The sequence below is a fragment of the Haemorhous mexicanus genome, chromosome 1 (genome assembly GCF_027477595.1).
Source record: "Haemorhous mexicanus isolate bHaeMex1 chromosome 1, bHaeMex1.pri, whole genome shotgun sequence".
Classification (NCBI taxonomy): domain Eukaryota; kingdom Metazoa; phylum Chordata; class Aves; order Passeriformes; family Fringillidae; genus Haemorhous; species Haemorhous mexicanus.
This window is the reverse complement of record NC_082341.1, coordinates 91,267,212-91,339,300: the sequence shown is the minus strand read 5'-3', so window position 1 is coordinate 91,339,300 and position 72,089 is coordinate 91,267,212. Positions and strand designations below refer to the sequence as shown.

General features: G+C 40.5%; 1 protein-coding gene across 2 annotated transcripts; it reads right to left on the bottom strand.

Moving 5' to 3' along the window:
* Positions 1-32,003: 32,003 nt before the first annotated feature.
* ELP2 (elongator acetyltransferase complex subunit 2) lies at positions 32,004-70,257 on the bottom strand. Of its 2 annotated transcripts, none has more exons than XM_059856091.1 (22): positions 70,101-70,257; positions 69,913-69,991; positions 68,143-68,228; positions 66,284-66,434; positions 65,010-65,087; positions 60,969-61,033; positions 54,943-55,009; positions 53,950-54,084; positions 52,943-53,038; positions 51,374-51,474; positions 49,251-49,382; positions 48,622-48,771; positions 45,701-45,889; positions 43,549-43,618; positions 41,877-41,972; positions 41,699-41,756; positions 37,991-38,063; positions 37,406-37,592; positions 35,699-35,820; positions 35,060-35,202; positions 34,411-34,524; positions 32,004-33,453 (listed from the first exon to the last, which is right to left on the bottom strand). In XM_059856091.1, exons 1-22 carry the CDS (start codon positions 70,230-70,232, stop codon positions 33,297-33,299), a joined length of 2,481 nt encoding a protein of 826 aa, XP_059712074.1. In that variant the 5' UTR covers positions 70,233-70,257; the 3' UTR covers positions 32,004-33,296. The 2 variants fall into 2 exon arrangements, with proteins under 2 accessions (XP_059712074.1, XP_059712082.1); XM_059856099.1 differs by having other exon boundaries at positions 43,549-43,615.
* Positions 70,258-72,089: the final 1,832 nt, after the last annotated feature.

Sequence of the window (72,089 nt, the reverse complement as noted above, 5' to 3'; positions counted from 1 at the left end):
ACATCTGTTGTACTGCTGGGTGATAAAAAATATTTCTCTAATAAGTGTCCCCATTCTTTGAGAACCTTTTATTCTTTCCTCTCCCAAAAGATTCTGTATTTTCTGCCTTGTTTTAATTTTAAAATCCAAGTATCTATTTACCTAGGAATTAACTGACATTTGAACTTAAATAAGCAATTTATGATGAGAGTGAAGCTCAGCAAAGTGGAATAAACGCATGAGTTGCTCCAGCATAATCCGTGCAAACAAATAAGAGAAGTACTTGCTACAGCTCAAAACTTTCAGACATATCTCACTGAAACAAATGAAAATAATTTGGAAACAAAGTCAAATAAACACATCCCAGATTTAATGGCCCTTTGAATTAGAGGACAGCTTTCAGTTATCGTGGAGCAACCAATTCGGGCTGCCACAACCTGGGATCCAACCTGCCTGCTCCACCCACTGGGGCCCGTTTGCTTACTGCTAATTAAAGCCGCCTTCATCCCTGCAAAAGCTGGCATGTAACTTTTTGAGAGTGAAAGAATTAACTTTGAAATTCAGCCTTGCACGTCAGAATTCTTCACAGACCTTTCAATGCCTTCTGTTAACCTGCCCTTCCTTCCATCTCATTTTGCTCTATATGATGCTGTCATTTTGTATAAAACTGCTCTTATTAGGGACAAGAAAAAATTTAATGAGGACAGAAAGACATGTGAAGACATTCTTCTAATTGGTCTGTAGCAGAGCATTTCTGTAGTAGGAGTGACAAACTGATGAAACCAAAGGCAGCTGAAACTACCTGAAAGGAGTTTGTAGCAAGTAGAGGCTCAGCCTCATTTCCCAAGCCAGAGCCTCAAGCTGTGCCACGGAATGTTCAGGTTGGACATCAGGAGGAATTTCTTCATGGAAAAGGTTATTAAGCATTGGAACAGATTGCCCAGGGAGGTGTTCCAGGTGAAACTGGACGTGGCACTTACTGCTGTGGTCTAGCTGACATGGTGGTGTTCAGTCAAAGGCTGGACTCAATAATCTCAGAGATCTTTTCCAACCTAAATGTTTCTGTGATTCTGTGATCTCCCCCCCAGCAGCAAGGTTCCTGTTTTGCCATGGGACAGAAACAGTTTTGTCAGATGCCCATCCATTCCTCTCAAAAGAAGTTTGCTTTGAATTTTTATGCTAACCTGATCCTATAGCTACTACTAGTCTCTTCTTCCAGACTTTAATAATGTCTCCTGACTGATTCTTTAAAAACTACTAAGAAGGTGAAAATTCTCCTTCATCCTCCTGGACCTGATCAACTCTGCTCCAGCACCCTGTGCTCCCACAGGCAGGCAGAGTGGCTGGGCCATTCAGCAGGCAGACAGACCCACTCCAAACCATATTTCTCCACAGCGCAACATCCAAAAGGCTGCACAGCTTCACACTCCATTTTTTTTTTTTTTCCTTTTCATCTACTTTACCAGATTTACTCTACTTGCCATCTCCATTGTTCTTTGTGCAGTTGTTACTGATGCTGGAACATCTGAAATCTTCAAATTTTTCTGAAAAGGCTGTCAGTCCTTACTTAAATATCATGACAAGCAAATGCTTCAGGAGACCCAAATGCGATAAAAATAATTTCAGGAATCAAAAAGTGACTATTTTAGTACAGTCTCATTTCAAATAAGCTCTATTTTTTCCCAGTGTACGTCAGCAATCATCAACCATCATTGTCTTCTACAATGAAAAACGTGCATACCCAGCTCACAGGCATGCTTGCACTTCTTTTCATATCCCTTGTTTTTGCCTTTTTATTTTTTTCATGTTGCTGATTTATTGTTTGTTTGTTTTCAAGCAAGACAGAAATAAAATTAACTTTTCCATATGGAGAACACCAGCCACAGAGCACTTGTGTCTGTGCAGTACAAATGCTCAAGAATAAACTGCTTCTCCTCATCCAGCATGCAGAGTGCATATCCCAGGCTGTGCGGGTAGGAGCGTAGAGCTTCAGTCAGATGAAAGATAATAAAATGAGCTTGGGCCTCATTAACTTACCCTGTTGATGTGAATATTAACATAAATTAAAATCCAAGCTCCAAAAAGAAAACGCAGTCCCAGCTCTCATCACAGGCAAACTGCAAGCAGTAATAACTTCCTTGAATTAATTTACTTCATCATACTCTAAAGCTACAGTAAGGCACTCAACATAAAGGCCTTCTTCACATGGTTTTGGAAGTTTTGTAGCCAAGTGCAATTTCAAGAATTAAATCTCTGGTTATGCACTTTGTTTATGGCTTTGATTAATACCCTGCTGCTTTGGCTTCATATAGAGAAAGAGTCTAGGAAGGCATTTTTCTTTCTTTCAGGACCTAGTGCAGCTTGACATGCACAAAAACATTTACGAACATATCAGAATCTAGACAACCTTGCTCAAATTAATTTAATGAGGTGTATTGAAAATGATGAAAAGATGTTTCTCATTAATTTCTCTCTCTTCTGGAATAATGCTTTCCTTTTACTGATGTTCAGTTCTTTTACTCTGTTCTAAATAGATGTTATATTACCTTCATTATGGTTACATTATTAGTACTACACTAGTTATGCAAATAAGGACTCTTCATATTATTTCTTCCTTCTGCTATTCCTACAGGGGATCTGTGTTTACAGTGTAGTCTTTGCACTTACAAAAGAAAAACTAAGGTGGAGGGAAGAAAGGAACTGCTGGATTTTTTACTTCTACTATGAACTTCATGTTTGTCATGTAAGTTAAAAAATGTCTTGAACAACTCAACAAAGGGAAAAACATTGATGGAGATCATTCATTCCTCCTGAAGTTCAGTCCAGTCTTGAACTGTCCTTTAGGAAAGCATCACCCTCTCTCTGGTGTAAGAAGTTCAATGCATTAAGTGGTCATCAGTAATCTTCATCCAAAATCTTTGGGCCATTTTTTAGCTTTGCAAATTCTAGTCACCAGCTGAATATTTAAAAAGTGCTTTCCCCAGAATCCACTGCCTCATTTGACTCCCATCATGAGATTCATCTGCCACACCACAGGACACTGCTCTGTTCTTTCCTGACATAGCTGACACGGAAGGACACTGAAGTTGAGTTTACCCTCCGATTCCCCATGCTGAATGGCCAAGGGGATTTTATTCATCATGGAACTTACCTCACTCTTTAGGATACAATTGCCTATTTCTCCATCTACATTCAGAGCTGTAAGCTGTGCCTTGTGAACTGTGGTGGTCCTAAGATAGACACCTGTTCCTGCCTTTGTGGCAGAGACGTTTCCTACCAGTAGCTTGTAAGATACATCCTTACATCCCTGTAAGATAACATTAACCCTGCAGAAGGGTAGAGCAGCAGATCACATGATTTTTCAGCATGTGTGGATTTAATTGGCAAAGATTGGTTTGGATTTTTTTGGTACATCAAGCTGCACACTGCTTCATGTGCTGTAGTTTTCTTTATATTTAATCCCCAGATCACTGGCTTAGCATACAATGGATGCCTCTGCTGATGACAGTCTCTGTCATGCCTTCTTTCTGACACTGTTCCCCATGCAGTTGCTGTGGGCAGAGCTGCATCTCCCCAAAGACAAGCTTTCTGCATAAAAAGCATCCCACAGTCTGCTAAACTGCTTTTGCACCTGTCAGGCAGGCATTTGGCTACCCATAAATTACATTCTTCCTTCTTGCTCTACGTAGCATCCTCCTCATGTTTTTTCAGTGCTCCTGATGAGGGCTTCTGCCTTCAAATGCTAAAAAAGTCTCTTCTACTTTTTTCTAACTACCCAATTTCATGTTTTTGTTTTCTTTGGTGGTCAAACATGCCACTCACAACTGCCAAGTGCATCAGGCCACCTAATAGTTCTCTAGAGTGCTGACTGAGCCCTTCTTTTGCAGGTGAAGTGTCAAGAACAAAACCATGAACAAAACTTCTCCAAAGAAGATGTAAGCCAGTATTGCCATACAGGCCATGTTATCTGCATTTTCTGAGTGATGACTGCTAGCAGGACTTACTGGGTTGTATTTTGGCACCTCTGATCTTGGTTTAGCTATGGCTGCAGAATCACAAAACACTTGGTATCATCTGCTTAACTTGTTCTTCAGCCTGAAGCTGGCAGTTTTCAGTGTACATGGTAAAGGACTAAGAAAACACAGTGATTGCAAGTGTAACTAATTCTGTTGGCTTGCCAACAAGAAAGACTGGCTAAGCACACTAGCAGGGTACAAAAATAACCTCTCCAAGCTGAGGCAGGGCTGGAGGAAGGGAGTCCACTCCCACTTCTGAACTCTTCCTGGTGAAGAATTTCAGTGACCAACAGCTCACCCCAAACACTTTCTTCTAAAGGAAATGTGGTGCTCTTGACCTTCAGGGCTCAGAAGGGCACAAGAAAAGTGTGTACAAAAGCCCACAAAAGTTTCATAATACAAAAAAAGGAAAAGTACAATTTTTTCATCTGAAGTCATTCAATCATTTGGAATACCATGTGTCTGATGGTTTTCTCCCATCTCCCAGAATTAGCACAAGAGAAAGACAGAGCACAGAATTCGCCAGCTCATGTGAGATGCAAGGTATTTTCTGTGTAAAGTCTTTATCCTGAGAGTTAAATAAACTAAATGATTCAATGCTCCCTGAAATTGCCAGAGAAAAGGCTGACAGTGAGAAGTGCTTTCCCATTCCTGCCTCAGCACTCACCATTATTTTCCACCATTATATTTATGCCACTTCCCCGTATGTTTACTGTAGTGAAACAAGTTCATCTTGTCTACAAGGGAGAACAGGCTGTTCCCATACTCTGATCATTTTTAATCATTTTTAATTCTAGACATGAGCAAGAGTCTGGAAATCAAATGTATTTAAAAAAAATTAAAAAGAGAACTAGGAATACCTGAAGAAGGAAGAAGAATGGTTTTCCCACTCTTCCTCCTTGAGAGAAAATACTTTTACAGATGGTTTTTAGATCAACATGAGCAATGTCTCAAATAAAGTAGAAACAAGCAAACAAAAAAAAGAAAACAAACCAAAACCAAATTCAAACAAAAAACCACACACACACACATGCATTACAAAAAAAAAAAAAAAAAAAAAAAATAGTGACAGAAGTTTTCCACCACTTGCCTACTCCTCCTCCCCCAGTGGTTATGCTGGTCAAACCTGTCACTGGGCAAAACACATTACTAGCAGAGGGAGAAGACAATTCAATATTGAATCATGGTTATTTCATATGGTTTCCCAGATGGAAAACCATAAATCAGGGTGAGGGTTTACTGCAAAACAAAACAGTCTGGAGAAGGGAGAAAACATATGCATGGATGCATATATTAAAAGCAATTTGAGAAAACCAATTAGACATTTAGAAAATGACAGGCAATGAAAATTAAGTTTCCACATTTTTCCCAATCAAAATTTTGCATTTGAAACCGTTCTCTGGATGTACTGACAATTTGAGTAGATGTAAGTACAATGATTTTACAGTGCAGAATCAAACCTCCCTGCTGCCGAATTTGGAACATTGAAGTCCTATGTGCAAAGCTAATATGGGATTATAGGCTCACTAAGGTTGAAAAGACCTCCAAGATCACTGAGTCCAATCTTTGAGTGACCACCACCATTTCAATTAAACCATGTCACTAAGTGTCACGTCCAGGTGTTTCTTGAACATCTCCAGGGATGATGACTCCACCACCTCCCTGGGGCCGTTTCTCCAATGCTAAACAACTCTATCTGTGAAGAAATTCTTCCTGATGTCCACCCTGAATCTCCCCTGGCACAAGCTGAGGCCATTTCGCCTTGTCCTGTCACTAGTCCCTTGGGAGAAGAGATCAACCCCCACCTTGCTACAACTTCTTTCCAGGGAGTTGGAGAGAGTGATAAGGTCTCCCCTGAGCCTCTCTATCTCCATATACATACATAACCCCAGCTCCCTCAGCCACTCCACATAGGACTTTACTCTCCAGACCCCTCACTCTGTTACCCTCCTCTGGACCCACTCCAGCACCTAATTTGTCCCTTCTTGTAGTGAAGGCCCCAGAACTGGACCTGGGATTTGAGGTGTGGCCTCACAACTGTTGAGTACAGGGGGACAGTCACTGCCCTGCTCCTGCTGGCCTCATATTCCTGACACAGGCCAGGAAGCCATTGGCCTCCTTGGCCACCTGGGCACACACTGGCTCTTGTTCAGCCACTGTCAATCAGCACTCCCAGGTCCTTTCCCACCAGCAGCTTTCCAGACACTCTCCCCCAGCCTGTAGTGCTGCCTGGGGTTGTTGTGACTCAAGGGCAGGACCTGGCATTTCACCTTGCTGAACCTCATATTGTTGTCCTTGGCGTTGATCAAGCCTGCCCAGATCCCTCTGCAGATCCTTCCTGCCCTCCAGCAGATCAACACTGGGTGTTATCTACACTCACTGACTTGATCTCCTCATCCATATGAGGAGATCAGAGAGGATATGAGGATATTAGACAGGATTGGCCCAAATACTGAGTTCTGAGTTTTGGCGAACCCCACTGTGTAGCCTGCTCTGCGGCCACGGGAGCTGGACAAATGCCAGCTAGCCGCTCCCAGAATACGGCCGGAGGTGGCCACACGATGTGCCACTCCCGGGTTCTCTCCGGAACCCCTGGGCAGCGGTGCCTCTGCGGCGGGGGTGGCACAGGAGAGAATGTGGCTACCAAGTCCCGAGGTGAAGGAAGGAGAGAGAGGACACTCGTGTAGATGCCAAGGAGCTTTATTTCCCAGGTGGGACCAGGGATGGGTCAAAGGAGGAGGGCTTGGGGAGGCATTGGTAAAGGGAGTGGGCCTGATAGGAGGAGACACGAGGCAAGCAGTAAACGAGGATCAAGGGAGGAGCGCGGGACACAGCTGAGCCACTGAGGATCACATAGGGGAGGGAAAAGGCCCTGGAGGCGAATCATACATCAAATAAGGGATGATTGACACAGAAAATTCTTGAAATAAAGGGGGGTGGTTACAATGACAGACAGGAGAGGTAGGCAGCACCAAGAGGGAGGAAATAAACTTAAAAAGGCATAAAGGGAGGGATCAAGGGATCAGTCTTCCTGAGGGACAAGCCATTGGTGGGAAAATAAGGGATAAACAACTTAGGGAGAAACCATTGTGAGGGGAAAATGGGGGGAGCCGAGGGTCAAACCATATATTTAACTTACAAAAGGAATAACCAACTCATAGAAACATTTCTAAAAACACACGACTCCGCACCATTGGTGATCAACTTCCAACTGGTTGTGGCAACATCCACCATGACTCCCTGGCCTGGCCATCCAGGCAGTTTTTCACCCAACAAAGAGTGAACTAATTCCAGCCATGGATTTCCAGCTTTCATAGAAAAATTCTGTGGGAAACAGCAGCCAAGGCTTTACTGAATTCTAGGTACACACATCCACAGCCTTTCCCTCAGGTCACGGTCTCAGGTAAGCAGATCAGGTTGGTCAAGCAGGAGCCGCCTTTCCTAAACCTGCGCTGGCCGCACCTGATCCCCTGCTTGTCTTGTCGGTGTGATTGCACTCAGAATGGTCTTCTCCACAACCTTCCCCAGGCCTGTACTTCTCTGGATCCTGCTTCTGACACTTGCTGCAGATGGGTGTCACTTTTGCTAATCTCCAGTTGTCTGGGATCTCCCTGGTTGACCAGGACCCATGATTGATGCAGTGTGGGGATTCTGCCGGCTCCCTCGGACACTCCGATGCATGTCACCTGGGCCCATTGACTTATCAGTGTCAAAGTGGCCCTGCAGGTCACCAACTACTTCCCCATGAATTGCAGGTCATCTGTTTTGCTCCCATCTCTGTGTAGAAGCTCAGGAGGCTGGCTGCCCTGAGGATAACCAGTCTTTCTGTTAAAGACTGAGACAAAGAAGGCACCTCAGCCTTTTCCTCATCCTTAGTGACAATGTTCCTCCCTGCATCCAATAAATGGTGATTTTCCTTGGCTCTTTATTTATTGTTAATGTATTTATTTAAAAAAAAAATTATCTTCCATAGAATTCCAGATTGAGTTCTTGCTAAGCTTTCACCTGGTTTTCTCTGTACATATTCTAACGACATCCTTGTACTCTTCCTGAGTTGCTTGCCCTTTCTCCCAAATGTCATAAATTCTGGTTTTTCCCTGAGATGCAGCAAAAGCTCCCTGTTCAATCAGGCTGATCTTCTTCCTCACTGGCTCATCTTTCAGCACAAAGGGACAGCCTGCTCCTGCACCTTTAAGATTTCCTTCCAAAAGTAACTCCAGCCTTCATGGATCCCTTTGTTATTAAGGACTGTTTCCCAAGGGAACCAGTGCCCTGAACAGTCTAAAATGCGCTCTCGAAAAGTTCAGGGTAGAGGTTTTGTTGATGCCCCCTCCTTATTTACCCTAGGATCGAAAACTCTCTCATTTCATGGTTGTTGTGCCCAAAACAGCCTCTGACCGCCACATCTCTCACCATCCCTTCTCTGTTTGTAAGCAGCAGGTGTAGCAGGACCTCAGCCCTGTAGGTTCACTTACCAGCTGCAACAGGAATTTGTCTTCCACACGCTCCAGGAACCTCCTAGACTGCCTGCTCTTCCCTGTGCTCAGTTTCCATCAGAAGATCAGCAAGTTAAAATCTCCCATCACCCATATTCTTGAGCTGATAAGACATTTTGCATAAATATTGTTTTGGTTTATCATGTAAGAATATTTTGACAGGATGTTCTGGGCTCATGTATTTTTTTATAAATTGCTGCTCTTTTGGTAAAGCAGAAATGTGGGGTGAACAGCAGCAGCAAGTAGCTACAATTTCCCATCTTGCTACTACAGAGCATACCAGGATTTATATCTAACTTCACCAATAGCTTTCATTGTCCTGCCTTTTTACATTTTCCTTACTATGTTATTGTTGGGGGGTTTTTAATCATTAACTACAAATTGACATCCTTGGGCCAACTCAGTTTTAATTTAGGAGTATGAAACAAAAATAGCTTTATGAGACAAGAATTAAACAAATGAGAAATGAGCATATGGCAAAACCCAAGCCCTTTTAGCTGCTCTTTGAATGTAATATGATTTATAACAGTGAGGTTATGTGGTAGGGTTTAGAGTGCAAAGCTTACTAAATAATGAATACAGTGCTTCCGTGTGATTTTGTTGGCAATGGCCCTGAGCAATTTTAATTAGCTTCACCTCCCATTAACAGCAAGGACAGCTGGGGATGTGCAGCCTTCCTACAAGAGTTCTGCAAGTTGACTTATCTAGATTTAATTTTTTTGCTATCAAAACACGTCTCCACCAGCACAAAAAAGCATGAGTGATGACAAGCAGCCAAACCCCAATATCCTAATCAGAGCACAGCACCCCAACCTGGCTATTCCCAGACTCAGTCCACTGTCCTGGCACAAAACCCATCATCAAGATGAGTTTTGGTGGGAGAGCCCTTCTGGATAGCCTTACAGACTGAGGTGGTGCTACTGCCTTAAGGGATGTGGAATTTATTGAGGCATACCAGGGAAGAGCATGTGGGGATTTTGCAAGACTAACTACACTTTTTTAGGGAGGAACAGTGAGGGATAAAGGAGGTTTCAGGGAAACAAGCAGAGAAAACCCCCCAAGAAACAGGATAAAAGAAGTTGATTGTGTTTGAACAGGTAATTTTTCAGCACACTCATCTGGCCGTGCCCTGTGCCTGACTGCAATAGCCTGTCCTGTCTTCTCATTAAACTCCATTTCTATTTTCCTGAGTGAGGACCTCTCTGCATTGTGTCCATGGAGGACCAACTACCACTGATCAGGGTAAGAGACCATGAAGAATAGAACCCCTTTGTCTGGGATGCCAGCAACTGGAGAAAACAGCACACCTGCAGACATGCATGGGTGCATAGAGTGCTGTGTAATCACTGGCAAACAGAGAGTGAGACTGGCCAGTGAGCAGAGTGAGAGTTCTGGCAGCCAGGTCTTGCAGCAGCCAGAAGAGCTGTCCAGATGGGCTGGACCGTGGAGAGACCAGAAAGTCTGGGAGCTGGCTGCTGGAGGAATCAGGAACCCAAAACCAGCTCTTGGAGAGCTTGTGGCCAATGGAGGTCGGCTCAGACACCTTTGCATGTTGTGTTCCAAGGGCACTGGAGAGCAGAGGATCCAAGGACAATTTGCTGGGTAATCTGTGGGTCTAAGGTCAGTGGCTGGAGAGATCCCTAGCATGCCTCTGTGTGTCTGAGCACCAGCACTGGATAGTCACAGATGCCATCTGTCCCAAAATTTGGGGTGATCTTGGCTTGTCTGGTGATATGTGTACAAACAGTTACTTCTTTACACACTTTGCCAACAGTGGGAATTTTTGTCTGGATGCATTACCCAGGATGTTTAGCCAGACAAACCAGACCTCATCTTTGCCAGGCCTGGAGTTAGTGCCATCCTGTTGTTCCCTTCTGTGCTTATGTCATGGCAAAGTCCTTCTGTGGCCTTAAAAGTGCTTGAGACAGGGAACTGTGCTCTCTAAGTCCTTACAATTCCCTGTGTGCCCGCAGGACATACCTGCCCAGCCTGGCTGCTGGGGACATGGGACTGCAAAAGCAGTCTCACCTCCATCTGGCTACCAGATTTGGCAGCTCCTGACAATTTCTTCCTGAGATGGTAGCTGAAGGGTGCAAACAGCTCCCCACATCATTTCCTCGAGGAAAGGTTAACAGGACATCTTGCTACCAACTCAAGGTCAGACAGCAGCTGTCCTCTGACACTGACACTTACCTGTGCTGGTGGGATCAGTGATATTTATGCCTCTTGCTGTTATCTGAAGCCTGGTGTTCACCTACAACATTAGCCTCAGCTGCAGTTCCAAAAAGGCATGGCTTAAGGAATGAGTTTGGAACTCTTTGTCCTTAACCACTTAGCTGCTGCCGCACGAAGAAATGGCATCATTTCTGTTCTTCTGCCCATTTACCTCCTCTGTCCCACTAGCCAGCTTCCAGCCTGATATCTGTTTCCTTCAGCACAGAAGCCTTCTGGCAATCACTACAATGAGCTCAAGAAGTGGCTGTAACACCCAGAGAACAGCGTGCCCCAGGAGCCCCTCTCCCCTTTGCTGCCTCTGCCTGCCACCCTGGTGGCTGGAGAGCAGACCTCTGCTCACTTGTGAGACACATCCCTGTCTAATTCCTATCATCAGGGAAATTTGGAGAGACAGCTGTAAGCAGAAGAAAGTCACCTCAGGACGAGAGATCAGCTGATTAGATGATGACTATGGCTAGGTGTGCCCAAAGAGTTTTAACCCTGCCCTTCCTCGAAGCTCAAGCCCTTTCCAGCCTTGACACAAGATACAAAGAATTTCTCTAGTGAGTGTGGATAACCCAGCAAACAAACACAGCCCAAAATGCAAGACTGACAATCTGTTCCTTGCCTGGCCCAATTTTCACTTATTTTAAAGGAGGAAAAAATGAATAGGGGTGTTTTTGTTATTTTTTAAAGGAAATCTATGAGGATATCTGTATTATTACCAGAGGTATGTTACAAGGACCATAAATCTGGCCTCACAGTTCTCATCACCTTCTGTTATCTGGTAGCAATTATAGGGGGGGAAGGAGTGGGGGGGTACTTTATCACTAAGGGAATACAAAAATTTGACCTATTCTGTTTCAATATACCAATTTGCTACAAAATGTTGATATTCTTGGGCAGCAGATGCTTGGAGTCCTGCCAAATGGGAGAAGAAAATCAAAATAGTTTTTTTGTTGTTACTGCAAAGAGTACTGTATATTTATAGGTCTTTAACATATCCTCACCTCTTTAACAGTCTGTCAGACAGCTGGAAGTTTTCTAAATTACACAAAAATACCAGTTTTAGGTTCTGTCACTACAGAAACTTAGAGCGGCCAAATCCAGAGAACAGAGCAGAAGTCTACACCAAAAGGATAAGCCAGATGGGAGGGCTCTACATGATGGCAGACTCCACAAAACAGTCTGACTGCTCAGAGAAAGCTGAATGAATTACTTAAGGTTTTTCCTTAGACATGCATTCATGTTTGATGTGGAATATGTGAGCCCAGATGTTTTCTCGTGTTGTATTTTAAAAGAACTCTAGCCACAAGGGACAAAGCAGTAGCTGGTGAAGGGTGCAAGGGCTCTAGCTACTTTGTTGAGGAGGAGAAACAGCAAGTGAAACTATTCAAGGAGAAAGAGCAAGTGGGAAAGGGACTTAGAGATCAATTAGTGTCTTGTACACCTTGTTTTCCAAAACACTTTCCCCCCAGCCTGACCCACCACCAAACCAAGAAGTGTTGGCTCGTGGGAGATGCTCGGGTGGTGTCGGTACAGCCAACACTTCCTTCCCATAATTACAACGCTGATAGAGCTCCATGCACAAGCCTGCTTTGGCAGCAGTGGAGATCCTCAGAGCAAGGGGCAGCTTTAGAGGACAGGTAGCCAGGCCTTACAGCTATTAATTTATTTGATTGTGTCTCCACTGTTATTTCACTGCTGACTGTAAAGCAGGTTGCTTGAGCCTTCAGGGACGTCACTTTCTGGAGGGAGCAGGCTAGCTTTTGCAATATCACAGGGGTTGTTATAATTGTGGTACTTTTCATACCTGAGGTAATAAGTAGACTATTCCCCAGAAGACAGAATTAGCAACAAGGACAGAGCACACACCTGGAGCAAGTTAATTACTCAGTACAGGACAAAAACTAATAGCTGTGAAAAAAGCAGTTGGGGGCCTGACCAAAGTGTATTTAAGGGACTTCACTTTTAAAAACCACTTGGTCCTGAAAGTAGTCTGTAATCAGATATTCAAAACAGAGCTAACAAAAAAAAAAATAAATCACTGAGTTTCTGAAATCTTAAGGCAGGAGGTCTTCCTCTCAAGAAAGGGAGGATGTGTTGTCTCTAGAGAGATTTCTAATTTAGGAAAATAAGTTCTCTCTATACAAAGATTTTGGCAGGCCTACCTAGCTCTTATCAACTTTGTTTAGCTTCCTAGCACGTCACCACATGATGTCTTTAACTACAGAATTAAAGAAAGTTTCTAGCTAAATGGCTTACTGACAAAGATGTCTGCTTTTAGACTACATAGGTGTGGTCTATAAAATTGGTATTCAAAAATTCATCCAAGCATCTGGGCTCTGAGGTAAAATATCTAAGAAGAAGAAAACAACCACACATATCCTAATGTCAGCCATTATCAACCATTCATGAACCCTGTAAATCTCACCCATCAGCCTCTCCTGATCCACTCCACTCTTTTCACCCAGGAAATTTTGCACCAAAACCTTCAGGTGCACAAGTACAGTTCCTGGAGGACAAGAACAAAATTTCCAAGGTCAAGGTCTCTTCTGTTGAAAATACCATGTGTCTAAGCTTTCTTCAGCTAAGCTGTGAGATGTCAGCTTTAATGCTTCAGGCAATTGTAGCTGTCATCAAATAACTCAAAAGAAAGTCGGCCTTTAAGATATTTGAGCACTTCAACCATTTTCTGGGGTATTCAATTTGTAATAACAGGAAGCAAACTCAAGATCAATACGTACCATAGAACGTGAGTTAATCATAATTTTACTGACAGGCTCATTCACACAAGAAAAACCCGTGCATTTGGAGAAACAAGGTAAGCAGTGGCTTTTAGAAAGACTAAAGCTCTTCTGTTGGGTATTTATTAGCAGAAACAGGGCTGGTCCTATTCCAAGAGGTTCTCACAAAAATCTTACACTTCGAAATTTAGAGGTTTAAATGTACTTTCTGGGGGCTGAAGAAAAAGCTGGCAGCAAAAAGTGGCATTATATGAATGAGTTTTAACCTATCAGAAAGATAGAAGAGGGTAGACAGCACATTGGTACGGAAAGCCTGAATCAATCCCAAAACCCAGAGCCATTGTTATCCTCTTCCCATTGCTTCTTCACAAGCAAACAGTAGCTCCACTGTCCTTCTCACAAAACAGCCCAAGGGAAAGTGATCTCTGGAGGTCATTTACTGCAACCTGCCTGCTCAGGCAGGGCCATCTAGAGCCATTCACACAGGACTGTGTCCAGATGGCTTCTGAATACCTCTAAGAAGAGAGATTTCACAACCTCCCTGGCTCCTTCTGTGCCTGTGCTTGATCACCCTTGACCATAAAGAAGATCCTTTCAACGTATAAATGGCATTTTCCCTATTTCAGTTCATACCTACTGCCTCTCATCCTTCCTCTGGAAAGCAGCATCCTACCTCCAGGCCCCTGATGTGCCAAGAGTATTTGTTTGAGTCACTGCAAGGGACTATGTCTCAAGTGACACCTGTCCATGGACCCCAGGCAGCCTCTCTTGGCTGCCTCCACCAGTGCCTCTCCTTTCACACCCTGCATTTTTACCTTCTTCTAATCAGAAAGGAAAAAGCCAATATAGAGCTGCCTCCCCACATCTATTTTCCTTTCCCTGGTCTCCTTCCCTGTCCTGTTGCCTGGATTATTCCTACTCAGTGCCTCTTTCCTCTCACACCCACCACTTGCACCTCTGCACCATCTCTTCTCCTTTACTAGCAGCACCCTCACATCTGCCCCACAATCTCTTACAAACTGTTCCAGGCAACCAGAGGTGGAGGTGTTCATGGCAACCTCACCCTCCGGAAACCCAAGTCTTTAAGAAATGCAAGAGGATTGTACCAAGCAGTCCAGCCTAACCCATCACTCTGATACATTTATGAGATAGGATCAGGCACTAAATCACACCAATACTTCTGTTTGTCATTTTTACTCCCTGTCACTTATTATCTTACTTTTATATTTCCTATTAGGTTTCCCAGCACAAGTGTCAAATTTAGCAGCCTACATTTTCCACTGGTTTCTCCACTGGAAACCTTTCTAAAAACTGGTGTTGTGGTTTTAGCAACCTTATAACATCAAACTGGTCTTAGACAAGAGTTTGCAAGCTACTGTAGGCAGATCAGCTCTTGCATCCTTCCATTCTCCTTTGGAAGACTTGGGTGAATGTCTCCCGGTCTTGGTGATATGGTAATATTCATTTTGTCTATTCCTTCCATAATCTTTTCTGCAGTCACTTAGGAGTGGGCAATTCAATGTGTGACTTCTTTATGATGTGCTAATCAAAGATGAGCACTGCAGTCGGGATCCTTTCCCCTGAAACATCCACCCTTTTTGAGAGAGTGGGACAGGAGTGCAAACACTTTGCTCTCTCACACACCCACCCTCTGCCTACTGAAAATGTATTTTTTAATGCCCACACTCAGAAGAAAGAAGTAGGAGTGCTGCAATTTTAGTATACTCATTTGGTTAAGAATTTATACAACCTGCTTGCTTTCTGCTTCCCCACCCCAAAGGCTCAGAGAGCCAAGCAAGATGCTTTCAGCTGCTCCTGGCAGATGCCTCCAGTGGCCAAGGCGTGCAGGCATCCCTCCTGCATTCCCCTGGCACTGCAGAGCCTGGACCAGCCCTGACGTGGGCTGGTGGTCCAGTGCAACCAAGTCCCCTCGTACCAAAGAGTAAACCTCAGCTGTTACATAAAACACACGGATTCCCTCTCCTCTGCTGTAGAGGTTTTTGTTTAGCTCCGATCCCTGCCCTGGAGGATGGCACAGATGAGATGTAAATCCATTCTTGTTCCACCAGCAGAAGAGGTGGATCCTGCCAGCTCCCTGTTTCCCAGGCCCAGCTCTCGCATCCATTTACACACTTGCACTCGGGGCTGGGCGGGGGCGGTGTCTGCCTCCCGCACGTCGCTGTCGTTTGCATCTCTCTCCTTCCTCAGAGGGCTCTTACACATCTGAAAAGACCTAACTCCACTCCACTGGCTTTGACAGGAGAAAAAGCCTCCCTTTCTAAGCCTCATCTTATAGGAATGTCCATGCAGAATTTTAAAACATATATATATAATGTTTATAATATGCTACAGTATAATCCCACTGTCTTCTATTGAGAAGGACTGATGTGGATTTCAGTTGTTTCATTATGCAAAAAAATAGATAATAAAATATTCTGCCAACCACACTGGCTGTGAAAATTAAATGTTACAAGTGACCCAAATAAAATTTAACCACTGTGTTCCTCATTCTCTCCCAGTGAAGCCGTCACCAGCTCTGATCCCTGACTACAGATTATGGAAGGAAAATTTCCCATGTACTTCAGTTCTTTCTATATTTTTAAATAAAAACCAAAGCAATTAATTCGATATAGAGTGATTCAGATACAGGATTCTAATCTGCATTTCTATAATCTTTGAGGAAAATGCTTGTTACTGCCTAAATGGTCAAAGGTTTGCCACCTGGATGATAATCCTGATGCAATTTCACACTGATTACCAAGGACTTTTACTGTGGCATAGCAGATCAGAGAAGCCTCACAGGAGATTCTATAGCAGTATGGGTGATCTGTAAAACCATCTTACTTCCTTATTTCTTCATGTTTCTAAAATTGTTACATATAACACAGCAAAATAGAATAAAAAAGTAAGAATATTAAAAATTGTTTTAAGCAGTGTAAGCAGAAAGGTAGTGAGGGTGGTGATGAGACCTGAGAGGAGCCTGCTGATGGATTTTGTTGTCAGAGACCAAGACAATTTCATTGCCAGGAAGCACTTAGGAGGAGGGGGGAATTGCAAACAGCAGACAGCTCCACATGGCATCCACACTTCTTCTTAACTGTGTGCTTGGGCAGCAGTACAGAGACATTACCTAAAAGCAGCTGATGGTTAAATTCAGTACATCCACAAAAACCACGAATGCAATTTAAATCCTTTACCACTCTCAGGTAAAGGATTTAAATTACATAGAACAAAACCTCAACAGAAATCCCTTACTTTGAAAAGTAAGGGCTATGGTTTCCGTTCCTAGACCTGATTCCTCAGCACTCTGCTTCTGCTATTGGCAGGGACTCTGTGCTTGGCTTGGTGCCAGCCTGCTGTGGTCCAATTTGAGTGTTGTAAACCCTCACTTTGAGCTGATTTCTGTCAGCTCTGAGCCCACCACAAGTGGAGAGTTCAAGAGAAGATCACAGCCAGTTCCCCACCAGCCATTAACCTCTGCCTCCCCCAGACCTTCCCCCTTGCTGAGAGCATCAGTGCACAGATACTCCTGGTACTCCTCTCTCTTGTCCGCAGCTGTCCCAGCTAGAGGCAGGTTTCTTTTGCTTTCCTCATCTTTCCCTCACAGGTGGGAACCAGGACAGCTTCTCCTCCTTCTAAACAGAAGGGAAGAAGCAAAGATCTCTCCTAAGCACCCTGGAAATGCAGCTGATAATTTTCACCCTGCATGCGCAGGACTTCAGCTGCACATCTAACATTGTCTACTTGGCCTTGAAAGTGCACGCCCAGTGGATCTCTTTAAATCAAATAAAATATAAGTACTTGTTCCATCCTTCAAATGGAAACAACTTTATACTTTCCTAGAAATTATCAGCTGTTTCATAACCTCAATAGTTAGTTCCTTTCCTCAACTAGTTAACAGTGTTTCCAGAAATGTTCACTCCTAGAATCATGAAATTATTAAATTGGAAATAACCTCTAGGATCATGGAGTCCAACCACTAACCCAGCACTGACAATTCCTTCACTCAGCCATGTCCCTAACTGCTGCATCTACATGTCTTTTAAATACCTCCAGAGATGGTGACTCCACCACTTCCCTGGACAGCCTGTGCCAACACTTGACAATACCTTCAGCGAAGAAATTCTTACTAATATCCACTCTAAACTCCCTCCAGTGCTATTTACATTTGTCCTGTTGCATTTTACTTGGGAGAAGAGACTGACACCCACCTTGCTTCATCCTCCATCTCCTGGTTTTGAAGGGCAGCTAGAACACACAGCAGCAGCAGCAGCAGCAGTCAGGGTGCATCAATATTTAAGCCAAAAATAGGATAATCTCCTAGCAGGAAATTTTATTTGACACTTAATTTTTAAGTTATATTGATTAAAAAAGAAAAAACAAAAAATTTTGGCCATTGTTTGCATGTTCTAGAAGATGTTTTAGAAAAGTACACTGTATTGTGTTTAAAATAATTTTTAAATTATTTGCCAATGTGTGTCCTGCAAATTTCTGTTCTCTTGGCTGTATGTCTCCCTATGTTTGGAAGGGACTTTTAAACAACTATCCTAATTCCAGAAAAAATAAGATAACAGTACCAAGATGTATCCTTCTGTCCGCTCTTGCCATGCTCAAAATCACTGAATTGCCTTAGTGCATTGCTGCAATTTTTTTTCAAAATCCCATTTCACAGATTGCATTGGATTTCTTAGATGCACAAGTGACTTTCCAGCCAATGCTTGGGCACAGAAAACCATTCAGCAAGAACACCCTACCAATCCTGTACTCCTAATGAACACACGGATTTTACCTGCCCTCTGGAAGTTTTACCCTGTGGATAAACAAAATTTCTCCTCTTTCAAAGCCTGCTGCAGCCCCATGAGTCTCCTCAGAAAAGCAACAGCTCCACAGCCATCCTGCAGCCAGGTAATTCCAGCTCTGTGCAGAAATGCAGGATAATTACAGCTGGATTTCCACAGCAGGTGCTCTCAGCCCACAGACCTTGCCATCTCCTGGGGAGCAGAGACAACTCTGTGAGAGAGAGGGGACCTGTGGGGACAGCTCTGGGAAAATCTGAGTCCAGGGAACGCATTTCAGCCACACATCAGGTTTTGTTGCTTCTACATCTGCTCTCTTTCCTGTGTGGTCTGTCTTTCCCCAGAGCCAGGGATGCTCAGAGCCATGCCTGGCTGCAGCTCTCCAAGGCAGGTGTGCAGGCAGACCCTGCTGGCTGCCACGTCCCCAGCCACAGCTCCCTTCCTTGTGTCCTGCACCGCAGCCTGCTCCTGCTCCTGAGCCCTGCGCTGCACTGACATGTCTGCCACGCTCCTGGTGCCACTCCTCCGTCAGGCACACACACCTGCCCCTTTCCAGAGTCGCCTCAATGTCAAGGGTCCTTGTCAGCACATCATGGTGGGTGTGCTGCTGCCAGCCTGGGCCGGGTCCCTTTGTTCTCATACATTTGTTGCCATCAGTGTCGTCCTGCCCATGGCAGAAACCTGATGTTATCCCCTGTAGTTTTATGATCAGTTTAGATTTTAGTTACTAATGAAATCAAGCCAGGCTTGAAAATACACTTTTTCATATGTCTGGAAATTGAATGGAGCAGCTTCACCAGCAGGAAAGCTGTTTTGCTCTTTCAGGTGCTTAACTGCTAAGGCCTCGTTTGTACTTTAACTATTGTTACTTAGTTTGTTCAGGAAGTTTTAACTTGCTTGTTCCTCACTCTGCAGGTCAGAGGTGTCCTTTGTGAATACCATCCAGTCTGTTTGGAAGAGAAGCAGTAAGGAAAAGTCATAATTATTCAATAAAGCATCTTGTAATCATTTAGAAAATAAATTTCAAAAGTGTTTTCAGATAGTCCTTCCAGTGAAGCAAAAATCTGATGGAGGAACAGGGAAATTGTCTGAGAGAAACTGTGGAACAGGAGTTTAGTGTCATGCCAAAAATTTATGATGGAAAAAAAGACAAAGCAAAGTTGTGATCAGTATTCAGTTCAGCTTACTGGAGGTCTGCATGTGTTACCCTCTGCATGTCCTTCCCTCTTTAATTATCTTGCCAGCTTCAGTGGCTCTCAATCTCAGGGTCACCAAAGCTACTTGCTGGTAACCTGATTGCCAACACCAGCAAAAGACTCAGAATTGCCTGTTTTGATTATTGTTTAATTTTCATTCAATTCACAGTCAGTCCATGGTGAAAAGGGCTTCCTAATGTCTTTCTCATCATCGGGAAATTCTCACCAGTGAGTGAAAATAGCTGCCCCTCAGAAGGGAGTACAAGTCCAGAGCTACTGGTCACTCAAGGACACCCAAATGCCAGCAGTAGCTATTTCCTCCTAAAAGAGCCTGTCCCAGATGTTCACTTATTCCCCCATCTCCATCACCCTTAGGTGATACTTCTTCTGGTGAAGTCGACTGAAAAATACTTGCTGTGCAGAGATCAAAGTAAAGCAACAATTAAAACTGGGTGAGGGTGTTGCTGAAGTTTAAAGGAGAAATGCTGGAAGACATTCACAGAGAGAAATGTGGAGATGATGGGCATGCCATTTTGCAGCACCAGAGCTCCTTCTGATGTGTGATTTCACACGGCCCTAACTGGCAGAAAATTTTCAGAAGACTTCATCAAAACAAAAAGTAAGAAATACTCTGAACTTCTTTAGGCACAGCTCAATCAGGCTTGAGTCAGGGGATGTGAAGGGGGAAATTAAAAATATATAATAGAACACAGGCCAGTACCCCTCACTATGCTCTCTAGCTTTCAGTGCCCACCTGTGAGGTGAGAGCAGCTCTGAGACTGCTGCTCTTGCAAGCAGCCAGTTTCCCTGGCCCTCTAGATCGGGGTGAGATGACAGCAAGGAAGCTGCAGGAGCCTGTGAAGAAAGCACCACTAACACTGAATTGGCAGCTCAGTGCAGGAGGCAGAGCTGTCAGGGATTTCATTTGTCTTCCTCATACAGGTGCTTCTTCACTGCAGCCCCCACCAAGGTCCCTGGAAGAAGGACTGTAAGGGAGGAGGGCATGTGAGAAAAAGTTTGATAGCTGGCCAGTACCTAATGCTCCTCTTGAAATATTCAGGGAAAGAAAATGATATATTCCTTCAACTGCCTCTTCTCTTTCGATTCTTGAAACTCAGTCTCAGTGGTTTTCCTTTGTGAGAAACCGTAGCTAACTAGGAATAGCTCCAGGATATTCGAGGTCTCATCTTTGTGGCATCAACACAGGGACATTGATAGCTCCGAGGTGCTAGGGAGAATGAGGTGGTGGTATTACTGTGTAGAAATAGTAATGATCTCATTCACAAGAACTGGGCAGGGCCAGAGATGTGCCATTTCATGAAAAACTGTAATATCAGCACATATCTGTAACACAACTCCAAAGAGTCTCTCAGAGTGGCTTTTAAATAATTGAAGAGTTTAGGTGCTGCTGAATGATGATGCTCTGGGCTTTCAGGCCAAGTTTTTTGAAGTTTACTATAGACTCCAAACAGGGAGTGCATTCTAGCTTGAAAGCAGATCTGAGTGAGCATCGAGCTGCCCTGGGATCAAAGTTTGTTAATATTTTAATGTCTCTAACATGACGCAGAGTGCATGAGAAGTATAAGCCTTGGGGACCATCCCACTTAATTTATGTAGTGAGTCACTACCCAAAAGCAAGGCTGTAGCTCTGCCTTCCTGATGGCACATTAAATTCTGGCTATTCTCAATAGCCCAATACGGAGGATTAAAACAACCTCTTCTTCCCCTTCTACATTTTTAACAAAGACAATAGAAAATTAAACCGGTTCAGGACAATAATAGGCAATCAGGAGAAGATGCTGGAGCTGACTGTCATTAGCTATACAGCTTTTCAGTCTAGTACAGAGATAAATCAGATCAGCATTTGGCAAACAAAACAGTCATGCTGGTGCTGGAATAATTGCATGCATTGTCAGAAATGCAAGCAAAGGCCTTCAAATGTTCTGCCTACTTAACATCAACTCTGCTTTATTTAAAATAGTCATCTCTAGAGAACATTTTTTTTAGGGAAAAGCAACACAGTGAGCCACAAATGGGTAACAGTAATCACAAAAAGCTGAGCAGAGCACGTGTGATGGGCCCCACCATGGGACATGCAGTAGCAGGCTGGCTGCCCAACTGCAGGACACACAGCAGGGTCAGGGAGAGGACAGACCTCTCAGGGCTCTTCTTTGCCCTAACAATCCCAGGCAAAGCACTGGTTCTCCAATTTCATGGGCAGAGGGCTTAGGACAAGAATCTCCCTGGAGACAGGGTGATGTAGCACAGCTCTTTTCTCTGAGAAGGAAAAACTTTTCCAGCCTTAGCCTCCAAGCATTAGCTCTGTGATGAACAGACTGAAATAGAGCCCCAATCTCCAGATAGCTTTGGATGCTGAAAACCACTGCGCCACCAACAATGGTTTTGGCTCTCCTGCTGTCCCTGCTGCCTCTTGTAATTCTGTTTGCTCAGAGCAGGATGCCAAGATGAAACCCAGGACAAGTAATTTGTGGCCACATGAACAGTAAGGCTGTTGATGAGAAGGGCTGTGCCTGTGCTCCTGACAAGAGACTTCCTGCAAGTCACAGGAGGCGTCCTAGGAGGTGTCATCCACCCAAGGGAGTCCATGTGGACCACAGTACATTAAAACTGCTCCTGCTTTCGCCCTCCCAGTACGCAATACTGGCATTAAGGGAAGATCATCTGTGCAGTGGGCATTTGACCCCAGTTCCAATTTCTGGCCTCCCAGAACAATGAGTTATCTTGTCCTGCCACAGCTGCTGCCCTGCAGTGTAAGTGCTGGGTTTCCAAGGCTAGGGTGTAAGCTTGCAATTTTTTTAAGTGAGATGAATGCAGGCAAAGGTTGTGAGTTTGGCTTGATCACCAGTGCCTGAACCATCCCAGTTTTACAGCTTCTGGTGGCAAGATTTATACTGAATTCAGCTATTTTAGGTGATCTTTAATCCTCAAAGGAAAAAAGGGAAAGCAGGTTGATGTTCTCCTCTGATAAAGCAACAGACCTCAATATATCAGGCAGCCTTTTTACCTGACAAAGAAGCAAAAACTGTGCAGCTCCATGTATTCTAGTGAGTGGTTTTTACCTCGTATGGAAGGCTGTATACATTGATACAAGGTTTTATCCTAGTTTGAAAAGACCGAAGAATCTGATTGTTTTGCTACAGCTTTGTTCATCCCATCACAACATGATTCCCCAGAAGATTTCACTAGGAATGATGCACTGTTCTGTTTGTGTCCTGAAAAGTGGCACATCTCAGAGATGCTGCAACATGTCACTGGCTTGGTGTTTGGAAAAGGCTCCACAGCAGCCAGACAAACCAAGGGCTTTAGGAGGCAGAATGACACTGTAGGGGCCAGCTAATCCTGTGGCAACCTGGAGAGCACTGTTTCCTGAAGCTGTTAAAGATGCACCAATCATTGATCTGGGCCTGCAGTGGATCTCCCAAAATAGCCTGGTACTGACTATCCTGCTGGAAAAGGGAATAGCTCAGCCAAAAGCCCGCAAGCATCTGGCACCAACATGCCTCCACATGTCGTGAATGCCTGCTAGCAAAGCTTCGTATGGCCATTATCCTATGAAAGGTTCATTTGCATATCTGTGCCACTTGGGAAGTGAATAGTGTTTCTATCAGCCAAGAGCTGATGACAAAAAAGGGAACGTCTGCCTGGGACATGGTGTGCTTTCAGCAACCAAAGTGCATTGGGCTGCCAACACATTGCCACGAGACATGGCAAACAGCTTCATGATTTGAACACGGGAATGGCACCACAGCCAAAGTCATAAATGGCCAGTGTCAGACATTGACACAACATTGTACATGCCTAAAACAGGGTCTCCACCTGGCTGCAGCACAAGGTGGGAAGATGTCTGGAAGAAAAAGACCACAAAGAACAGCCCCAAGCTGCTGCTGTAGGAAAAAGATGTAGGAAAACTGGGCTTGTCACCACTGTCAGCTGGGGAGATGGTGCAGAATATGAATCTCAGACCTAAAAGCACATTGACCTCTACATTGACCTCAGAGCCTCTGCACCTGTCAAGAGCTACTCCTATCACAGGGTAAACTACATCCTGGTGACTCAGAGAGCACGTATGGCACCTTTAGAAGGAAACAGGGATACGACAGCTTCTTCAAAAGCATATGTTCACCTTTCTCCCAGGCCCACGCAGAAGCACAAGGTGCAGAACATTCCACGCACACATCATCGTCACAGCCACAGCAGAATACAGTCTGCTCCCAGGGGGGCAGGGGTATTGCAAACATGGAGCCCTCAGGCAAATCTCAAAACTCTGCAGTGTCTTCATCTGTTGTAGTTCTGCCCATGCTGAAGCTGTGCTCAGGCTGAAACCAACCAGTTCTGCTTGCTTCGGGCTGGCTCTTCGGCTGAGTCTGGGGCACCAGTTCCCACCCTCAATCAAACAGTTTCTGGGGAAAAAGGGGATAAGGGACAATTCTGGGCAACATTTTTCTAACATTTGTTTCCTCTTAGAGGCATATCAAACACAAATTTTCATTTGCTTTCTCAAGACATATAGAGAAAAGCAGGTGCTACTTTTTTCACACAAGTTCTCTTATTGGCTGAGACCACATTTTGGGGTCTTACAGGTGACCAGTCAACCCCACCATCACCAGAACAAAAGAAGACTCAGAGATCAACAGCACAACCTTGCAAGCCCTTTTTTGCTTCTGGAGAAACTCTTTTAGCCACATTATAGTGAGTGAATTGTGGAGGAGCAAGGAGATGTTTCCAGCTTGTTTTGCTTTTTTAAAAGATCTTTCTGGATAACCTGATAAACCACAAGTCACTGTGCTGCTCAGTAACTCAACAGAGTAAAATATCCCCTTCTACATTATGCAAAAGGACAAGCTGAACAGCAACTGCACATTCCTCTAGACTTTAAAAAAATCAATTATTTGTTTGTTTTTAAATCTGTAAAATCCCATGGAGACTTTTGCCTCTCTGCTGATTTTGTGGGCAAGGACAGCTGGAAAGGGTTTCCAGCATCTGCTACATCTGTGGGGAAGCTTTCCACACAGTGTGAGAGGCCCTCTTCTGATGTGGCTGGAAAGGCTCTCACCAAATCACAGGAGTCACTCGCCAGCCTCCTCTGTTTTTACCGAGTCAATAAAGGAAATTCTCACCACCGTGACTGACTGATACTTTGATGGAGCTGAAAAGATGCAGGAGGCATAAAATCAGCTGCTGCACAGACATCCCAAGCATATGCTGCCAGTACCTTCAGTCTTGGGTTGCAGCTACCCTGGACTTATCCTTTAGCAGCCAGTGCTAATTGTTCCACACCGGGCTGCAATGCTGAGGCCTCCGCAACTTGTCACTGCAGACCAGAATGATATTAGAAAAATCAATTTATGACTTAAATAAGGAAAGAACAAAGGACTCCAAAGACAAGATACTACACTCTGTCCCAAAAATCCAAAAGACAACATCATGAGCCTTAAATGCTTCAAATAAGAGTTTTGACTTGTTTCAAAACAAAACAAAATACGAAATTATTTGCCAGCATTTTAAATAAAACAGTTTGGTCTGTTAGGCACTCCCAGACAAATGTAAATAAATAAAAAGAGTTCAAAACCAGTAATAAATACCTCTGCATTGGTAGAAATATTGTAGCCTTGGGGAAGAGGCAGTAAGTTCAATGAAAGGAAGAGTACAGCTGCCATAAAAAGGACATTTAATTACAGCAGGATCTTTTAAACTGGAAAAGAAATCCATGAGCAGGGAATATGCTAGAGGTCTATAAAATCAGGACTAACAAGGAGACAGTGAAAAACAACTAATCCTTTTCTTTTCTAATATAATAACAAGGAGGCATTAAATGTTCCAAATAAACAAGAGATGCATCTTCTTATTGGCACAGACTTACCCTGAGGATTACCAACTAATCACAGGGGAAATTATGCGTTTGCATGGATTCAAAAAGCAATTAGACAAACCCATGGAAGCAAAAGGAAATTCATCAATAGCTAATAGGCAGCAAGGCTCTTCCTCTGGTTGAAGATGTTCCTGAAACATAAGTCACTGACATCTGGGAGAGTTTGATCATATGGTCCACTGTGATCATCCATCACTTAAAAATCATAGAATCATAGAATGGTTTGGGTTGGAGGGGACCTTAAAGTTCATCACTCCCACATCCAAAGCCACATCCAGTCTCACCTTGAACACTTCCAGGAATGGGTCATGTACAACTTCTCTGGGCAACCTGTTCCTGTGCCACACCAGGCTTACAGTAAAGAATTTATTCCTAATATATCATCTAAATCCACCCTAAAATCTAAATGACAGCTGCTGTCAGGAGGTGTGTGAGACCTCATTAGCTTAAACCTCTCCCAGGGCATCCGCATGGTTGGACAGCCTTTCAGAATTAAAAAAAAAAAAAAAAGAAAACAAAACAGACACAGGAATTTAGGTCCCATTTTACATTTCAACAAGGTAAAGCAACAAGATTAAGATTTTCTTACATCTTCTTCAGGCTGAGTTGTTGGGACAATGTCTACAGCAGACAGTAAGACCCTGTGTGATTAGGAGGTGTTCACTGCTTTTTGAAGTTTACTGTTTCCCAAATGCAGGATAAAAATGGAAGAATGCTTTCAAAATTTCGTGTTTGATGAGAAATGCTTGTCACTGAAACAGTGCATTTGAACAACTCAGAGGAGATAGAATACCTATGCTTGAACATATTTGTAATTTATTTTGAATTTTTGGGTATACATGACAGGTGCTGCAAATACACACATCCTTTTTCTTATATTGCCACCTGGTGGTCCTGGGCATGTGAAAACCACCAACTCACTGATTTTTCAGTGAAATGACCACAGTTCAGGCATTTAAAATAGCATCCATTTCTTTCTCTCTAAGATAGATGGTAAGCAAGTTCTTGAATCTAGAATTTTAGGGGTGAGGGGCTGTTTTGGGTTTACAACCAATATAACAGTGCTTGTGTCAGCTCTCAATTATCTAAACAGATGGCTGCAATGGCCCCCCCAAGGCACAGGGAAACAGAGATGGATTGCAGCTCTGCCGTGGGCTCTGGACACCTGCCTGGGCTGGGTGCCTTGCTCTCTGGGGCAGGAGATGGAGGGAGTTTCCAGCCAGAGCCAAACCACCTTTCCTCTGCCCTTTCCACCTCACCAGTGGTGGAAGCATGAACATTTAGCTGGTATGCCAGGAGCTCTTCTGTTCCCAGAGGCAGTGTGCCATGTGGCCAGAGTTCCTGTCTGGTGGGGATTGTTGGGGAAGATGAAACAAGAAAGCCTTACAAATATGATTGCCTGGCAAAAGATTTTGAGAATATAGAAACTATAAGCGAGATTGAAATGAAAGCAAGCTTTGACATCTCTTAGTTACTGAACAACAGGAAAACAATGGTGTGGCCGGCTGAAGGTAATCCCCTTTGGATGATACAAGACCCTCTGCAAGCAGGCAGGTCCAAGGGTCAGAGCAGACCCTGCCAGCTTGGCAGAAGGGGTCCGAAGAGTAGGTTTTAGAGTTTAAAATGTAGCACAATATGGTAATGTAGTGATTCTTATAGGCTGTATGTAAATGCTAAAGGATTTGTATGCTGTACTAGATTGGTTAGTGAGAATCAGAATATTCAACACAGAAGATGATTTATTGTATTGTAACGAGAACTTCGCTCTCTTGTGCTCTTGCTTTTGCTCTTATGCTCTTGCTTTTGCTCTTGTTCTCTTGCTTTTACTCTTGCTCTTAGCTCTTGCCTTTTTACGTTATTACCCTCTCATCCTTTCTCTTCTCTCGGGCCTGCTCCAAGCTGCAGCTGGCAGCTCCCAGCAGGGCCCTGTACCCACGCCCTTTGCAATAAACCGCAAGTTCCACGACTTGGCTTCAGAGATCTCTCGTCTCCATCCGTCCCGACCGTGCTACCCCCAGTCTCGCCTACAGCGGATGTTGGAATACACTGCACAGTGGGTATGGGGAAGTTCCCAGCTCTGCAAACACACATTAAAATCTGCAGCTCTGCCTTGGGATCGCATCCCCACCACAAACAGGCAAGTACATGCAAAGAAGTAGTGTAGGAAAATATATGACAAGGTTAAAGAAAAGAAAGTTACATATTTGGACTCCTAGGACAGGAAATTGTACCACAGACTTTAGACACAAAGTCTATTGTAGAGACCATGGGCACCTGTCCAGTTTGGGGTTTTCCAAAAGGAAAAGATGATGTTTCCAAAGGGAAAGATGATGTGAAACTGGAGCAAGTGCAGCAGAGGTAGAGGGAGCCAAATTAGTTGCCCTGTGGAGGAAGGTGGAGGGATGGGCCAGGTTAAGCCCATCAGGGGAAGAGAAGGCTTTGCAGGTACTTGGTAGCAGCCTTCTGATGCTAAGAAGGAGGCTGTGAAGATGATGGAGCCCAGCTCTCCATAACAAAGAGATGAAGAGGCCATAAAATGAAACAAGAGAGGTTCAGAACTGAGAAATGTAGAAAAGTTGTCACCGTGAAGGCAGTCAGCAGTCAAACTGTGCAGTCTCCATCTTCTGAGATTTTCAAGAGCAGACTGGCAGAAGTTCTGAGTAGCCTGGTGTGATTTCACAATTGACCCTGCCTGGAGCAGGTTGGAAGAGAGACTTCCTGAGCTCCCTTCCAGTTTTATAATCACATGATCCTATTGCTCTATGAAACATAATGCTTTTATTACAGCTTTGAGCTAGCAATTTTCAGTACTAATAATCTATGGAAATGCACTTTTGAGCAATTCATAGGAACTGCAGAATTTCGCATCAGAGACATGACTCCTGTTTTGAGCTATGACAATACCTTTTACATGATAAAACACACCAATTTTCTTTTTGATGGGTAGAAAAAGCTGAAGCTGCTGTTTGCCTAGTAGCAGCTAAGCAAAACAAACATTTCTACCTTTTTATTAGCTTTAATGGCCTACATTCCATGCACCTGGAACTACAGGGGTGGTCTACCAGCCTAAATCAATGCTCACCAGCTGTAAAGGGGCTCCCACTCCAACTATTCCCAATGGACTTAGTGACCTGGAGCTGTTCCTGAAGGCACAGCAATGTCTGAGATATAGGGAGACTGTGTGCACACACCAAAGCAGCAGCAGTTTGACCAGAGCACCCCCAGGAGGCTTCTACATCACACTTTTAGCACCTGCCGAGGTCAGACAGACCCACCCTCAAGAACTACCCAGGGCAACCTACAGGCATCTCAGGAGCTTCCCTGCGCTGCAGAGAGAGAACCATGTGTTGCAGCTCAGTGCTCTCTGTGGACAGTGGTGAAAATCTGTAGCATCCAGAGAACTGAATAGAGGACTGCCTGCCATGTCAAAGGAAAAAACTTGAACAGCAGGAAGCTCCTACACTCTAAAAAGTGTGTCTGTGGAGAACAGATATTCTCTCAGAGAGGCACATCTTTATATGATAACTCGCAGGAAGGAGACTCTCCGAGATTATGAAACAGAGAGACAAACAGAACGATTGCTTTATCTTGAAAAGCACTTGGAAAGCTTCCCTTGGGGAGACTGCAGTCAATCCATTTTTGCAGAGGAGAAAAGTTCCCCCCACTGGCAGGTAGACAGCTTATGCTTTAGCAAGGGAGGAGGGCACGCTGCTCACATGTATGCCAGTAATTTGTTGTCAGGGAGAAAGGAGGTAATGCTGCTGGACAGGCTGTGGAAACACCAAAAGCCCAAAACCTAGCAAAGGAAGAAACAGAGACACAGGAGGCTGAATGGAAAATACCAAGAGGATGTTATACTTGATGAACTTGAAGTCTCCCAGGATCATGTATTAGAAAGCATTGGATTATCTTACAAGAACAAAAGGAAGAGATAAAAGGCTGTTGGGAAAATAAGGATTGCTTACAGGAGCATTTAGGGGCCTGCAGGAATGGAGAAGGGACCAAGAAGGCAAATTGTATTCTTAGAAGAGGGGGTGAATATAGAGAGAAAAGTCCTTAGAAGAAAAGGACTATGAGGCAGGACAAGAGCAGTGTTAACACAAGATTTTGAGGCAAGGGGAATAGCTCCTCTGCAGTAAAAACAAATGGTTTGTTGCATCCTTTGTTATTTCAGCTGTGATCTGCTGGAGTCTGTACAAAGAGTGACACCACTGTAATAAGGCAATTACCTTGGGCACAACACCTCCCCTCATCTGTGCAGCTGTAATGTTGGCTGAGTCCTGCAAACACCAATTACATGGAGCAGCTCTCCTTGAGGACTTCAGGGCATGTCTGGTTGGTAGAGCTACCCCAGGATACTGGAGCTAGTCCATTATTATGGTACAGCATTGGGATTTGTCACATGCTCTACCCTAAATTCCCTCCAGAAAGAGAGAGAGGTAATTTCTAGCTTTATTATTGCATTACAGCATAGGATGAGTTGCTGCAGAAAATAAAATGACAATGTCTGGATATTGAACACAAACTCCTCAAATACAGTCACTAGAGCTGCTCACACAAGGTGACAGCAAGAGCTGTGCTTGAGCAAGAGTACCAGGGGCTGGCAAAGGGAGCCCACAGCCTCCCACAGCTCCCTACAGCAAACACAGAAGCAGGATGAGGGAAATCTGGTGGTTGGCATGGGAAAAAAAGGCAGTTCCCAGCTAGGGGAGAAAAGCATCTCTGGAAGGATGTCTCCCAACTGTTTGAGGGTGTGCCAGTACACAGGGCAAAAATGGGAATGTTTGGAGGGTCAAGGACTGGGCATGTCACAGGGTAAACATGCTGCCCTGCTGCCTCAAAACTACCACTGCAGAGCCTGATAAAGGAGCAGTAGAGGGGCACTGCTGAACTGTGCTCAACAACTCCCACCTCCACCAGTTTCCAGCGCACAAAATTCTGATTTTTGTCCTGTCAGTGATTTTGCCTCATCTTTTGTACAGCTCCAGATGCTCCTTAAAACAGCAAGTAATATTTTTGCTTCCCATTTCAGTTATTTTAAAGTTTCCTTATTGGTAACAGCCACTTCTTTAAAGTGAGATTTGAGTCTAAATGAGGACACAGCTGCTTCCTCCTCTTCTCTCAACTCTGTATTAGCTGCAGTTGGCAGTGAGCCTTGGAGCATTCTCATTTCTTCACATTAAATATTTTGGAAAACAGAGATTAGTCAGAGTTACCAAAGCGATGTTTTCAATAGCTCAGAGTTCAATTATTGACTTCCTTGAAATTTTCAACCGCTTCTAGTTACTTCTGAAGTACCAGGCAACAAGAGAGACAACAGCAGGATAGCACGTTTTTTAAGGCTTAGCATGATGCATAACCTGCTCCTACTTTGCCATTTCATAACTGAAGGAATTAACATAATCGATATCTTGGCAGCAGTGTTTAGGGAGCTTACCACGTGGAGCCCAGGTAGGAGTTCCTCAGGCTGAAGGTCAGCATCCCACATCCTCCCAGTTTACACAAACAGCTTGTTTTGTCCTCCTCATCCACCAGACACCACAGCATGCTCACCTCTAATGTCAGTGTTAGCATGGCTTGTTGGTGCAACATAGACTTGAGGATGTCTACACCTGCATCCTGGACTGAAAGATTTAAGATTGCTTTGGACAATCTCAATAACTATTTGATTTTGGTTACAAACAGCAAGGCCCATGCCATTTCTTGCTTGATTTGTCCCACACACCTCTACCATAAAATAAAACAATCCTCCTTCTTTAGGCCTGATTACATAAAACAGTTTGTTCACATCTTTGATCAAAAAGTCTCTTCAAATTTAGCATAAAGCCAGTAAATACTGATAATATGCATCCAAAATCTTCATGGGATGGCTTTTACCTCAAATGTAGCAAAAGTTAACAGAATGCTCTTTACAAAACTTCAGTTTATCCCATCAATTTTCTCAACTCCATTTTCAGTGGCACTGTACAACAAGCAGAGAATTTCAGAGCGCCAGGTACATTGACAGCAGCTCATTCCTTAGTATTTTTTACATGCTGATTTACATTTTGAAAAGACATGAGTGGATTTATGAGAAGATAAAGGTATATATTAAAGTCACACCTACTAAATGCATAGCAAACTGATGTGTGAGCAAAGAGAGTATCATATATAAAATATTAATCATGTGTCGAGGTGTCTAACCTCTAACTTAATTGAAAATTTAAAGTGTGTATTATAAACATTTAGACTTAGGAGACCAACAGACTAATCTGGTGCATTTAAAGCTGGAACAACGAATGTGGTTGAGTCACCAAATCCCAGGGGTAATGGACTGGATTACTAAATCCTCTAGTAGCTGATGCTTGTTAATGACAGTATTTCACAAAATAAAAGAGAGGGACAACCGATATGATATTCATTGTCAACTATACCCAGAAGTGGCCACAAGGTGTACTACTATTGGAAAGAATTGTACAGTATTTTCATCAAATTTTAAGATACAAGACTACAATTGTGACACAGAATAAAGACCCACTTTTGGCAGCTTTTTGAAACCTCACGAGTGATAAGTTATGTCTTTCTCTTGCCAGGATACAGTTGCTTAAAAATTCCCAGACAAGTGAAATACAATACTCAAATGCTTGAATGCTAAAGCACTCATGTAAGGAAAGCACTGGGTACCACAAGTAAAATGTAGCAAATTATCTTTATTAATAAGTCTTTTTTTTATTCCCCTGTCCCCATTTTAAAGAATGGTTTTGGTTTTTTTAATAGCTGAAAAACAGAACAGATATCAGCGAGCTAAAATACAAAACCTTTCAAGGCATAAACCATAATTACTCTGAAGACAGTATAGCCCACTCTGAAAGAGCTACACTCCTAATCTAAATATCCAATACAGTAGAAAGTTAAACAGAATTCCAGTTACCTCTGCACTTCCAGTTACAGGTAGCAAGCAGTTCTGGAATAACAATTTCACTCTCAAAGTTTAACTAATTTCTAAGTCAGACTTTGGAACCAGATACAGACCTGCTGACGTGAAGTCTTTCTGAAGTACTCTCAGTCTATAAGCACTCTACTGAAATTACACTATGGGACAACTAAGTTAACTTGTTTTCACAGGAGCAAAGAGGGAGTCCTCAAAAGTCAGGAAGAGCCCAAAGGCATTTTAAGGAATGGCTGCCTCCTTTTAGCTCCTGCCTAGGGATATCCATAAGCTTTTCCAGTCTGAACTGTAGAGGATAGCCCTCCAACAGTCTCAGGGGTGGCTCTTCTATCACACCCTGCTCAGAGAAGGCTCACAGTGGAGACACCAGAAGGTTTAAGTGGTCTCTGAGTTCAGCTTTAAGCTCCACATGACCAAGAAGTATGAGTTCAGCCCTGCAAAGCAGAATAAGGGAATAAAAGCAAGCAGGCCTGTCCAAGCATCTGAACACAAACTACTCCCTCCAGAGTCAGGTGGCCTCAGACTTGGACCAGAGCTCTAATACACATTCAAAGGCAATTAGAGAAAGTTCCATGTTTAACCCTGATCTCTGGCTGCATATGCCTGAACACACACTGGCAGCACTGGCAGCTAACCACCAACAGTTAACTTTAATAGCAAGAGGAGATTAAAAAAAAAAATCAGTACTCCAAGTGGAATCTCAAGTACAGAAGTACCCAAGTATCAGCAGCTTCCCACCTACCCTTCAAGTCACAGGAAACAAAGCTCTCTCAGTATCCTCCCATGCCCTACTCCACCTCCCATCCCTCAGTTTCAGTATATTCACCAAACAAAACATATACTTCATATTCCCAGGACTGCAGGATTAGAAAAATATTTGACATTTCAAACTTCCACTAAAGTTGCTTTAATAAGTTACATGTAAGATATTTTACTTTCCACAGCAGAAAATAGAAAATTCAATAATCAAAGTGGCTAAAAGTTGAAATGAAATGCTGTGAATCTGTTTGGCACAAACAGGCCTGCTGTCTTTGCTAAAGAGCAAATCTGTTGACATTGAATATTTTAACACAGTGATCGGCTCCACAACTTGCAAGCTGCAACCACTTGCTGCTGTTCTCATCATTATGTCCAGCTCTGCCTGCATGATGTCTCCAACATAAGCGCTTCACAGCAAGAGCATGACTTTGGCTGCAACAAAAAGAAATCCATACATAACTGCAAAATGTTAAACACAGTTGGGCATGTGAGTGTAAACATCAACATTCATGTAATTAGTACTCTACAGTTAACACTACCAACTGAGGAAAAACTGACTTGTGACAACCAGCAGGTATTAAGTTCTTATTAAGTAGGGTCATTAACACTAATGACATTTTTTCCTCTCACTCATCAATAATTCAAACAGCTATTGATTTTCAGTTTCACCACATTAAGCTGGAGGTCAAATATCTCAGTTACTTACATATGACAGATTTCTGGCTTTTAGCCTGCGATTTCCTGTTATCGGTGTCTCTTTCCCATTCATTGCAAGCACGCACAGGCCAAAGTCACCATCAACTTCTATTTCTGTTACTATCAATGCCAGTGTGTGATAGAAGAACCCAGGGGAGTGCTTCAAGTGAAACATTCCAAGTCTCTCCACAGAGTCTCTCTAGCTGTCACCGCAGCAGCCCCACATTTAGCTTGTCATTCCTTTGGTTTCTGCTGGAAGCTGCCCACCAAAGCTTGCTGTCATCCACTCCTAAGGGTTTTGCTGATGTACACAGTGATCCTTTCCACTCTCTCGTCAGTGTTTTCTATCATCATATTTATGACCAAAGGTAAAGGGTTTTTTTTTAAGTAGGCCAGCAAAGGGTAATACTCCTCAAAGCTTTTGCATAGCATGAAATATTTTGGGGTTTACTCCCCTCTGATTTTTCTTCGTATCTGTTTTTTAACACATCTAAGTAGCTAATACTTTTATTTCTGGGTTTTGCTTCAAGACATGTTTAAACTTTCAGGGATCAAACTTTTCCTAAAAGGATAACAATTTTTGATACAGAAATAAACTAGATTAATACATTTTATACTATAAGAACAGAACTCCAGCACTGTTAGTTTGAAGAATAATATTTCATTGCTCCTAACTCACTTCAAAAGACATACCTGTTATCTATCTCAACACCTGTGGTCCAGTCAGCCAGTGTTGGTTCTTTCCCACTTTGCTTCCATGTGTACAAGATAATCTTCCCATTCTCTAAGCCTACTGCAACAATGTATCTATCACGAGAATAATTACATTCATTTCATTAGAAATTACAGTAGACAGCTCAGTGAGGTCAGCTCTAATGCAGAATAGAAAGAATAGCACTCAAGCACTGCTGTTGCACCTTGCTTGCCCTTTAAACCAGTATTTACTTTTCCATGAGAAAAATTAATACATCAAAGCTGCTTCACAAAAAAATCAGCAAAGCATAAACCTGACACATATATTTGGTTAGGAAAAAATAAGGAGGTTATCACAACATCAGATCAGTCAATATTTTTGGAAGAATTAATGTGTTTCAGGTGTGTTCACGCATCTCTCCCTCCCCTCTCCCACTTTCATTTTTCTCATTCTACTGCTTGGAAAAGTCACCATACACCTGAAAAGGTGGCTAGGAAAGAGGAAAAAAAAGGTCATTCTGTTAAAGAATGTTCAAAACAATTGACAGGTAGATTTAGGGAGCTGTTTAGCCACAGGAAACTAGTTGACTAAAGGAATAAACACTAATTTCAGATTAAACACAAAATGATTACAGAAAACCAGCAATACCTTCCATCAGGAGTAAGCACACGGCTGATACCAACAGCAGTCACAGAATCCCCAGCATCCAGCACTGTTGAACAAGGCTTGATTGAATCCAGCCCATTCCCTTCAGTAATCACTGGCAAATCACATTGGCCCCAGATAATGACCTGTAAGCAAAAGAGTCATCTATGAACTTCCACTCTAATCTTCTTGTAAATGCACGTACAAAACCATAAGGAATAACTCCATTAAAATAATTTCAGAGCACAGTGGATGACCCTAAAAATGATAAAAACATCATCTACCTACAAAGATTTGACTTTGTAGGCAGTCTGTCTGATTTCATTAAAGCTACTGACAACAAAACCAGATTCTGTTATGAAAGTTAAAGAAAAACTCGAGACCCATAGAATTATGTGACATATGCTTGTCTTACTGCATGAAAAAAGAAGGGAGAATGTCCAACTGGCAGCCCACAGTCTTGTATATACATATTCAAGCACTTTATTTAGCTTATGAAAGTATCACTGATTTCTGTGCTAATACATGCAATAAGATTTTTGTGTATATATAAAATAGAGGCTCATTAGAACACAGTGTTTGTTATTCTAAAAGTCATTTAAAACAACCCTGGGCTTTCTAAATTCCTTTAACATTAATTACCTTTTTGTCCCGACTTCCAGTAATAAAATACTTGCTGTCTGGTGTCCAATCACAGGACCAAATGATTCGACTGTGAACAGCTGTATTTTTATCTGTGTATGCACAGCAAGAGAAGACTGGTCCTGGAATAAAACATGTAGAGGAAAAAGCCTTCTTTCAACTACTTTACATATTAAAAGCAATTGTTACTCTTATTTAACTTTATGTCAGAACTGCAAGAATACTTTGACATTATTCCACTCATCTTTAAAGCAACTGGGAATACTTAGGTCTATATGAGGTTTTTTCCAGCACTTACCACAGTGATAAGTAGCACCTGTTCAATACCATATCAGTAAGCCCTTATAGCCCTAAAGCAGTAGGAACAGCTCAATCTTCTAAATTGATTTCTTTTTCAGAAGAATTAAAGTATAACACCTTCAGGTTATTTCTGTAAAGTTTTTTTAAGAACACTGACTTCAGAAGTTTTTGAATAGTGCAACATTTACCTTGTGTTCACATTTCCCCAGTAATTTCACTAAAGCTCCTATTTACCAGTAAAGTCCCAACTGCTCAAATCATAATGGTCCAATTGTAAAGATTAATGTGTTCCCAAAGAGACAAGATTATATTTCAGCTTGTATACAATCAGGCACTATATCTGATCAGCAGATCAGAAAATGAGAATGCTCTTCCTAAGTAGAAAATGTTGTCATTTTGGAGCATAGACTTTAAATAACCACTTCTTGGGATGCCAATAGCAGCAGTTTTGCTTTACACTGATAATGATGTTATTTGTAGACAGAAGGGTTATTGATGAACAGATGAAAAGAGGATTTCCTCTACTTGCTATGAGTATTCTTGATCCTTATCCTGAACCATTGTGTAACTACTGTAGACAATATGCCAGGCTTTAGAATAGAAGTCTGAATAGAACAGAAATTCAAGCCAGGATACAACTGGACACTGTCTGAAGGGGCCAAAACTCACTGCCAAGCCTCTAGGAACATTCTATAGAGCCCAGCAGTGTTTATATGCTATTAAGCCAAGAGTGCAATGATAATCGCTTTCTGCACAAGCATCTGTTCTAGGGTTCTATTAAAGAGTTCAATAGCAATCTCCTCGTGATTTTGCAAGGCTCAAAGTCTTAATGAAAAAGTCAGCTGAATCCTTACTATCAGCTCTTTTTCCAGACATAGCCAGTTCTAGTCAAATTAATCAATTGTGTAGGATTATCAGAAAGCCACACCAAAGACAGATTAATCCTGTCAAGAGTCTCAAAGTGTCAGGCCATGCAAGCAGGGACAAGGCAACCTATGCAGGATATGGGTGCAGCACTGAACCTTCTGGCTATGCCTGCACAGAAGTCTGCAATGAAGGCTCTCCTTGACAGAATGCCAATCTGAAGTTCAGCTTGTGTACTTGATTTCAGTAAGTCAAACATACAATCACATGCAGAAGGCATGAGGACTTCATTACATCCATCAATTAAACACTGTCTAAAGCCTGATTATATTCTTCTCTGCATTTTAATTTCCTTTTTATGTTTCCACACATTAATTGCATTTCTTAAATTAACAAGAGCCTACAACACTAATAATTCTTCAAAGTTGCAAGCAAAATGTCCATTAAAATATTTTATCAATTCTCTTTCAAATATTTTACAGCCAAAAATACTGAACAAACTGCTAAGTCTACAAACGCATACATCCACTTCACATATCTTACCTGACTCTGAGGAATCCTCTTTCTTCCACAGTGACCAATTCCTGTCTCTAGAAACAGCTAGTAAAAAGCTGTCATCAGGAGAAAATGCCAGCTGAGTAACAGTCAGATTGTGAAAAGACAAACTCTGCAGTTTCTTCCAAGAACTAGTGCTCCACAAAATAATTGCTGCATGTTCTTTTTTGGAAGCCTGAATGGATGGAAAACAGTATCAGTGTGAATTAATGACAGCAAGTATAAAAGTCACACATTCCAAAGCAGTAAGATATTAGCTTGTTTTTAGGCTAGCAATCCAGTAAGACCCAGCTTTCCTCTGGGAAGTTTCAACATTGTTTCCCTGCTTTCTTCTAATGCTGACAATGTATCAGTAAGAAACATTTCAGACCTATATTTGTTAGAATTTATCTTAATAATATCTTCAAATGACTCATACACAATTTAGGAATAATAACTCATTGGCAATCCACCCTCACCTTTGCAAGCCAACTGTCACTTATACAAAATCTTTCTCATTTTGTGAAGGAAGAGAATTCAGCCCTAGAAATTGAACAGCACTTTTCACTAGGTGGTGCTAGAATCTTTTCTTACCTTACATGCTGAAGCCAGTAGAGTGTTTGAATTATTGCAAGCAACACAAAAAATTTCATATCCATGTCCATATCTGAAATACACATGAAAACAAATTTAACACATCACAATCATTTCTGCAGTATGTATCAAAGTTGTTATAATAATTTAAATCCCTTTTCAAGAATGAAAGGCACCTGCCAGGAACTTCTCACCACTTTTTCTGTATTACATCCTAAATAATTTGTTCAGCTTTCAGTTTAAACATCTGCACAAATTCTTCCATTAGAAACTGGCTACAGAAAAATCTCTCTAGCCCATTCCCCAGTCTTAAAGCATCGGCACTGCAAAAGCCACCCCAATGACTAACAAAGCAGATTAAAGCAGCATTTAATGTAGCCTTATTTTTTTTAAAAGCAATTTTAACACTACCAATAAAAATCATAAGCCACATATTTGAAAACCACTGAAGAAATATGCCACAAACACACAGTCAAAGGATGCCTATTCTGTGAAATACTGCAAGAAGATTTCTGAACTAAGAAAAGTATCATGTAGAAAAAGGAAAAAACCTCTGTAAAACCCCCTAAATTTCTACCCTTCTCCAGAAATACATTTTTTAATCAGTCTTCACATGAGTTCTGCTGAAATCCAAGCTCACATATCCAGACTGGTATTTAACTAATAAGGAGAAATTCCATACAAACTAACACAACTTAAAATCAGTCACAAAAAAGTTTGGAAGTAAAGTAAAATTGGAGATGTAACCTATCACGTATCAGCTCAATACCAGCTGGGTGGGGTGGTTTCCTTTGATTCTCCTAGTTCTGAAGAGATAAGCAGTTCTCTTAATAAACTCCTTGGTCAGCAGTGTTAACTTCTTACATGGGACTAACGTTCATGGGATTTCACTTGCAGTCAGAAGAGCCTTAAATGACAAATTACTGTCCAGATCTGTTGAACCAAGTCCAAAGAATCATTGCTAGGCATACCCCATCAACAGACTGCCAAAGCCCTGTCTCAAGACTGGGAATGCACTGGCTTTTATGAAATGTAACTGTGCCTGGACCTTTTAACAGGGAGAGGGACTGGTGTGTACCCCTAATTGAAAAGTTAAGTTGTAAATTTGAGTGTGCCTTATAATGATGAAGGTACTACTGCATGTCTGACTCTTAATTTGCCACCAGAATGAGTTTTATCATAATGCTTACTTTTAAAGCACATTCCTGGAGACTGTTTTGTAGAGAAAACCACTGCAAACCAATGTTCTAAAACTAAAAAATATTTATTGTCTTAAAAGTATAAATTTCCTGAAATTCAATGATGGGAAAATAACCTGTGGAACAAATCCTCAGTTGTTTTGGTTTTAATCTCCTAAAAGTAGTATTTAAAGAGCAGTTGATTTCAAGCTTCTGCATGCAATGCTTCTTTTGCTAAATTGAAATGTCAAAATGTAACCATTCTTACTAAATTAACAGAAAACATAAAATATTGTCTCTTGCAAAGTTACACGAGTAGGACTATCCTAGGTCAGACCAGCAGCTGTACAGAGCACTGCTGTCTCCAGTAAAGAGAATTAGGCTGTTGGCAACAGGAGATGCTGTTTTAAAAGAGTGTATATGAGCCCTGACAGCATAGGAGCTACAATAGAGTCCCATCCTCTGATCCCATAAACAAAATCTGATTTCTTCACTACATAGTACACCAGCAAATAAAGGTACACAATGGAGAGAAGTAACTGCATGAATGAATAATGAAATAATATTTTCAACCACAGGCAATTTCAACATTGTACAATGCACAGCATTTTTTAATGCACAGGTAGACTGAATGGACTTTCAAGCGTCCAGACAAATGAATACAGCAATTTTCTAGTGTCAAAAACGGTATCTTCCAACTTCCAAGTGTATTACATGAAATGTACATACATAAAACCTATATATTTATGTCAACACTCAAGCTTTAATCTCAGCATGCTGCATATGAACTGTCTATGATAATTTTCCAAGGGGATAAAGATTAGCATATTCTCACAAGATTTACCATATTTTTAAAGTTATTATATTATGCAAAAATTCTGCCAGTTCTTCATACTAAAATCTCCTCAAGCAAACACTTTGCAAAACCCAACACTAATCCTTCAAAATTTGATGTCAAGTTAGAGCTAGGAATACACAAATGTCAATGACAAACAAGCTATTTTTAGCAAGTCACTGCCTCACACTGTTCTTCTGCTGCTATGGCAACTTGAAATCTACATTATGTGATTTCATGTTACTTCTTTCAAGATTACTCTGACCAAAAAATCTGAAAGTCTATGAATGCTTTACATCTTGTTGCTCTTGCATAAAATGATCTATATCATTAGCTGTGTCTCTAAAACCAGAAAAAACTGCTCAGATAAAAGTCATCTGAAGACTGTCATAAAACGGAGTTATTTTAATGAATGCAGGATATAAAGGCAGATAAGCAGTACTCCCATAGCAGAGTATAAAATATTAATGTCTCACTACACTTTGTGAAATGTCAAAGCAAATGATGAAGAATTTTGGCCTTGGCTCCTTTTCACTACTTAAACATCCCTTATCAATCTACTTATGTGAATGCATTAGCAGCCATAGAATGCACAGAAGAAACAAAGTAACAGTTAGAAATTACATAATGTGCAGATATGGTCTAACATCCACTGGCTTTCCTCCTAAAATCATGTTTGAGTACAAACACAGTAACAGAGCTTAAAAGCATTCAAAGCAGATTTACTGCCCAATTGAAGACAAAGATGAACTCCCACAGAACTTCCCCCTTGGTCCAATGAAAGCAAGCTGCATAGCATTTTCCCAAAGTTTTTAATTTCTTTCATCACAAAACTGGTAATGTAACTGTAATGTTCCTTCCTCACAAAAGTGGTGACTTTAACCACCAGCAAAGGCTCAACGATCTTCTTGTTCCAGTCTGAGACCCCTTTCAGGAAATTCAGATAAATAAACCCACAAGAGATTGAGATTATTCAATTTCTTTGTGCTATACTTTGACACTAAAACTTTAAAGATTTTCAAAACATAGCCTCATATTACTGGGATCCTTAAGGAACAAATCATGTGACAACATTCATGTGAAAATTGTTGTGAATTTCAGAAAAGGAAGAAAACAGAGATGAAGAATTCTAAAACCCTGCAACCTCAAAACAATTATCATGGCCACGTAACTCCATTATCTTAGCAACTGACAGCCACTCTGTCAGCATTCAATACTCAAAGTAGTCTTGTAACCATCTTACTCAACATTTATCACTTTGCTCTACCACTAGACCCACAAGTTTGGCTGCTGGCTCCATCTACTGCCACCTTACAACTCTGACAGGAGTTAGGGGCAAGCTCCTCCGTTGATGCCTCAGCCTCAAGTGCCACACCACATCTGCAAGCCCGTGCCACGAAGTGGAAAGTAGCAGAAAACTCCTTACACAGAGAGACCTTCAGTATAGACAGGGCTTTAAGGAGAAACAACCAACTAAAATAAAACTGTGACACATCAGTTCTAACTGCCTTTTTCTTCACTGTTTCCTAATTTTTATATATATATATCATTTGTTTCTTTTACAAGCAATACAGCATACACAAAGTCAAATGACATAGTAAAATAGGAAGAGTTACAAGACTCGGCTACATTAACATGTTGCAACAGCTTTCTGGAAATTTTGTAACAAAGAAGAAAAGGAAAAATAAAACTTACAACTTCTGAATTTCAGGCCACAAGGTATTCTGCAGCAAGTGATCTTCTGGTGGAGGTTCTAAAAAAGATTTGCACAGCCTATTCGAATTTGATTTTTTCAAATCAGCTAAATAATGCTTCAAGTTTATATTCAATTAACCTCATTCTCTATTACCTATAACAGAAATAATTCTCATACCTGTAAGGATCAAGGGTTGAAAATAAATCTCTGGATACTGATTTGAAATGGTATTAAATGATTCTTCATCCTCATCTGGTTGAACAGCCATATCTCCTATTAAAATAAGGACTTCATTAGCTAGAGAACATACTAGAAAGGAGGGAAAATATGAGGATTTATTATACAAGTAAAAAACATCTATTTTTTACACGTATTTGAAACTAGGTTTCTCTGCTTGCAGAGTTACAATATTATGAATACTAGAAGCTAGTTATTATAGTGCATATGAGAATGAGAAGGTTTTAAAAAAAATAATCTAACCTTCATTTTGAAACTGACCTCACTCCATCAGCACAATCTTTCAGAGATTCCTAAAAAGAATTTCACTGAGCAAAGCAGTCACCAGAGTTCAACCTGTGTCTCCCCAGTGTTAAACCTTTCTTTCTGTATTGGAAACAGTTTAAGACAAAAATCTCTGATACAAGTAATGAGTTCCTAAATTTGATGTAGATCACTATATAAAAACCCATATTTGAGCAAGTGTAGCTACAGCTTGCAAACTTCAGCAAAAATGCTGAGGGCTCAGTCCTCAGCTTTAGGCAAAAGTATCAGAGGTAACCAAAACTAGTTAATTTTAAGTTAAAATTCAACTCTGTCCTTCCTTGTGAAGGTATTAAGAAAAAGGTACAGAGATGGGGAACAGTTTCTCTCAGACAGAATGTACTTTTTTGCCAAATGTACCTCTCAAGCACAGCAGTTTCAAAAAGAAGGTACAGAAAAAGCAAAGCAAAGGCTATCTTCTCATTCATCCCATCTTTGCTCTCTTTGAAAATGAAATGAGCAACATTCATCTTAGACCACTATCTGATCACCAGGAAGATTGCTCTGCAGAGTAAGATCATGTCTGTGGTGTTCTACCATAAGCCATCAATGTTGACAGCACTGTGTGAGCAGTGGTGGATGATGCAGGGAAGTTCTATTTGTGGTGCTGCTTCTAGTTGGGCCACATGAAATCAATGGGAATTAGTTGTTCTGTGTGTGGGAATAATCTAGAAGAAGGAGGTTTTGTTTTCCCTCTCATTGGAAGAACTTATGAGTTAGCAGGGAGAAAAAACTTTGCCAAAATATATTTTAAAGTTATTTGAAGTACAATCAATTGTTTTTTTTCTACAAATTATTTAGGAAAATTTGGCTTATTGCCATTGAAGACCCTGGAGACAAAGCTTATTAAAATGCTTCCTTTTGTAGATCACACCTTCTGATAAAGTTTTAGGCAGAGAAAAAAAAAAACAGGTCTGACCTAATTTGTACATTCCACTATAGTGCATTTTTACCAGAGGCTTCATGAAAAACCAGATCCCTGGTCTCATTCCCAGTGCCAGGAAAATAATTTTTATCATTCTAGGGAGATGTCTGACCCTCCTTCCCTGTTCCCCCACAATGTAATCTCCACTGGCTCTCCAAGATATTAGCTACTGTTGGCTAACTAATTCTTTCTTACTTGTGTTTTTTACTTTAAAACACCATGTTTAGGGGCTAGCAAAGAAACAAACACTTTGCAGGATTTTATTTCTAGATTCCGAACTTGCAGTAAAGCCTACACTTACAGACCTAATATGTACACTAAAACAATCCCTTAAATAAAGTTTCCACATGAAACACCACAACCATTATTTCTCACTAGCAATACCTTCAAAAACAGCTTTATTGGATAATCCCAAAGCTGGCACAGTTGCACCTTCTGGAAGATCAGATGACTGCTGAATTAAAGAAAAAAGAAAGGTTACGCACAGATAGTCACATAGGCTTGGATTTCAAAGGCCACAGCTTGAGAAATCCTCGAGAGTTTCTAGAGCTACCTTCCTAGAGAAGTGAAGGGGGCATTTTGAAAAACTCTAGTCTAGAACATACCCTGGACAAAACAAAGACCAGTACTCTGGCAGGAAGGGAAAAAAAAAAACAAACCAACAACAAAAAAAGCGCTTTTCTAAGGCCCCAGCTCAAGGATTTTCTTCAACGCTAATTGCAGGTTTTCTTCCACAATTATATTTATTCTAGCACATACATGACAATTAATCTATTAACTGAGAGCACTGCAGTTTTTAACACAATAGAACTGGGAAATCGTTGTTCTGAAGTGAAATAATAAAGCAGCATTTTGGAAAAGAGAACAGAGGGTGACTGCCTGTGACCACAACTTGAAACACAGCTCAGTAAATAGTACTGAGATGTGGCTGGAATATATGTCTGTTTAAAGCAGCACAAGGGAAAGACAAATCATCAGACAGAAAATAGTTCTATAATGGTATAAAAAAAGAGTAGAAATTTAGAAAGCGTAAGGAAACTTGGGAACCTTTGTGTAGAGATAAAAAAAGATTTAATAGCTGTAAACCCACTTCCTTATGGTATCAGAAAGTTCAAAGAGAGACTGTTTTACTGAGTTAAATCAATATTTTAGGTGATAGCTTAAAATGTACTTAAATGTTCATAATTAGATGAGAAAATGTATCAGAGACCCAGACAAGCATAAGGCCTCTAAAACAAAAATGGTTCCTCATTACAACCCAAAGTATAATACAATCCTATGGATTTGAACTGAATATAATCCTATTCAATCCTTTTAGAATATAAAAGTGTTTTCTGGTTTCAGGTACTTTTTTGGGGTAGGCATTTAAGCCACATTAAGAAAAAGCTTCCCCACTTTAGTGAAAAAAAGCTTTCACAGAAAACAATTTCAAGAAAGCTATTTAAAAGCAGCTGTATAATTAGAGCTCATAAAGCCTTCCTCTTTAACCAAAGCCCATGTGAAACACTTTGTGATATGAATCAAAAAACAGCACTCAGAGGAAGAGCCAATAAGAAAAGTCTAAATAAAGTAAAATAATGACATCTGCCACCCTTATAAAAGCACAATGTTATTTGTAAAATGGTCATTAATGCAAATGCTTATGAAATCTTGTGGAATTAAAGCACTAAGCAGCTACTTATGTAACTTCTTGCTATTGAAAATGATTCTGTTTCTATCCCAGATATTTCAATTGTTAAATTAAATTGAAAGGCTAATCAATCTCTGAGAAACTGCATTAAAAGCCCTGTTTTTGAGTGAGATACCCAAAGAGCATGCAAGGCACTGTACAAAGGCAACTATTTTGAATGAGATCTGCTCTACAAAATGCACACAAAATCAGAATTAGACCTTAATGCAAACAAGGAGCAAACAAAGGATAGCAGCACAGGACAGATGACATACCCACAACTAAGAACTGGAATCTAAAGGCTTCAAGAAAATTTCCTATGCCAAGAGGAAATAAAGCAAGTACATATTTATAAATATTTCTATGCAAGAACTAAAAATAGTGCTGAAATCTTTATGCTATTTCCAAGCATGCAATTGCAAAAAAAAAAAATTAATAATACCAATACATAACCACACAATAATAATTAGAACTAGGCAAGACTACTACACCCTTAAATTAAGGGGAAACACATTAGGAGACTTTATTGTTTGCTTCATCCCCAAGTGTGCACAGTGGTCTACTTTGGTTTGAGTTACCTAAAATTTACCCACACTCTTTTCAATCTTTTGACACAAGGTTTTGTTTGGTTTCAAATAGAACCTGGTTTCAAATAGAATATGTTGTTGCATATAAAAACACCATAAAAATACATACGAAACAACACACAGGGAAGTAAGCAGAAGACAAAGGAAAAACAAGGTTATGGTTTCAGTACAACTGATAGAACTTTTACAAAGTTTAGTGCAATCTGACATTTTCAGAAGCATTAACTTATTTTACATCTAGCTGGGTTCTCTTCGTGTAGCATTGCTTTAGCATACTTACACGGGAGCAGAGCTTCTCCATTGGGATACCAGTGATGTTACTGAAGTTTTCTATGAAGTTCTTGGGAGCACGGAAAACTCGAAGCACTTTTTCATCTGCTCCTGACACGAACTCAAACCGGCCGATCATTGCCAGACAGCGCAGGTCGTATCCGTGCACTTGAGGCCTGGCAATTTCATGCCACGTCACCTAAAAATGAGCAGGCACACAGTTAAAACACAATTCTTAAACAGAGAAACAGTACAATTAGAAGTTCCACAAAAGCACCATTACTCTACTTGCTGCATTTATTAACACAAAGCAAAGTTAAGAGCAACCTTCTACTGATGTGCATTAAACTGGTGCTCACATATATCAGTTGAATCCTCTTTTTCCATCAGACCATTCCTGTAATTAGTAAACTGTGTCCCTGCACAGATGTGTTTAAGGCACTTACTGTGACTTCTTCATGGTAGACAGTGAGGAATAGAACATTATTTGCCTAAGTAAAAAGAGGTTTGTATCCTACTACTTCCAAGACAGTAGGTCTGAAAGACCTAAGAAAGGTAGTGATAATTATCCTGCTTCCTTCTTCTGTTCTTTCACACAGAACAGCAGCACTGCTGTCAGCAGGCTACAGGTTCCTACTGCCCTCTTTTCTTTAAATATTTGATTCAAGTGAGACCATTTAATAGAAGCTTTGCAAAAAACTGACAAAGCTATATTAGATTCCAAGTGTAATTTGCCATTTCACCCAAATGACACTTCAGCTGGAAAAATCCAGTGTGTACTTTTGACACTTGAGCTAGCAGAACCAGAATCAATTGAAATAACTTAGAGTACTTCAGTATTCCAATGCCTATAGCCAAGACTAGATATCATATGAGTATAAGCAAAGGCAATATATTGACTGTAAACTGCACATATCACCCTAAAAACTCAATTGAGTTTTGAATGTTGAAGATTCTGATAGGACCTGAATGGGAATTTGAGACATCCTACAAAACCTCATGATTTCACAAGGGCTTGATTATTTTTCAGTGAGGAAAAAAGCACGCATTCTTTAAAAAAATATAAAATCAAACAGTGCAACAAGCCCTTCTTACCCTTTACTGGGTACATCTTAGCATACAACACAAAAAACTCAAGCCCCAAACAAAGAGAGGGCTACATATGTAATGCAATAACCTTCTTCCAGAAAAATCAGGATGGAAATTTGCATGACAAATTGAAGCTGATGTTTATCCCTCTTCTCTGATATTCTGATATCAGAACTGAGACTTTAAGAAAGGATGCTTATTTGCATACAACACTTAATTTCCTTTTTACAGGGAAAAACATGAGCTGTAATACTAACTTTCCATAAACATCTGAACCATCCACTGTGTCTTGTTAAGACAAACATCGGATGTCACCTGTTGTAATTTTTCAGACACTAAACAGTGTGATAAAGAAAGTAAGGCATTTTAAAAGCCTGTGTTATCCAAGTCCATGAGCAGCAGAACTAAAAAAACTTTTCCAGGGTTCAGAAGTCCTGAATAAACATCTTCAAATGACCCATTTCTATTCCAACCCTCCACTTCACCCATCCAAAAAGGATACTATGGCTTTCTCCCACACCTCATGCAGCAGCAAATATTGAAACTACTTAGATTTACACCTGGTCAAATTAGCCTGGTGGCTGCTCTGTGTCAGAACAGGAAGGCAAGGTACAAGAATTCAGTTCATGCCTTATTTAGATATGAAGACTACAATCACTCTACTAAATCAATTTATTCAAAAGTCTCAGGGTGAGCTGTGCAGGTAAATCACACAAAGATCAGTTCTTTCAGAAGACAGGATTAAAAATTAGCAAGCAGCATACATAATAAAGAGTGGTACTTCAGTAAGTCACAGAGAAATTGACATTGACTGCCCTTGAATGCTGCCAATTTACATGATATGCTAGTCCTGAACTTTGTTTCACTATATTTAATGTATCCTCCTGAGTGGAGATTAGGGTAAAAAGCAGAGAAGGAAACTGGAAATATCCTTCCTACAACACAAGGCAAAACGTAGCTCTTGAAATGGGACTGCCACCACTCCTGTGAGGCCTGGAAAAAAGAAACCAAAGAACTGATGGCAAATTCACTCTCTCAGAAACACCAGACCTCCTGTACTGGTCTACATTACAGAAGCTTTGATGAGACAGCTATAATAGCCTCCCCAACCAATGGCACAGGGCCTTATATGACTACAGTCAGTCTAGTTTCTACCAGTTTCCTGAATGGAATATTGGTACTGTTCTATAAGAAAAGGTTGTATTTGTAGAGGAGGAAAATGCATGAGAAACAAGGAACAGGAATGTCTGCACTTGTACACAGACCTTTCCCCAGCCCAAGGCAGGAGGAGTGAGCAAGCAGCTGTGTGGTCCCTAGTTGCTGGCTGGGGGTTAAAACAGGACAGGTACCAGCTGCACTCATTTCAGATAACCATTCCAGTAAAACTGAGTCATTAACAAATTAATGTAAAAAAAATACAGTGAGAACTTTGTTTAGATTATGTTCATGTAAAAAAGCACAACCAAAGTTGAGTTTCTTTATTATTCCCTGCAGCAGTGTACTCAATTGTTAAACACTGCACTAGCTGGTTATCAGTACCAGTCATGTATTCCTCCTGAATTACTGCAGAGCCTGTTTTCCAAGACTCTGAGAGAACACTAACTGAAGGTAATCTGGCCATGGACTCAGGATTGAACTGCAACCATACTGTGTGATTGCAAAAACTCTACAACTAATATTTTTAAACTGAAAACAGCACATATCAATTACCAAACCAAGCAGTTTTAAACAGATCATCACTTGGGGAACTTTCGGGTTTGAATTATATTCACACAACTCATTCCAAAGTCAGGACTGACCAAGCCCTCTTAACCACACTCACAAAATCTTTGAAGATCATACCTCTGTTTCTTCCTTCCTTTTCCACGGAGCAAAGAGCCTCGTTGTTTGATCAAAGCCCACACTGATGACAAACTCTCCTTCTGGATCCCACTTCACATCTTCTACACTGTTAAAATGTCCTGAAATCACAACTTCTGGAGTCCATTCTTTCTATGAGAAGAGTTCCGCAAAGAAGTAAGGAGTTTTTCATTTGACTGATTGGCACATTCTAAGCAAAATAAAACTATAAACGTGCTTACTAAGTAAGAAAAAGACATTGGTAAACAGCAAATTATTAGAACTCAAGAGAGGCTGAAGAGACACAAATACTGATGTATTTCTCCCATTTGAAAGAAACTTGTGTTATTTGTTCAGCTGTGAACAAAGCACAACCACAAACGACTTCAATCTATTCAACTGACTTCATGATCCCCACAGGTAAGAAACAGGGTTTAGAGCCTGGAGGATTTCAACCTTCCTTCTGTGCAGAAATGAGACTCCTATAGAATATTACATTCTGAAAAGGACTATTTCAATCACTAATTTTAAATTATACTGTTACACTTTTCTATTAATAACAGAAATTGACCTCAAATGACTTAAAAGTACAATTTTTTTAAGTAATGCTACTAACAAAAAAACCAATGTACCTTATTAACTGTAGCCTGTTTCCAAAGGTGTAGTGCTCCGTGGAAAGCATGAGCGATGATCATCGAACCATCTGGACTAAACTGGCAGTCAAAAAATCCAAGAGTATTGCCACCCACTTCCCCTACCCGTACCTAAATTAATGAACAGAAGTGAAATATACATGAAAATGGCCTTCCATTCCTACCAAATCATTCTTACTTCATGAGATGAAAAACTACCTCTAGACAAGAGTTCACATGAAACACACAAACACATTTGAGGAATATTTTAATTGCAAAGTTAAGCACTGAAACATCATGGGAATTAAAGCTGCGTGCCAGTTGAATGGAGCCTCCCTTCATAGACATCTCTAGAAAGGATTCTCCCCAGGCAAAGAAAACACTGCAATAGATGAGATGCAAACCCAAATGTTCTGTGATTCAGTCCAGCTTGCTGGATGCAACAGTTCCTTATCATCTGTTACCTGGCTAGCAGAGCAGAGCAACTGCTCTGTTGCACAATAAAGAAAAATGATCCAAAGAAACAGTAGTTCCCAAGTACATTTTTTTTCCTACTCAATTTCCAAGATTCCCTAGCATACTTTCACTTTCCTATTTCTCTACAAACACCTACAATTTGATCCACACTCCTTCTATGGCATGTTCTGGCCCCTGTTTTGTGCTTCTCCTACGACTTCCCACATATGCACACATGCATACACACAGGCCTTACAGCTGCTCTAGTGCCCTTCCACTTTTTTAGTTTTATTAAAAGATTAATAAAGTTACATTTTCAAGTTTTATTCAAGACATAAGACCACAATTTCTTTCAAGCTTTCAACTCCCCCATTGTTATACAGCCTCTTTTAAGACCAAAACAAAATGAACCAATGTCCCATTTTAAATGGCACAGCACTAGTAGTTCCGTTTTATTAGCACTCATTCAAAAAAAAAATCACTCATATTGAAGTGACTTTGGCATGCCATGCTAGAGGCAGAATTCTAGTCTCACCTCTGAGCAGGGGAATTAATTTCTGAAGACATCTTGTTCATCACATCAAGATGAAAGAGAAAAACTGGGATGTTCCCCTTGTGCCCTTCCTCCCTGCAGGCTTCCAGCTCAGATTTTCCTCTCTTGATGCAAAATGGATTTTTGCAGTTAAAATGTCTAATCTGAACTTGAAGCTACACATTTGTGGTCAAGCCAATGCAAAGAGAATGTAAAATAAAGAATCACAACTTGCAACAAGCTTTACTACACAACCCATTTTTAGAAGCTTGTGAATTTAGCCACAACTCCCTGTTACACCTATGGACATCAAATGGCATCTCTATGTGATTGCCCTTTTATGAACTAATTTCTACTTCAAGCACAAAGGCATCTGAATTTTTCAATGAAACAGAGGAAAAATTAAATACCATACTGTAATTCCAGCTTTTTCACCCAAGAGACAATTGGAACTTTCTTCGTGACAGGAAAGACCACAAACAATGGCTGGCATAACCCCACACAAACAACTTCAACTGAACTACTGCAATTTGGAAAAGCAGGTCAACTGAAAAGACATCAATCAAAGCCCTGGAGAAATCTGGTTGTACTACTTGTTTATTTAGGATGATCCACATCAGAACAGCTTTCAGAATACTACATGAGTGACACATGAGTATTCAGCTTAAATAGAAGAAAAGCCAAATGACATGGCCAATGATCAAGTTACTGTGAGTAAAACCAGGCTTGTGAATTGCATGTCAAGCTGCTTTGTGGTAACTGCTTAGGTCACATTCCCACAAGGATGAACTGCAAATAGTTCAGGAGGGTTTCTTCCTCCTCTTACCAGGAGCACATAGCATGCATTACTATGCAGCCCCTGCCTTGTACACTCTGAATGACAGCTGAGCAAAACCACCCCTTATAAACTCCTCAGTGCAGCAATAAGAAAACAAAAAAGCAATAAAAATCATATTGCACCCCTTTTTTTAAATACAGTTTTACTTACAAAAGAGCATCAGAAAGAGTATTTTTGCAAGAAAACATTTTGCCTTTCTCTGCCAGGATTTTAGAGTTTTTGCTCCCTACAGTACACACATGATGCTGGAAACACAACTTGCATACAGCACATATTGTGAGAAAGACTGACACTTGCCTGCTCTAGCCAGACTCCAGATTCTTCATCAGGTTCCCAGATGATCACTGTTTTGTCCATTGATGCAGATAATATCCTCATTGGCTGTTGAATGCTGCCATCTACAGTACAAGTAAAATTATTACCCTACAACCTAGGAGCATATGTTCTGAAGAAATTAGGTAATACTGAAATATAAACACATTAAAAAAATTGTTCAGCATCAGAGACATGCAATGCATTTCTTATATGCCAGATCTACAGGCTCTACGTTCCTGCCAGGCATTCTTTAGGAGATATTGTATTATCAGCCATAAACACCCAAAGAAAAAGTAAAACACATACATGAGAACAACCATATTTCAGTTTTCTCACTCCAAACTTATATTGAATTAAATATGATTTGGAGGAAAACCTATAGTTTCACAAAGAGAATGCACTGCAGTTCTCGATTCCATTCCTTAAGTAAGTTTTTACTGAGCGATTTACAATTTAAAATAATTGCCCAGTATTCACTGTTTGGATTTTTTTCCCAAATAGTTAGGTTTGCTACTGACTTCAGCAGACTCTAGCACCCTCTAGGACTGCTCCCCAGAATCCAATGAAACACTCCAGGAAAAAAGCCCAAGACAGAATGGGAAAGAGGGAGCTGGTTCATCACCAGTTGTGAAACCTGTAGGAAAAACACTGAGGAACTCTTCTTGATAATAGAGATATTGGCAGGCTTCTCATGAGGTGATATGTTAGCAACAGACTTCCCACCTTACCTTCTGCACTGAGAATATGTCCCTCAGATCAGTTTGCTTCTAGTGAAAATCTATTTTAGGGAACGTAGCAATGGGCGGCCACAGAACAGAAGCAGTTTCACAAATATGGAAGCACCTAGAAAACTTTATGGTCTAACAGGACAGTTTTCAGATTGCAGTGCAAGGCTGACAGGCCTTCATTGTGCCTAAACCTTGTTCTAAAAGGCTAAATCTTTTTTACTGGTGTCTAATTTAGAAAAAAAGAGAAAAGTTTAAGGACCAGATAACTAAACCAATATTTTTAAAGCAAGTCCTGTGTCTTTCACTAAGTGTATTTTGACATTCTAATGGCACTATGCTGTTCAAGTGTTGTATACACCATCAAAGCTGTCCTTTGTACTGCTGAAGTTACCTGCCATCTAACTCTAAAATATATCAGAAAAAAAGACACCTTTGCCAGTACAAATAGTCAAGGGTGTTCTGACTGTGCAATGTCAAATCAAGAATCTCTTTCCCTTATGTCAGGTAGATACATAACAGCAAACCAGTAGTGCAAACAAGGCTGTCAGAATTTAAGGATTTCAAAAGAAAGATAAATACTAATCCAAAATGTAAAATTAAACTATAAATAACACTGTTTCAATGGCAGTCTGCACTAATGCCCTAAAGTTACATGCTTGAGAAAAACTGATACTCCAAGAATTTACTCAAAAAACATTATTTACAGAATTTATCGCTTTCATCTCTACAGGAACAAGTGAACATGCAAACACAATACAAAGACACACGACGGCACTCTATGTATACAACACTTAACACTGGTAAGTGTTTGATACCTTTTTACCTTTGGAAAATGAAGGTTGCCAGTGAACTGCATACACCCAGTTTTCATGACCAGCCAATACAGACTCCAAAGAAACTGCATATGATGTGTCAGCATCTACCACAAATCAGAGAAAAGCATATTTCTTTCTAAAAGCCAAGAAAGACCAGGTAATTTCTGACATATTTAGTGAAAACAATCAACTGCTTTCAACACCTACCAACATCTCAAAAGCCTCCTGACACTGAACAGCTCCTTGAAATCCTACTTTGGCACAAGCACTGAGGACCAGATTTATGGTCACAGGTCAGTGTATTGCTTCAGAAGGGTCTCTGAGAATTACTGGAGAACTCTCAAGCAGTGTTGAAATAAATGCTCTAAATTGGCACTACGCACACTCTTACGCATATTTGCATGTCTAAATGACTGCAAACACAAGCATTAACATACTTCAAACAGTGAATCAGGATTTGCAAGAAGTATCATGAGCATTTTTTACACATACCTTCATTATATTAACTAAGTTGCCAAACCATTTACCCTACAATGTCAGCAATGCAAGCATCTGATGTTATCATGCTTAAACAGCTCATTAAATGACCATAAAGTAAGCCTGCACATACTTATCTGTTATTTGCAGTATGTTTCTAATCTTTAAGTTATAGCAGCACCTTTTAATTCATTGAATTCAAAAGAAAATGAAAGCTAAGCTATTAAACTGGAGAACTACAGAACAGCTTCTCTCCCACAGACCAGTAAGTGTCCTACATATTGCATTTGGAATACGCATAACAATATGTTAGTATTAAGCCCTCTCACTGCTTTACATTTTAGTATTAAGCCCTCTCACTGCTTTACATTTTGTGTAATATATCATTAACTTTTGGCTTTAAAACAGTAATTCTGCCTTCTTAACAGCTAAAAATAATGCAGTCAACACAAAACAAACACCTTGTCAGCTTCCCCAGAACCATGAAAAGATACACAAGTGAAAAGTTGTGCCTGAGAATTTTATAGCTGTTACCAACCTTTAACAGTAAAAATATTCTCTTTCAGTTTTATGGAATCATCTTCAGTTTCTGGAAGCTGCTTTAATTTTGTACATACTTTCCAAATTCTTATCAAACAGTCCTGAGCACAGCTTGCTAAGAAAAGGTCTTCACCTATTTGTTTTCAGAAAAAGAAGAAAAAAAAAAATAGAGACATATTTTCATTGCAATCACCGCTATGACTAACCTACCACCTTTCCACACATGCACCTAACAGCATTATCCCAATTTTTCCTATTGTACACAGTATCATAAAAAAATTCAGTTTTATTTCAACATCAATTCACATTCCCTACCATTCAAATTCAAATTCCCCTACTACAATTCAAATTCTCTACTATTTTATAACACACTAGGAATATGTCCATGACTGTAAGATGTGAAAGATATGGTAAGCACTGTACATGTTATACATATACTTCCCTACTATTTATGGGCCTTTGCGTTTGGAATTCTATCAGTCTCAATACTTGTCAAAATCTCCTTCCCTCCTTTTCTTTCTCCAGGCTTGTAACATACTCAAATTCCTTTTTTTTTTGGTGCCATTGCAACAACTATTTGATTAGTTAATGTCTGAAAAGATTCCCCTCCTAATTTCCCACTTAAAAAAAGAAGGAGGGGTCGGGGGCAGGAAGCAAGAAAAGAAAATATAAACGTACTATTTCCCCCTACTCTTCCACACTCAGGTACAGACATTTGTATATTGAAAAGGAAAAGTTGCTAAAACCCCAATTTGTTTGCTTTTAAGTACCAGTCAGGTAAACATACCTGAAACAAGTAAGAAAAAAATGTTTTAAAAGGATACAAAGTTTCATCTTGATTTTTAATATTAATTACCACCATCTCAAAAAAACAAACATCATAACCACAAGAGCTTAGGTGCTACAGTGCATCAAGGTCAACTGTTGGAGGAGTAAAACACTGGTACTGCCATTAAACCACTATTCCCCTTTATTGATCTTGCATACTGACCACAGACTGCCCACTCCACGCCTCTTATCCAATCTTCATGGCCAGGGAGTATTAACGCTTTCTGAAACTGAATAAAAACTCCTGTTACATCACAGAAATGCACCTAATGACCAAGCACTTGTCAGCAATAAGCTTTATTTTTCCAAGTCTTTTATATTTATAGCTTCTATTATCTGAAACAGAGGAAAAAAATACGCCACAACTAAGGATTGTAATTTACACATAGATTCGAGACAAGCCTTTTTTGTTTTGCCATCACTGGATAAGCATACCTAACCCATATATGAGCAGGAAAGGATGTTAATTTAAGGTGCACACCTTCAAAAGGCTACAATCTCTCTGTGACACCACTACTACACTAAGTTTATCAGGCTTACTGTGGTACACAAAGAATTACATGATGCAGGTTTGATGTGACAATTTGTATTTGTGTGAAGTGGATACAACTGCAGATGATGAAGAAAATGAATATAGGTAAAATCAAGCATAAAAAGAAAAGCAAATGCTTTGACATTATTTTCAAGAATTAATTTATATTTATAATAGAATATGATTATAAGAATCAGTTTTGGCACTGGAAACATTCTCTAAGTTTCTTAAGTTCATTGACAAAATTTCTAAGGAAGGTATACATCAAGAACTGCTGACAGAAAAACTCTACATGAACACGGGCTCAGGAACACTAGAGTGCAAACAGTCTGGATTCCCTTTTAAGAACTTTCACTAGTAATTTATTTTCATTTATAACATAAGTAACATTACTGTTTTATTTTGACTCTAGTACAACTACTTACTCCTTACTTAGAATTTAACCCATTTCTGCTTTTCTTTGCCCAGAAACAGCCCTATTTACATGACATTTTTATTCCAAGCTGAATTCCAATGTCTGAAGTAACTATTACAGTTAAAACACTAGTGTAGTTTAGTATGAATAACTTATCACATTATTTCTGGCATTATATTCTGCTAAACCCTTTACCTAGGCCTACTTAAAACTATGACTAAGTGACAGCCTTTGCTATCAGTACAAGTCTGCAACTGAGGTCTCTCTTCCAATCTGTGACAGGGAAAAAGAAAAAAGGAAAAACTTGTATGTGTATGAAAAAGAATACATACTCAGGAATTGGTGCCTCCCTCTTTGATCCAACATTTCTGATATTCCCCAAAACCACCTTCCCATCAAACAGTGTTACTCTGCCTCTCCCCATCAGACATTTGCAGTCACAATCATAAAATGGTTTTGTTTGGAAAAGACACTAAAGATCATCTAGATCCACCCTCTCCAGCCATGAGCAGGGACACTTTCCCCAAGACCAGGCCGCTCGAAGCCCCATCCAACCTAGCCTCAAGCTGCTCCAGGGATGGGGCATCCACAACTTCTCTGAGCAACTTGTTCCAGTCTCACAGTAAAGAATTTCTTCCTAATATCTACTCTAAACCTACCCTCTTCCAGTTTGAAGCCATTGCCCCATCTCCTGGAACTCCATGCCCTTGTAAAACATCCCTAAAACTACAGAACCATCTATATATGAGACACATGACCAGAACAGGATACATGATCAGACTAGGCTGATCAGATACTTCCAAATCAGAAAGTTTAGGTCTTAAGAATGAGTTCTCACAGCCACCTAAGCCTCATTTGGCTGGTCACTTCTGCAGCCACTGGCACTTCTAGATAGGGCACTCCAGAGAGACGTTTATGTTAAACACCAAATGGATTATGTGTAAAGGCAGAAAGGAACAGTCCAGGAAGTGACATGAAACAGCAACCTAAAGATTTTTCTGAAGATGACATGCTTCTGGCAATACATAAAAAATATCTTCAGCAACTGATAATTCAGATAATAGATAAAACACATTTATTTATTCATTTATATGATTTTTGAGAAAATGCTCTGTATTTTATAGTCATCAAGGTTAGTTAGTAACTTTTTTCCTAACTGAAAGATTTGCTTAGGCTGAACAGTTGCTAACATCCTTCTCTTCTATTGTTTCTTTAACACTAAAACAGTGTGTGTATCTCCTGAGACTTGACCCTAGTATTAATCTAAACACACATCTAATCATTTTCTCTTTTCAAGGTGTTGTGATGTGGGGTTTTTATAATTACCCATCTTACATCAAAGAGACCTATTAAGAAAAGCAGCCATTTATTTTCCCTTAAAAGAGTAAAACTAATTATTTTGAGGTTATTAATACCACCCCAGTGGTATTAATAAGTAATTTCCTGAAGAGGTTTTTAGGCACTACTTAGCTTGAAGTCAAGCATACAGTTCTTTTGTGCTGCAGAACAAGCATATTTAAATAGTCAGCTAGAAGTCGGTACTAATTTTTATATGCTTACATTGAATAGACCCACTGACCTATTCACATGATTTTAGGTGGAGGCTGCTGTATTTTATTACTTCATATTCACTCATGGCAGTAATACCAGCACCAGATTGTGTATGAAGCCCCACTGCTGAAGAGATATACCCACAAACCCCTGTCAATGCATCCAGTCCCTTAAACGGACTCATGCTGCTTTCCCATCCCTATAACATCATCCTCCACTCTTCACCCATGTGAGCAGTGTCAGTACAGTGGCTGGAAAACAGAGGTGAACACAAGGGCTATTACCGTATACAGAAGCAAAGTATGAAGAACACAACATCCTTAGTCATATGATTTAGTTTTAGGTGGTCTGTGAATAACAAGGAGTTGGAGCCAGCAGTCCTTATGGGTCTCTTCAGACTTGAGATATTCTAAGACTTTATGATTCAGTTAAAGTTTTCAAGATATCAGTTCTCATAAAAATAAAAACTGTTGACTGAAACAGAGAAAGGAGTAGTGTATGCTGTTATGCTAGGATTTTTAGTATTGCTTTCGCCCTTTTCTTTGAAATTTATGTCTCTTGGCATCCTATATTCAGTTTCTTCAGATGTATTCAGTTTTAAAATTGAATCAATATAAAGGTTCATGCAGATGCATATGGTCATTACTTTTAGGTGATTCAGTCGAAGTTTCTGTTATTGTCTGGGTTCTATAAACACCAGTTTTTTGAGCTGTCATTCTTCTCTTTTTTTACAGAATTTGTTTTTATAGTCTCATATTTCTTTGTTTCAGTTTCCACTTGGTCCTCACTGGATACATAAGAGGTTACAGCACCTACAGTTAAATCTAACAAAACCTCCCGGTCTGACTACTTCACAGGCTTTCCCATGCCTCTTACCTAATCTCTGAACATTGTTGCTTAGCAGCAATCCAGTCTCTTTCCTTTTAAGCAAAGAATAAAGTTGTTTTGTAGGCAGCACAACTAATGAAGCTGCGGACATGCCCAACACACTCTGCACAACTAATCCTGCCCACACTTTGGGCACATATCTTTCAGGACCAGGCTCGTAGCCTGGCTAGTAGTTTGGTAAATTTGGCAAGAGTGGTCCAAGTCTTCTCGTTTTTTTCTCCAGCAGACACTAGATGTGATATCCCTCCTCTATGCAGTTGATAATCTCAACAGATTAAAAAGGGCCTGAATTATCTTTGATTCACCCCCCTATTCCACTTCTCCACTTTGGGTGGAACCCAAAACACATGGCGCACCATCTTCTCAGAAAAACAAAGCTCAAATAGAAATGTTTTGGTTTAAAACTCTAATTTAATCTGCTGGTTTACTTACTTGCCCTCCACAGGCCACATCTGTAGATGTTATATCCCTAGCAGGAAGACATATTATGGTTTCTGAAAGATTTTTCCCTGGATACTTTTATAAATCAATACCCTCTTACAACAAGCCAGAAAAGCAAAGAATTCATTTTCTCTCTACTATATAGCACAGTAAGGGATCTGTGGGTAAGGAGTCTCAAAAGATTAAATGTGTGCCCACTCAGTTCCAAAAACCAAGCAGTTTTTAATGAATAAATACATTTTGACTGCAAAATTAATGAGTTTACCAAAAGGTAGCCTGAATTAGCTAAGTAAAGATGCCTCATCCTCCCTCAGAGTCTAACAGTGAGGGCCCTTAAGTAGCATAAGAATGCCCTGTTATGAATGCATGTTCTACCTCTGAATTCATACTCACATTCATAACAACCTTTTTGAGGATGTTAACTAAAGGAAGTGCTTTACAAGAGTCACTGAATTAGCTGAACAGAGCTACAGGCCCTTACCAGTAAGGAAATGACACTGAAGCTAAGATTCTAATCACTCTCCTATACCAAGTTCCAGTAAAAAATGGCAAGGCTACACTTCCTTCAAATACCCTTAATACTACTAAGGAACCATAAGAAAGGTGTCAGTAGATCTGAGAAAACCTGAAGAATGAGATTTAGCAGCTCAGCAAGAATTCATGTCAGAAGGCTTGCAAGGATGTTTTAATTCTGTTAATAGTTGTAAAGCACAACACAAACTCTTCTCTTCGTGGCCTGCACAGTCCACTTAGCTAGAAGAGATATTCTGGAAAGTTAAGACAGACACCAACAAGAAGTCCCACCTCATTTTAGAGATAGTCTGAACACCAACTCTGCCACAACAGCTGGTGAAAATATTTTCTGAAATTGAAACTGTGAAAAATAACACATGCAAAACAAAACTGCTCACCCCTTGTATAAATCAAGTTTCCTATCTCCAAAAAGAGCACAAATTTGCTTACAAAGCTTAAGGGGGAACTTGTTTATTTAAGTTAGCTTCCTTTACCCTCCACATACTGACTGCCTTTTAAAATGGCAGACTATTGTTATACCAGAAAGTCTGGCCAACAATGGGCAAAATAAGTTATGTATCTCTGAACATTTTTGGCAGTCAAACTGTATATTGTTAACCTGAATCATACAAGAAAACAAATGTCAAACTCTGAAGGAGAAAAACCAACCACACAGTCTCCCTGAGATAAAAGTCTTTCTTTAACACATTGAGAATCAATAGTGGCATTTTGCCATTGCTAATTCCCAGAGAATTCATGAAACTGACATAACTTACAAGCTACACAGGAAAAAAGAAAAAAAAATCTAACCAAGCACCCTTCTTGTCTTCTCAGTGGTCAAAAAACCATTAAACATAGAAGAAAGGGATGAAGTACTAATCTTACAGGCAACGATAGCAACCAAAAAAATCTTATTACTGTACATGGCCGCACAAACAGGCAGAATTATCAATAAAGTAGCTTTTATCAAAAAAAAGCCCTCTCTCAAAAAAAAAAAAAAAAACCAAAAAAAAAGAATAAAGGAGTATCTATTCTTTAATCCCCTAAGGGAGTGTGTCTGAGCAACTGCAGCAGACTAAGAGGTTCTATATATGCCAGTTTCAATGCGGGGTTCTAAGTGGTAGTTTCACTGGTGCAATGGGAAAGCATTTGTGTTTTGAAGGGTGTTTTTTAAGGCAGTGAGAGAAAGAAAGAAGTGATATTGAGCTCTGTTTTGGAAAACAGTCATTTAACACATGCTTTAGAATCTAACAAAACCTCTGAACAGATGCAAGATAGGATATAACGTTTCTCTACTGCTCAAAAGGAAAGTTTATCTCTATGAAAAACTAAAAATTGCCAGCTTCCAAATAACACATGAAAAATGTGTGCTTTTATAAGATCAGATACTCCTAAAAATACTTTTTTTTTGGTGTTCAAAAGCAGTCGAGCATAAAGGGCACACTTAGCAACAAACATAAAATTCCTCAGAAGTCATAACAGTTTTATTATAAAAATTTATAGAATAAAAGTAACATAATTTCCATATGAACAACTCAATGCTTGGATAATAAAGGAGGACAGTTGCAGCTATTTTCTATCAGTGGGAATAGAAACAGGATATCTTCACACAAGGGAAAAAAATTAAGAAAACACTTTCACGCACTGAATTCAACTTCAATATTCTGTATGAGTATTTCATCATTACCTAGAAAAATGGATGAACTATTTGAAAAAAGGTTTTTGTATGCAATGGCTACGTAAAGACAGAAAGCACTTACTGAAGAACTTGGAAAAAATCACCAGCACATGTGAAAAGAAGCAGAAAACTCAATAATGCTCTGAGCAAGAGACAAAAAATTGTAATTACCTGACCATTTTGCTGTATAAACAAACTTATTTTGCAGTCATCACCACCACAAGCCAGTATGGGTACTAGAAAGGAAAAAAAGGTCTTCATTTTTTTATAAGGTCTAATATTCTAGGACACGAAAAAATATAAATAATGTACAAACCAATATAGAAATATAACAGTACTAACAAACAGGCAAGTGTGATACCACTTTTTTAATAGTTTCTATATTAGCTGTCTAATAAATTAGTATCTTAAGATACTAATTAAGAACTCAAAACACAGAACTCAAAAATTGTTTTGACTGCAAATAATATCTATAAATATTTAAGATGCTAAAATGAGCAGTTTGCCTCAAGCTCATATATCTGTAGGAAGTTCAAGTATTACGAATTTTTAATTAATTTTTCAGTCAAGACTACTCAAGTCTTGAGTAGCAGTTGACTTCCACTGGTTAACCTAAAAAGTGCACAAACTCTGTAAGGCTCCTGAATCAAACCAGAGAAAGTTAAGTCTGAGGGGGTTAAAAAAAAAGAAGTTAGGCAGTGTATTAGTTCTTCTCTCCAACAGAAGAGGATGAGAAAAACATAGTCAATGCTTTCTCCACTCTTTTTTGTGTCATAAGGAGGAAGAGTTACTGCTAGGAACTGAAACAGTAAAAGCAAACAAATTTAGTATAAAACTATGAAGAAATAAGTTGTAAGTTAAGGGCTAGACATTTGAATTTCTCAAGTCTGGGTAGAAAACCAGAAACTAAATTTCACTAAAATCAACTACTTCTTTTAACAAAAAGCCTCCATGACATCCCTTCATATAGATAAAATTATCTTTACTATGGATAGATCAAAAATCAACTTGAATATTTATAATATGTTTATCCTCTAAACTAATCTCTTCTTTCTACTTGTACCAAATCTGTGCCTAGTAATCCACTCTTCCTCTTGCACTTCTCAGCCACATTCCAGATTACTACAGTTCCATCACTTGCTTCCTCTCTCCAACCTCTAAGTCACAATTCACCTCTGTCTCCTCCTCTCTGTAACAGGTCTAAAAACCTGCTTTGGATTGAAGGTGATGAGCTGCTTTGAATGAAGACCAGGTCATCAGGTCCACAGAAATTGGGCAGGAGTGACATTTTCCTCCATAAAACACAATACAATGGATGTTCTTGAAGACAACATCATCCTTTCCTGAGAAACACATTTTATGGGCCATTACTGTAATTACATATTTACTCAATGGAACGAAAGTTTAATTAAGAAAAATAAAGAGAGAATTAGGATGTAGTTGCTGTTGCAGACAAATGCAAATACTTTCACTCAAAAAGTTCTATCAAGAAATAAATATCTGGCAAAAATGGACTAGTATATAGTTTTTCACATAAATGTTTTGCAGTATTAGAATTTAGATGTGATTAAGATAAAATTCCTGCAGAGGAAATAAGAAAAGTAAGTTGGATAAGCAGAGCTTTTCCAAGTTCACTTGTTCTTTTTTTTTTTCACCTGTTGCAATTCAGTTCTGAGAAGACAATTATTTACTGTCAGAGGCCACACTACATCATAACAATGATCCAGGTTGTAGGAAGAATCAGATTATATGACAAATAGCTGATCAAGATTTCTAAAAATAAATCCTATTGCCAGCATTTTAGAAGCAGAGTTTGTGCAGATACAAACTGTAAGGCAAAAAGCAAGCAAGCAACCAAAACTGCAAAAAGCTCTTCTTCAAGGCTAAACAGCAAATGTACAGAAACTCCTTAATAAAGAGGTTGCCAGAGAAGCTGGCAGCTGTTTAAACTGCATTCCAGCTGCAAATGACTGGTCAGGTTTTAATGGGCAGTCTATTAGATTTCCCTATTTGACTTCTTGACAAAAGTGGTTCAATTTTTTTTTAAATCATTTATTTTCAAGGACAATCAGTTAAAATCCGAGGCATCAGGAACTTCTGAAAATTAAAGCATCCATTGCATGTGTATCAATTTTCAATGCAAGCCTCAAATTTCTTTTCTTGCTGAAATTAGAGGTTACTGTAAATGCTTCAGGAAATGTAGTTTATGATTTTCAGAAAAGTAATTCTGTATTTAGTTCCTGACTTAAGAAATGCAGATTGTTCTCAAGAGAAAATCTTCTTTGAATCCCTGTGCAGCTGACAACTTAGGATTCGTAAAGATTTCTGAGCAACTCCTAAATTTATCACAGATCATTTTTCCCTGAAGATCATTAAAATTACAAATTGCCATTAGAGATTAATGTTTCTGATAAATGATCAGCAGTGATTTTTAATAATACATTTTAGGTACTTTATTTAGATTTCAGAATTAACATACTCCTCAGCTATATGGACTACTATGGCAGGTTTAGGGAGAAAACACTAGCTATACTTTATTAAAATCCTCTTTACAGACTTCTACAGGAAACATTTCTATACATTTATGGTTCAAAATCTAAACTATTTCTTTGCAATTTTAACAGCAGAGGTCATCTGTATTGGAACTGGAACAAAAACAGCAAATGTCTAGAAATTTTTTTTTAATTCCACACAAAATGAAATTTTTGTGCAAATTGAAATTCTAGAAATTGAAAAATTATTTCAGTTCTTGAGGAAAAAAAAAAAGAACTCTTTTTCAGTTTATGAGCACTGTACTGCTTTGGATAACTAATCTGAATTGGGATGGGAAGAGTTCATAATAAAGGATTGTCCTGCTCTCAATGTATCTTTAAGTAACACAGGGGACTCTGGAAAACAAAATCCTTGCTATTCCACCATTCAAAGAAACATTTCATGAAATTTGACTTTCAGAAACATATAGTTTTAAGAACTAATATGATAATTTTACTTTATGTTGTTTTCAGAATATATGGTTACTTCTCTTATATACAACATGATTTCAAATGAATTGAAATGATTGAATGATGCACTACTCTAGAGTGTTACAGTGATCTTTCTTACCTGTACAGTATCCTAAATGAAGATATAATCTATTGTCTTGCAATGTGAATGTTATACTCAGACACCATAGGCACTTCACTTCTAAAGAATATTCACACTTTCAGTAATGATTTTAATTTACCCTCAACAAGGCTCAACACCTTCAATTTCACCTCAACAAGCATGTTAGTGTATTTACAGGAAAAGAGAGAGGTGCTCTTTAAGGTGCAGATGCTGTTTTTGGTATCAGACATGCTCTGAAAACAGACACTGGCATTTCCAAATGGGACAACACATTGTGATAGAGCTTCCATTGCTCCCAGAATTATCTAAGACAAAGAAAAAGGTATGCTTGTAGGCATATAATCAAAACAACACATTAGTGTGGAATGCATTCAGCAAAAAGCTGAAAATTCTAAATACGTAAGAAAATTTAGCACTTTTTCAGTTGGGAGCCTGGCAGCCCTCCATCCAGCTGAAAGTCTCTAATGATACTTAAACACAAATTTAATTCAACACATGTATCTGGCTTGAGGATACATCTGCTTTACCAAAAAAACTTCTACCTAATTGCACAAAAAGAATATGTCTGTGGCAGCCCACAAAACCTAACATTTCTGTTAGTAGAAATCCACATAAACCACACTGAACACGTTAAAGTAGTTCAGCATTTCAAATTTTTTCACATTTAAGACTGAACAAACACTTGATAAACTTGGGAACCCATGGTTTTCAATGCAGGCCTTCAGATTTTTTCTGAATTTTGCCCTTCAATTCAAACAACAAGAACAAATGTGCAGTAGCACCACAAGGAGCAGGTGGAACTAACAGCATCATCCTATCTCATTCATTTACAGCATTGTTACCCTGGTTTAAAGCTTTCTATCACAAGAGTTCAACTAAGCAACTCCATCTGAGTGCCATTTTGAAGACACTGTAATCAGTCTTTGTTGCTAATTACTGAGAAGAGTTCAGAGAAAATCTTTAGGTACAAGACTCAGCTTAAGCGGATTTCACAGGAAACAAAAACTGTGGCACACAGGTCTGGAGTTAGCAAAATGAAAATCTGTTTGGGGGATTTCTTAGATTTTTCTTCCTGCATTGATATTCAAGATGTGCAGCTTTACTTACCATCGCTGCCAGGCAAGAAGGATAAGCAGACATCCATAACAAATCCATTTCCAAACTGCAGAATTTCAATGCATTTAGCTGGAAAACAGGAACAGACAGTGTTGATCTCATTCACTGCAACTATTACAATTACACTGTCATTTCCTTCTATATTATACAGTTAAAAATTCCCATCCATTTTTATTTTAAGAAGCTGAAAAAAATCTACATTTTTTCAAAAGCATAAACAATAATATCATCTTCTATGTGGCCATAAAAATTAATCCAGTTAGTTGGGTTAGAAGATAATACTGTGTTAAATCTACACAGCTTCACTGTGGTAACACACCAGAAGCAATAAATATTACGAAATATATCCTGTGGCAACAGCATTCACAACAAAGGAAAATAAAGCTGAATCCATTTTCTACAACAGCAGCTAGAGAGATGAGCAAAAACCTGCAAACATCCCCGAGATCCTGGAAATTGTTAAACTACTAAACTAGTAATCGTTAAACTAGTAAATAAACAAGAGATAGTGGGGAAAAAACCTGTCTACAGCAGAACAACTAATCCCTCTATCACTGTAACCCACACCAGCAAGACAAAATGGAAAAGATGAGACTTTATGGGGCTCTTTGGGAGCACCAAAAATGCCTTCCAGAACATGGGACTGTAGATTGTCAATTCCCACCTCTCTCACATAGGCAAGGCAATAAGAGATCTTCAAATACACTGGAGAAGGAAGAAAGTAGCTAAAGAAACGCAGTGACCAAAACTCAACCAGCCTTAAATAACACCTTAAAACTCAACTATCTATCCAATTTATTTATTAAGTATTCTAGAATGCTGTTTTCCCCTATTTCCATGCAAGAGCCTAGTTCAACAGAAGGTCAAGATCCCAAACTTCATTGGACTCAAGCCAATAGGAAAAAACAAGTGACTAGTTAAACCTCATCTTTCTAATGCCAGCATTAATCATTTTACTACATAATTCTACTTCACACATGCATACAGAGCAAAACAATGGTTCAGATAATCATAATCTGAATACATATTTTAAAAAAAAAGTAAATTCGGGCCACACATCCCTGATGAAATATAAAGATAAATCATTCTGCAGGACAAATCTGACCCAAGGCTTTCCAAGAGTAATACAGTGCTTTGAGGTACTAAAGTCTGAAGATAAATCAATGTCGTTGCATTACAAGATGCTAGTATTTAATACCTAATGGATAAGCATTCATCATTCTTATTTAGCCAGTATGTTATCCCTAACATTAAAAAAATGTTACCTTCTGAACCATGCCGAGACCAGATTCTCACAGTAGAGTCAGAGGCTGCAGAAGCTATTAGCACATTGAAATCAGGTTCATCTGACTGGCAAACAGCATCCACAGCAAAAACAGCTTCCGTGTGGCCTTTGAGAGGAATGCTTTTCACAAGCTGAATACATGAGAAAATTTTACAAAGTTTAAATTCCAGTAACTTATGTGAGAAAACTTTTAAAGCCCCTTTAGGAAAAAAAAAAACCCTCAATATTTCAGAAAACCCAGAGAAGGGATACAGCAGCAATGAATATTAACTTAATAGGATTTTGCTCAAAGCTGAACAGAATTCAATGCTTCTGTGTACACTACCCTCACTATACTATAACCTCACCCTTCCTTGAGGGAAGTTGGAAACAGTACTGAAAGTTAGGAAGAGCAGTTTTCCTCCCTTCTTCTCCTTCTCTTGTCCCTCACCCTAAAGAACATCTCACAAAAGTTTGGAGAACCTTAGTGAAGGAGACAGAGCAGAGAACACAATGAAATAAACAGCAGCTACAGCAGGTCTAGTAGCAATGTTTAGTGTGTTCTCACAAACCAAAATGCCAACATGAAAAACAAAACGCTAAATTTAGACAATGAATAGAGGTGATTCAATTTGCAATCTGCTCCTCATAACTACAAAGATCAAAGTGAGAAGCTTTTAATTTTGCAACCAGCAGTCATCCAACATTTATTCAGATTTATCATAGACAGACTTGACATCTCTTTCCAAAATACAGCCTGGTAGGCCTCAGTGAGAATTTTTGATTGGTTGAATACAGAACTTTGTTTTTAAGAATTTACACTAGTCTAGAACTCCCATTAAAATGTGCACATTTAGCCACATTTTTTTAAATTATTGCCATATGGCTGTGCACCACATCAGCAGAAAAAAATTACTAAAAAGTCTGTTAGTTAACTTAAATAAATGCATGAACAATTTAAATGGATCAGGATGAGAAATAACTTATTTCTGAGAGCTTTCCCCCATCAGAGTAGGTTCATTTCCTCCTACTATGCATTCTCATGCCTTTTAAAATGCCAAGTCTAATAACCTGCTTTGAGACAGATGATGAAATGGGTTACCTACACAGCTGTTTCCCAATCCAGTGCTTAATAAGCAAGATATTAAAAGCTAGATAATAAAGTGGTTTTTTCATCAAAATTTCAGGTCATTTGAAAGGCTCTTTCACACAACACTGAATCTCTTGCCTTACATTTTACAGTACAAATAATAAATTAGCATGTCTCCTTACTTTTCTCCATTTCTCTGAAAAAAACCAATTGTTGCACAGATTTTTTTATTTTCATTTTTGTTAAACATCTACTCCAACTTGTATATCATCCTGGTAAGACTACCTATATACAAACCCCACATCGTTGTACAGATTGACCAGAAACCACTAGAAATGGATATAAGGAAACAAGGAAGAAGGATACAGAAAATGCCAGTTCAGAATGGGCCTCACGGTTTGAAGGTTTTAAGATGATTTAAAGAAAACTGCCATGTGAGATCAGAAGACTGATGAGTCAAGAACAGACAAACAGTTTTTCAGATACCTAAACAAATCCACTCAATGACTGACAGGTTCGTTAATTTCTTTACCAATGCTGATTTGAAAAAGATTAACAGAAAAGAGGAAAAAGCATTTATAGTAATACATTGGAATACAGAGTACCAAGAATTTCAAGGATATACACACTGGGTTCAATTAAAAAAAAACCAACAAAACAGTCAAAGTGAAACAAGTAGTATGAACCAGAAATACAAACAAAACAGATAATTTGCGATATGTGAGAAACTAGTGCAGAGGAAGATTTGAAAAGAGGTTATTCCTGCTTACCTGATTATTCCATGTTACTGTATCTTTCCATTCCCAAAGAATAAGTTGTTTATCAGATCCACCAGAAATTAACTCTGTTTCAGAAGCTAAAAAACATGCTTTGGTTAGTTCAGTGTGCACTTAACTTTGTAACAGCAACATAAGCAGTTCTGCTGGTTACTACTCACAAAATATCACCGGTAACCAAAGCTTTCCCCAAAATAAAGTATGGTTAATGGGAGTTGCACTGTGCAGAACAGGTTTAGAGCAAAGATATTCCCTAAGAAAATATAAAGGGAAAATTCTCAGGACTATTTAAAGTTCTGTGTGAAAGTGGTAAAAATACCTTTCTAGAAGACTCTCAAATTCAACAGTGTAAATTAATCTTTTGCAGTTTTGTTTGGTCTTTTTGGAAGATAGGAAAATAAAGTCAGAGAAATTTAAACAAACAGAATTCAAAGCTTCAATTCAAGAAAATTTAATTCCCAAGTTCCCCGAAAATAACTTCTTTTCATCATTTTTAAGAAGAATGTCTTTCAGTGCAACCCGTTGAAAGGATGGCAGTTTATATCACTATTAAAAACTAATGTTTGCACCTCAGTACTTCTCAAAAAAAGGAAGCAGCACATTACATTAACAGTCCAATCAATAGTCACATTTCGCTTCTTGAGTGAGAAATGCCTAAGGGCTAGAATACATGCCTATGAAAAGCCTGCACTAACCAATGTTAAATCCTGGAATTACTATCCAGCAAAAGCCTCATAAATGTCTACAACATTTCTATCTAAAGATTCTTTTTTTTGAGCACATAGCGTCTATGCAGCCTCAGAGCTTTATACTCAGAGACTGCTGAAAAGGCATTGCAAATCAGTTTACAAAGTCAAAACATGCAAAATTCCAAACCTTACTGAAGAGACTGGTAGAAGAACAAGGAGCACAAGCCATCGACCTGTGTGACCTGCCACAGCCCCAGGCAAACATCCTCCTGGGGTGCCCCTGGCTGTGGAGCCAGGAGCAAAGATGCCCTCACCACGCAGCTCACCTGGGTTTGGCAGCTCGCATCTCTGCAGACCCATCTGTCAACACGAGGCCACACCTCGAGTACTGTGTCCAGCTCTGAGCCTCTCAATTCAGAAAGGGCACTAAAGTGCTGGAGCAGGTCCAGAGATGGGCAATAGAGCTGATAAGGGTCTGGAGCATGTATTTCATGAGTGGCTGAGAGAGCTGGGGATGTTTAGCCTGGAGAAGAGTACTTCAGGGCAGACCTTATCATTCTACAACCACCAGAAAGGAGGGAGTAGCCAGGGCGGGGTCGGTCTCCTCTCCCAGCTAGCAAGTGACAGGATGAGAGTACACAGTCTTAGGCTGCACCAGGGGAGCTGTTTAGGCCAGACATCAGGGGAAGTTTCTCCACAGCAAGAGTGCTTAGACATTGGAATGGACTGCCCAGGGAGGTGGTGGAGTCACCGACCCTGCAGGTATTTAAGGAAAGAAGGGACGTGGCACTCAGTGCCACGGTCTAGTTGACACGGTTGTATTGGGTCACAGGTTGTGCTCAATTATCTTAAAGACATTTTCCAAACTAACTGATTGTGTGAAAATCCCTCCTGGGAAACTAGGCTTGCTTAATCCGAAAGGTTGCACTGCAAGGGTCGTAGTTCCCTGTTTCCTAAAGTGTACAGCGCAGCCCCGCTATTGCCGAGCATCCCCCGCCTCCACTGCCCTGCAAGGGCAGCAGCGCCCGCAGCCCGAGGGGAACCCAGAACCGGCCCCGGCCCCACCGCTACTCACCGCGGTCCCGCCGGCGGACCCAGCGCACGCAGTTCACCCTGCCGGCGTGGCCGCGGAGGGCGCCGACCGCCCGCCTCACCTGCGGGACAGACAGACAGCACCGAGCGTCAGGGAAGGATCCGGGTCCGGGTCCAGGTCCTGGTCCTGGTCCCGGTCCCCCCCCCCCCCCCCAGAGCGCACTAACTCACCGCCGGGTCGTAGAGGATGACGTCGTGGCAGCTGCCGAAGGCGAGGAGGCCACCGCGGCCCCAGGCCACGGCGCCGCCGCCCGCTCGATTGGCGCAGCAGGCGATGTGACAGAGCGACACGGGCGCCGCCATCTTGGGCGCCGCCGCGTGCGCGACCCCGCGCGGCTCCCGTGGCAACGACCCCGCGCGGGGCGGGGCCGAGGGGGGCGGGGCCTGAGGGGGCCGTGGTCTGAGGGCCCCCCGGCTGTGGCGTGTTCTGTAGGGGATTTTCATCTCTCTTGCACCTTTTGCCGAGCCCTCAGGGGTTTCAAAAGTGAAAAACTTTTCTCTTTTCTGGCTCCTGTGAAGAAATTCCTCCTAATGCCCAACCTAGATGTCCCCCGGTGCAGCTTAGGGCTGTGCCATCCTGTGGCTGGGTGCTTGGAAGAATAAAGCAACCCCCACCTGGCCATAATCTGTTTTCAGGGAGTTACAGGGATCTGTAAGGTCCTTTCTGAGCCTCCTTTTCTACAGGCGAAAGAACCCAAGCTTTCTCAGCCACTTCCCGTAGGATTTACCCTCTGGACCCTTCAGCAAGTGGATTCCACCTGAGCTGCGAGAGAGCTGAGTATCAGAGATGGGGTCGCTGATAGCCGTTCCTGGGGAAAAAGGTGGTACCACCTCCTGATAAAGAATCATGCTCAAATTAAGTCTCTGACGTCGGGATGTATTTAATGTTACCGTGTATGATGTCCCTAAAATTACTGTTGTGGATAGCACGAGAATTTGCAACTGAGCAATGGCCAGGCTCAGTGGCTTGATCTGAATATGTTTGAATACCTCTGCTTTTCAGGAAAAAAAAAATGAGAACAGAGCAATTAGTGAATTCCAACTGTTACATTTTTATTTTTTCATTCTTTGATATATTTATTGCTTCTCCTTAGCAAGAAATTGAAATCAAATCAAGAAAAAAAAATTCTGCAGTGGTATTCTAGTTTTACTTGCATGGTCGCTGGCCTTGAGAAATGGGGTCACAACGAAGGGTGTTAGACTGGATTGATGTGCTCAAATTGTATCAGCCACTTGGCTTCTCAGGTTCAAGGACTTTGCTGGTTCCCAGTAGCCACAGGTGCAAACAGCTGCCCCGCAGGCTGAGTAGGAGCCTCAGCAGGACCTTCAAGACATCCTCTCTGCCTCCAAATGCACTGCCCCACACGTGAAGAAGGCCATGGAGCAGAAGCCAGGTTGAAGTATAAATGTTCAGCTATGCAAGCATGGAAAAGGAGAGAAACAGAGGTGTACCTCCTGTCCCCAAATCACACCTAAGGTATCCTGAAATAATTGAAACTGAACTGAAAAGCTGGAAAGTCTGGGCTGGAGGGAAAAGCTGGCTATGGGGTTGTGTGGGAGGTGGGGAAGGCAGTGAAAAGCAAGCAGGCATCCAGAGGAAAGACTCTGCATAGCACATGGAACATTTTGGGCCTAAACCTTTCCTGATGGGCCTTTATCTCCCCATGTGTTCTGGAATCCTGGCTGTCGGCAGCGCAGTAACCTGACACAAAACAACAGCAGATAGTCATAGTTGTTTTCCAGTGGGTATGAGAGGAAGGAAGCTGTGCCTGATCACACACTAGATACAGCCAGAAATGTTAGCTGCTAGGGGAGCAAATGACTCCTTGCAGAAAAATGCATGGATCCAGTCATCAAAGCATGCCTTGACTGAGGAGTGCTGTCTTGAGCTGCCAAGGATGGCTGCACAGCAGTCAGGTTGCACAGCAACCTTCTCAGCAGGCCTTGCCAGGGCTGGAGTCAGGGCTCTGGCAGAAGGAGGTCGGGCACTGCCAAAAAGCTGGGTCATGTTATAGGAGTTGCGGCTGTTGCTGTGGGAACAAAGCTGGCTCTGGCTGTGATTGTAGGCAAAAGTGTAGGCTTTTCCAAGATGGATTGGGTGAGAGACTCCTTTTCACACATAAAGTTAACCTGACTGATAGATAACCTGCTGCTTTTGCT

What these genes read in the sequence shown, in the direction of transcription:
- ELP2 (XM_059856091.1), bottom strand. Translation starts at nt 70,232, where the DNA reads ATGGCGGCGCCCGTGTCGCTCTGTCACATCGCCTGCTGCGCCAATCGA. An exon ending in TCATCCTCTACGACCCGGCG is followed by an intron (nt 69,992 to 70,100) that starts GTGAGTTAGTGC and finishes TCTGTCCCGCAG; the next exon opens with GTGAGGCGGGCGGTCGGCGC. An exon ending in TGGCCTGAAATTCAGAAGTT is followed by an intron (nt 38,064 to 41,698) that starts GTAAGTTTTATT and finishes TGTGTATTTCAG; the next exon opens with ATATGGACATGGATATGAAA.